Source organism: Tachypleus tridentatus, chromosome 7 (assembly GCF_004210375.1).
Source record: "Tachypleus tridentatus isolate NWPU-2018 chromosome 7, ASM421037v1, whole genome shotgun sequence".
In the NCBI taxonomy this organism is placed as follows: Eukaryota; Metazoa; Arthropoda; class Merostomata; order Xiphosura; family Limulidae; genus Tachypleus; species Tachypleus tridentatus.
In genome coordinates, this window is record NC_134831.1 from 175,066,344 (window position 1) to 175,124,665 (window position 58,322).

Consider the following 58,322-nt stretch of genomic DNA (forward strand, 5'->3'; position numbering starts at 1 on the left):
TACTATTGTATTTATATGTAATAACATGTAGTTACTATTGTTTTTATATTATAACAACACATGGTTGCTATTTCTTGTACAAAACAACACATCTGTTACTGTTTTTTTATAAAACAACACATATCTATTGCTTCTTTTTATATATTATGGCATCGATTACTATTGTTTTCATATATAATAGCACATAATTACAATTGCTTTTATATAAAACAACACGTCTATTACTATTTCTATATATAACAACACATGGTTACTATTGTTTTTATATGTAACAACACATGGTTTGTACCGTATTTATATATAAATAATGCATGGCTAATATTGTATTGATATTATAACAACACGTGGTTATTATATTTATATTTAAGAACACATGGTTACTATTGCTTTTATATATAAAAACACATTATAATAATATAACAACACATGGTAACCACTGCTTTTAGAAATAACAACACTTGGCTATTACTGTTTTCATTTATAACAATACACGATTGTTACTGTTTTTATATATAATAATTCATGATTATCATTGTATTTATATTTAACGATACATGGTTGTTATTATTATTATTTTTAATCAACCAAAAAGATTCGAGTAGTTTAGCATTCATGTACGAAATATGAAAGGTGAACAAATGGAAATATATATATATATATATATATATATATGTAATAGTAATAATAATAAAAAAATCATACATTCAACCAATAGAAAGAAATCCGTTGAACACCAAACATAATCAAAACGCACGTAAAATATATTATATTTTAAATACATCGAGAAACTAAATCCGGAAAATTAATTATTCATTTATGAAGTATGTAAATCAGTCAAGCGGAAATTACTTACGCAGTGAAATTTGTCATTTTTCGAAACCAAAGTCTATTGTACTGGCAACGTACTTGAGAATAACAATTCGAATCATCACAGGAATATCATGACCTAAGCAAGTAGCAGTGAAATGTTAATTTGTTTCGAAACGGAAGTAACAATTACAGTAGCACGTGCAGTAAAGCAGTCCATCAGTTGAAAGGCCATTCCACTCTCTATCAGAAAGTAAGTCTTAAACTATGCCGAATACGAACAAAAGACTTGGGACGCCCCTACTTAGAGTTGGATGCTACTGGTCGTTATACACTAACACAGCACGTCCTCTCAATCAACTAAATAGTTGGGATGAAAAAAATTCAAGGTCAAAAGTGGCAAGGGTTATAGGTCAGCTTATCCTCTGATGCCTAACAAAAAAACAGAAAAGAAACGTGAACATTAAACCCAGAAATGACAGCCCATTCCAAATACGTGATTACCTGGAAATAATGGACCACTCCCTGACGGCAGAATAGCGTAACATTCTTTACAAGAGGGCGGCAGGACTTAGAAAGGGAAAACAAAGATAATGACAAAAGTGAGCATCACGTCTGTCATCTCTCTACAACTATTTGTCCAGATGATGATTAAAACTGACCGGAAAGCCTACGCACTCTAGTTATTTTAATGTGCGCGAGCCTGAATATGAGACCCAACCGATGAATCTGTGTTTTACCGCCTTCAATCAAAACACCTTCAAGCTTCAACTGTCAGGGAAGTGAATGATAGTGTTTGTTTCCTTACGTAGTGTTTAATTTCTCAGGAAATAAAAAAAGTGAAACCTGAAGTTGACTAAAAGAATCAGTTTTATATGTGTAACTGAGTGTCGGAATGTAGAGGGCGGTGTTAGATGTTTGAATATATAATTTTATATTATTTATTTAATTATTTTAATATAGGTATGAAGGTGTTCCTTGTATTGGTTTATTTTCACTTACACAACCCCTTTCAAACATGTGGTCACCTTTCAGTCAGTTACCTCTTTCTTTGTGAACCTGACGATGACCGAAGAAGGTCGAAACGTGGTTCGCTCCTCTACGTAAAATATTTTCTCAACCCAAACGTGCAGGTGGGTTTTCTCGACATCACTGATTAATAGAATCAGTTGTTTCTAATAGTATCTAAATACTCGCGATAAAATCATTCCTCTTGAGGTCACATATTCCCTTAAATCTGTTTGGTAATGTTACGAATTGCTAAACAATCCAACGTGATTTTCATCGTGAATGTTAGGTCTATTGGTTTCATTTCGCAAGCTTTCAGCGTTTAATTTAGTACTGTAACATAACATCAGTTGCTTCTCTTTATCTCTCGGTTTTGTATTTAATCGTCGAATGAAAGTGGACTTACATTTACCGGTCATTAACGTGGTCCATTTGAAACTAGTCTTTGTCCTCGTTTCGGAGATTAAATATGATGTTTTCCGTTTCGTAAATCATTCAGGATATATATTTTACAAGCCTTAAAGATTCGTGTGTTGTTTGTTTGTTTTTTTTGCTTGTGTGTGTTTGTGAAGGTTTGTGTTTTTTTAACAACCCGCTTGAATATCAACGTGTAACATAAAAGTTAATTTCTCAAAATTGAGCACGTTTCCCATAACCGGTCACGCGCAAGTTTGAGAAACGCGGGTTTTAAAGCCAGGTAATCACGTGCGCAGTGATTCTCTTGTACTGACGCGAATGGTTGTGAGACGAGTCGTTATTATCATTAAATATTTTTGTCAAACATACCTTATTATGAAATTCCTTAATCTTTCGGTAAGTGCCAAGTTTAAATGTCATTTCTGAAGCCTGCAGACAAAAACAATGACAACAGAACACAGCTTGAAATCTCGTTTATTACACAGTTATTTAGGCCAATAAACTTAAATTACTTGAAACTAAATCAATGGAATTGTAAATTATTGTTAATGACCTACGTAAAAAACCAAAGTAATAGTTTATTTTCATAAATACGATACAGCGGCAAATATGAGGGCTTATAATGTTAAAAATTGGGTTTCGATACTCCTGGTGGATACAGTACACATAGCCCATTGTGTAGATTTGCGCTTAACTACAAACTAAAACAAGAGAGAATCCTCAATAGTCGCGACACTTAATTTTTTATACAGGATTAGGCTAAATCAATTTGATACCTTCCCTCCCTGTTTATCTGCTACATCAAACCAACAACTTAGGTAACAACAGAACGTTAATCTGTTGTAAACAGAATAAAACAACAATTTTCTTTTGCATCTTTCAACGAACACCAACCCTCACTTCGAGCTGTGGCATTATTTGTCATGAATGTCTCTCACTCTTAAAGTGCAACATAAGCGGACAGCATGCACTCTATCAGTGGACGCTTTCTACCTATTTTACATCTTTTAAAACTGACCATTGTCCCACAAACACAGAAAATATAACATACAGTCTCTGTAGAATGCCATAGAAAGACACTACTCTTAGAGAGCATCCTTCCATATCACCTTATAATAAGTTCTATGAATGACATCCACGTGAAACACAGAAAGCACCTTTCTTAAGATCCAGAACACGTTTCTGGGAATCCAAATTTTCTCTCATGTTGTAGCCATTGTCGACCTTTGACGTTGAACATCATCTACTGATAACCGATTGTCGTTGTTTTTTTTAGAAAGTCAAACAGCTAATTAGTTAAGGCCACACAATGTTGTTCTTTTTTTAAACCCACAGGAATAAAGTTAGTAAAATCATATATGAGGACGGCTAGTGTTGGTATTAACACTTTTACTAATAAAGCAGAGAACAACGTTTCGACCTTCTTACGTCATCTTCCTGTTAACAAAAAAAGTTTGCAACCGACTGTTGACGGGCACGTGTCTTAGGAACGAGAGTATAAACAGATACGAGATCGTAGGGGGCGTTGCAGGTGGATATTAGGTTATTAATTAGTATAGGTATAAAGGTGTTTCTTTATATTCGTTTAGTTGCTGTATAAGTAGGGCTTCTTTGATTTTGCGTTTGTTGATATTCGTTTCCCGACTTAATATTTGAGTGTTTTCTATGGTTATATTGTGTTTATTTTATTTGCAGTGTTAAAAAACGTGTGAAAGTGTGTTTTTGTGTTCTTTGAATCTGGTTACCACTTTTCTGTTTGTTTCTCCAATATAAAATCTGTGGCAGTTGTTGCGTTGTATTTTATAAATTGTGTTGGTGTTGTGTTTGTCAGTATAGTTTCTACATGGACTTTAGTTTTGTAATTCACATCTACAGAACAAACATTTAGTTTTTTCAACCACGTTAACTCAACTCTAACATTAAGTTCACCTGTGAAAAAGAAAAGAAAACTAACCAAACAGCATTTCATAATGTCAAGACCACAAGAACCAATACACAATTAAAAACAGAAATCCACAAAATAATCACCCATACTGGATTATACATTCCCTGGGACTCAGCATTTGATACAAAACAAAAACTCAACATGTTAAGAAACCAAATAAACACAGTCACAAAACTATGTTCACCTGATAAAATTAACGATGAAATCAACACTTCATCAACATCAACAAATTTTCTAAAAATAAATCGTTGAAAAAATTATACGCACCAGCTAGACCAACAACAAACAAACAATAATAAATCCCAATATACAACACCAGAAAACCTTACACTGCTGCATATCATATGTTGCTGACATCAGCAAAAAATAACCAACATTTGGAAAAACTTAAAACACAATATTCCAGTAAACACCAAATTTATTCAAAAGCCAGATACAAAACTAAAGTTCATATACTCTCGTCCATAAGACATGTGCCCAACAACGATCAGTTGCAAACTCTCTTTGTTAACTTGAAGATGACCTAAGAAGGTCGAAACGTTGTTCTCTGCTTTATTAGTAAAAGTGTTAAACCCACACTAGCCGCTCTGAGACACATTTTTACTTCAAATATGTTTCTAGTCATCACGAACTTTAAGTATTATTAACTTATATTCATGTAGTAACAGACAATAACAAACTTCACGTTTATTATTGTGGTGAGAAACAATTAAAAAGCTGTTATTATTCAGGGCAGTTTCCAGATTTGCGTTTCCATTTATCGTTAGCTTAGAATTTATTCTTCTGCTGTACCTTATCACGGCTTGAATCATGTCTTCTTCAAATACACCGCAGTGAGACATGGCAGAATCCAAAATACTAAGTCACGTGCTGTCACGCTCTCCTCGCGGCAATCACGCGTGCCCTTAGTTCTTCCGCTCGAGAACTGTTTTAGATATTTCATGGTGTTTGGTCATCTTGATAGTCACGTGCTTCTTTCTGCACGCGCACTTCCCCTGAAAATGTAAATAAGTACTGTCAAAATTTTATTTGGAAAAGGTGGCCTCATATGTCTTGATACAAATGAAATGTCTTGTTGTTAGAGCTGGCCACGTAGGTCTTGATATAGATGAATTGTCGTGTCATATGTCTTGCCAAAGAGTGGTCGTGTTGTTACAGGTAGTCTATGTCTCGATACAGATGAATTGTCGTGTTGTTAGAAGCGGCCTCATATGTTTTGATAAAGAGGGGTCGTGTTCTTAGAGGTCGTCTAATATGTCTTGATGCAGATCAATAATTGTGTTGTTATAGGTGGCCTCATAAGTCTTAATAAAGAGGAGTCGTGTTGTTAGAGGTGGTCTGATATATCTTGGTACAGATGAATTGTCGTGTTGTTAGATGTGGTGTGATATGTCTTCACACAGATAAATTCTCGTGTTGTTAGAGGTTCTCTGATGTGTCTTCACACGTATAAATCGTTTTGTTGTTAGAGGTAGAGTGTTATATCTTCACACAGATAAATTGTAGTGTTCTTAGAGGTGGCCTGATATGTCTTCATATAGATGAATTGTCGTGTTGTTAGAGGTGGTCTGATATATCTTGGTACAGATGAATTGTCGTGTTGTTAGATGTGGTGTGATATGTTTTCACACTATACATTCTCGTGTTGTTAGAGGTTCTCTGATGTGTCTTCACACGGATAAATTGTTTTGTTGTTAGAGGTAGAGTGTTATGTCTTCACACGGATAAATTGTTTTGTTGTTAGAGGTAGAGTGTTATGTCTTCACACAGATAAATTGTAGTGTTCTTAGAGGTGGCCTGATATGTCTTCATATAGATGAATTGTCGTGTTGTTAGAAGTGCTCTGATATGTGTTGATAAATAGGGGTCGTGTTGTCATATATGGTCTGATATGTCTTGATACACATGAATTATCGTGTTATTAGAGGTGGTCTGATATGTGTTCACAATGATAAATTGTTGTGTTGTTAGGGGAGGTCTGATATGTCTTCACAATGATAAATTGTTGTGTTGTTAGTGGTGGTCTAATATGTCTTAGTAAAGATGAATTGTCGTGTTGTTAGAGTTGGTCTGATATGTCTTCACACAGATAAATTTGTCGTGTTGTTTGAGGTGGCCTGATACGTCATGAGACAGATAAATTGTCGTTGTGTTAGAAGTGGTCTATTAAGTCTTGACACCCATAAATTGCCGTGTTGCTAGATGTATTGTTCTGGTCTGATATGTCTTATTAAAGAGAGGTCTTGTTCTTAGGCGTTGTCTATGTCTTGAGTCAGATGAACTGTCGTATTGTTGGAAGTTGCCTCATACGTCTTGATAAAGTGGCGCTCGTGTTGTTATAGGTGATCTCATATATCTTGATACAAGTGAATTTTCGTGTTGTTAGAGGTGTTCTCATATGTCTTGATAAAGAGGCGTCGTGTTGTTAGAGGTGGCTTGAGATATCTTCATACAGATGAATTGTCGTGTTGTTAAAGATGTTTTGATATGTCTTGATATGGAGGAATTGTCGAGTTTTTAGGGTTGGCCTCGTATTTCTTCATCAAGAGAAGCCGTGTTGTTAGAAGTTGTCAGATATGTGTTGATACAGGTGAATTATCGTGTTGTTAGAGGTATCCTCATATGTCTTAATAAAGAGGCGTCGGGTTGATAGAGGTGGTTTGATACGTCTTGAAAGAGATGAATTTTCGTGTTATTAGAGGTGGCCTCATAAGTCTTGATAAAGAGAGGTGGTGTTGTTATAAGTGATTTGATATGTCTTGATATAGATGAAGTGTTGTGTTATTAGAGGTGGCCTCATATGTCTTGATAAAGAGGAGCCGAGTTGTTGGAGGTGGTCTGATATGTGTTGATACAGATGAATTGTCGTGTTGTTAGAGGTGTGTGATATGTGTTGATACAGATGAATTGTCGTGTTGTTAGAGGTGTGTGATATGTGTTGATACAGATGAATTGTTGTGTTGTTAGAGGTGTGTGATATGTGTTGATACAGATGAATTGTCGTGTTGTTAGTGGTGTGTGATATGTGTTGATACAGATGAATTGTTGTGTTGTGCAAAACATTCAGCAATGGTTAAAACATAGTAGAGCGTAAAATTTTCTCTGCCAACTTTAAAGCAACCAATCAATGTGTGTCTTTCCTAAACACAAAATTCAGAACTTTTTATTTATTTTGGTGTTATGATCACTGGACTTTGTGCACTGCGCATATCGCATGGACTGATCTTGAATTACAAATCCTTATTCTTAGAAAAGACGGGATTTGAAAGTAACAAAGGACGTGATCTGATATTATCAGAAACATAACGTGATAAATGTAAAATTATTAAACGTTAGTTTATCTTACCAATAATAAGAATGCTAATAATAGTAATAAATACGACTTTAGCTTAAGTTTTAAATTTCATCCCCTTAACCACTCATTACAAAGATTTATTCAGTGATAGTCAACACAAAGGGTTCTACCACTTCGTTGGTATTTCTTTACATAAAATGAATATTTCTTTGTGAACTACATCAATGTCAAGGTACTGTCGCTTCGTTGGTCTTTCTTTACATAAAATGTATGTTTTTCAGAGAACTATACCAATGTCTAGGTTCTACCGCTTCGTTGGTCTTTCACTACATAAAATATATGTTTGTTAGTGAACTATATCAAAGACAAGGTTCTGTCGCTTCGTTGTCTTTCTTTACATAAAATGAATTTTTCTTTGTGAACTATATGAGACAAATTGTGAGATAAATCTAAGACGAAATGGTCAGTGTGAACCAAGTAGGGTCATACTCTGTCACGTGTCAACTGGTCAGTGTGAACCAAGCAGGGTCATACTCTGTCACGTGTCAATTGGTCAGTGTGAACCAAGCAGGGTCATACTCTGTCACGTGTCAACTGGTCAGTGTGAACCAAGCAGGGTCATACTCTGTCACGTGTCAACTGGTGATTGTGAACCAAGCAGAGTCATACTTTGTCACGTGTCAACTGGTCAGTGTGAACCAAGCAGAGTCATACTTTGTCACGTGTCAACTGGTCAGTGTAATTACAGTTACACGGTGTCAGTTATCACGGAGAGCTGATGTCATTTAAAGGGGATAAAAACATTAGAAAAACGCTGTTGATAAGTTAGGAGTGTTTTAAGTGAATATACATTTACATTATTTTGGAAATGGAATTGTCTTAGAAATGTAACACTGTATTCGAAAATAAAGTCCGTTAAAAAGAAAAAGGTTTGGTAGTTCAAGAGCCTAACGTTTTGTTCACATAACAGAATAGCTAGAGGAGGAAACGTAACTTAATCGGCATGAATATTAATGTGTTTATTTTATGATACCCTATTGTGTTTTCATGCTTTTGGCTTAGTTTCCAATCTGTTTGCTTTTATAATATTTGTCTTTCTTTCTAGGGAATCGAATTCTGGATTTTAGTGTTGTAAACCTTCAAGACTACCAGGACTTGTTTGTTTTGTTTGTTTTTTAATTTCGCGCAAAGCTACACGAGGTCTATCTGCGCTAGTCGTTCCCAATTTAGCAGCGTAAGACTACAGGGAAAGCAGCTAGTCATCACCATCACTCTTGGGATACTCTTTTAATAACGAATAGTGGGATTGATCGTCACATTATAACGCCCCCTCGACTAAAAGAGCAAGCATGTTTGTTGTGACGGGAATTCGAACCCGTGACCTTCAGATCACGAGTCTAGCGCTTTAACCACCTAGCCATGCCGAGCCGGTTACCAGGACTTGGAGACAAAATCGAGAAAACTGTAATGGATAATCCTGGAAACAAAATTTATCAAAGAAAAATCACGTCATTAGCTAAAAAAACGATAACGAAAAGAGAGTTAAATATTATTTAATAATACAGTTAATTAATTAAATATTAGTTAACTAATAATTAAAAATTAGTTTAAATTAATTAAGAATACATTTAATTAATTAAGAATACAGTTAATTAATTAAGAATTTGTTAACTATCAATTAGAAATTAGTTTAAAATTAATTAAGAAATACAGATCATTAATTAAGAATACAGTTAATTAATTAAAAATTAGTTCGGTTTCCCTCGGTGGGCTTAACAGATAGCCTGAGGTGGCTTTATTATAAGAAAAACACACCATGCACTTTAATAAGAATACAGTTAACAAGTAATTAAGAATCGGTTTACAATTAATTAATTTAATTTTTAAAATTTTAATTAGATTTCATTAACATCAAAATACATTTATTTTACTTATTTTAAACATTCTCTCAGTTCAAGCAAAAACAAACGTCTAGTGTGACAAGAAACTGCTCTTTACCTCTCTAGTGTGACTAGGAACTGCTCTTTACCTCTCATTCCAAAATAAACGTATTATTAAGTAAATAAACTTACTATCTCGTTCTCTTTGATTGCTACGCATGCACAAACTTATTATTACAGCGTTTAGTATCCAGCACACGCACATGGACAAGAATAAATAAAAACACATTGCATAGGGTGAATAATTAAAGTGCTATGTTTTTAATGAGTTTTTCTCGACCTATAAGCAGAAAATGTGTCTTTTCAATTTTTTTTTTTTTTTATCATTTTAGTGAAACCGTGTTGCCGACAAAGTGTACTTCACAGTTTGGAACCATGGTGCGCTATAAGAGTGACAGTGAGTACTGTTGACTAATTGGCTTCCCTTTAGCAGTCTATCAATTCAAGATTAGGGAAGTCTAAGCGTTCAGTTCAGTTAAAATTCTGAAAGAAAAAATTAAAACTAAGAGAACAGGAAATCAAAGAGTTTTGTTGTTCTGCTGAAGTTGATTTCTAGTTGCACAAATTTTAAAGCAAACAAATGTTTAGAAGAAATGTTGCACATAAACAAAAAGTGAAGAGTTTCCAGATATTGTTACACTGTATGATGTTATGAAAGTAGTTTCAAAAGCTAATAAAAAATATGATACGCTTAACGCAGACACTGTGCAACGCCATCTGGTGGTAATTCGTTTAGCGCTATAGTATTCTGCAGATTCGGTAGAACCTCAGGAAAGTTGAAAGCGAATCATTGTAATTGTGAATAAGACGATGAGCCTGAGATGATTACTGCTATCATCTCCATGACGACGAAGACATGTGACATGTGCGACCTCTTACGCCATTTTAAACGAATTGTCAGATAAAACGATGAAAGAAAATTATAGTACTAAAGCCCGGATGCAAGCAAAATCGCGAAACTTTTTGTTACAAACAGACCATGACTAATTGCTCATTGTCTCGTCCAGTTCACGAGTTCTTCTAACAGCGCCCTTAAACGTTGGTGTTATCTTAACAGTTTTATTGTGATCAAGGTCTTTATTACGTGAATTTTGACAAAAAAAACAACAAACAAACTCGAGTCAGCTCGTTGTTGTTTGAATCAAAATAACATTTAAATTGTTTTTAATTGTCCTTACATTTAAGAAAATTTCTTTATTATTTTTATCTCATATTTTTGTTCTCTCTGAGTTCGTTACTCTAGAAATTATAAAAGAAAAGTAGATAAATGATTGTTAGAAAACTATAAAGAACATATACAGTCATGTGAAAAAGTTAGGACACCCTATAAAAGCCTGTGTAATTTTGTAACATTTTTGGATATATAGATATTTAATCTCAATTTTAACAATACTGAAACATTATAGAAATATAAATAAACAATTAAAACTGAAGAAAAGACTTTTCAAGATCCTTTGCAAATGTAATTCTACAAAAATGCATATTCTAACTGAGGAAAAAATTAGGACACCTTACCCCCTAATAGCTAGTGTTAACCCCATTGGCTGAAATAACTGCAATGAGACACTCCTTGTAGCCATCTACCAGTCTCTGACATCGGTCTGAAGAAAGTTTGCCCCACTCCTCAATGCAGAATTCTTTCAGCTGTGAGATGTTTGAGGGGTTTCTTGCATGTACAGCCTGTTTCAAGTCACCCCACAGCATCTCAATGAGATTAAGATCTGGGCTTTGACTCGGCCATTCCAGGACTCTCCATTTCATTGTTTTCAACCAGTCCTTGTTGGATTTACTGGTATGTTTTGGGTCATTATCGTGTTGCAGGGTCCAGTTCCGCTTCAGCTTTAATTTTCGTACAGATAGTCTCACATGATCTTCAAGCACACTCTGATACATAGTAGAATTCATGGTGGATTCTATGATTGTGAGCTGTCCAAGTCCTGCAGCAGCAAAGCAGCCCCAAACCATGACACTTCCACCTCCATGCTTCACAGTTGGTATGAGGTTTTTTTCCTGGAATGCTGTATTTGGTTTACGCCAAACATGTCCTCTGTTTTGGTGTCCAAATAATTCAATTTTGGACTCACCTGTCCAAAGAACATTATTCCAAAAGTCCTGGTTTTTGTCTACAATCTCTCTGGCAAACTTTAGTCTGGCCTTGATGTTTCTCTTAGAGAGCAAAGGTTTCCTCCTTGCACACCTCCCATGCAAGTTAAACTTGTGCAGTCTCTTTCTGATTGTAGAGGCATGTACTTATTCACATCACCAGTAGCCAGAGCCTGCTGTAGATCCCGTGATGACATATTAGGGTGTTTGGAGACTTCTTTTAGTATCTTGCGGTCTGCTCTCGGGGTGACTTATTTGCTTGGACGACCAGACCTGGGCATGTTGGCAGTTGTTTTGAAAGCCCTCCATTTGTTGACTATTTTCCAGACAGTGGAATGGCTGATTTTAAAATACTTTGGGATTTTTTTAAATCCCTTACGAGACTCATAAGCTGGTACAATTTTCTTTCTGAAGGCCTCAGACAGCTCTTTTTACTCTCACCATGGTGCTCACTTTCACGTCAACAGTCAGGAGCACACCAAACTAAATGTCTGAGGTTTAAATAGGGCAAGCCTCATTCAAAATGCTGAGTAACGATCTTCTAATCATGTGCACCTGGTGTGATACACCAGTGTGTGAGTTGAGCCATTTTAAGTGGAAATAAATGTGGGGGTGTCCTAACTTTTCCTCAGTTAGAATATACATTTTTGTAGAATTACATTTACAAAAGGCCTGGTATGGCCAAACGCGTAAGGCGTGCGACTCGTAATCCGAGGGTCGCGGGTTTATGCCCGTGTCGCGCTAAACATGCTCGCCCTCCCAGCCGTGGGGACGTATAATGTTACGGTCAATCCCACTATTCGTTGGTAAAAAAAGTAGCCCAAGAGTTGGCAGTGGGCGGTGATGACTAGCTACCTTCCCTCTAGTCTTACACTGCTAAATTAGGGACGGCTAGCACAGATAGCCCTCGAGTAGCTTTGTGCGAAATTCCAAAAACAAAAAAAACAATAAACATTTACAAAAGATCTTGAAAAGTCTTTTCTTCAGTTTTAATTGTTTAGTTATATTCCTATAATCTCTCAGTACTGTTGAAATTTAGATTAAATATCTACATATCCGAAAATTTTACACAAATACATAGGCTTTCATAGGGTGTGCTAACTTCTCACATGACTGTATAAAACCTGAGATGTTGTCGTTGATATGAGTTCCATTGTTACAACCAATTCAGCCTATATATATATATACACACACATATATATATATATATGCTGTTTTATTATTTCTTTACAGGCTTTACTTTTTTGTAGTATCCCGCAAGTACAGCGGTAAATCCACAGATCTAACTAATTATGTATTTATTAACTACTGAAAACAGGAGTTTCAACATTTCGTTCTGTATTTAGTAACTACTACCAACAATGGTTTTAACATTTCATTATGTGGTTAGTAACTACTACCAACAATGGTTTTAACATTTCATTATGTATTTAGTAACTACTAATAACAATGGTTTTATGATTTTATTATGTATTTAATAACTACTGACAACAATGGTTTTAACATATCACTATGTATTTAGTAACTACTGACCGCCCCCCAGTGGCACAGTGGTATGTCTGCGGACTTACAAACTAAAAACCGGGTTTCGATACGCGTGGTGGGCAGAGCACAGATAGCCCATTGAGTAGCTTTGTGCTTGTTTCTAAACAAACAAACTACTGACCACATTGGTTTTAACATTTAATTTAATATTGTATTTAGTAACTACTACCAACAATGGTTTTAACATTTCATTATGTATTAGTGACTACTGTAAACAATGGTTTTAACATTTCATTATGTATTAGTAACTACTGACAACAATAGTTTTAACATTTCATCATGTATTTAGCAACTACTGATCACATTGGTTTTAACATTTCATTATGTATTTAGTAACTACTGACAACAATGGTTTTAACATTTCATCATGTATTTAGCAACTACTGATCACATTGGTTTTAACATTTCATTATATATTTAGTAACTACCGACGACATTGGTTTTAACATTTCATTATGTGTTTAGTAACTACTACCAACAAAGGTTTTAACATTTCATTATGTATTTAATAACTACTACCAACAATGGTTTTAACATTTCATTATGTATTTAGTAACTACTAATAACAATGGTTTTATCATTTTATTATGTATTTAGAAAGTATTCACAGCCATGGTTTTAACATTACATTATGTATTAGTAACTACTGACAACAATGGTTCTAACATTTCATTATGTATTTAGTAACTACTGACAACAATAGTTTTAACATTTCATCATGTATTTAGCAACTACTGATCACATTGGTTTTAACATTTCATTATGTATTTAGTAACTACTGACAACAATGGTTTTAACATTTCATCATGTATTTAGCAACTACTGATCACATTGGTTTTAACATTTCATTATATATTTAGTAACTACCGACCACATTGGTTTAAACATTTCATTATGTGTTTAGTAACTACTACCAACAAAGGTTTTAGCATTTCATTATGTATTTAGTAACTACTGACAACAATGGTTCTAACATTTCATTATGTATTTAGTAACAACTGACAACAATGGTTTTAACATTTCATTATGTATTAGTAACTACTGACAATAATGGTTTTAACAGTTCATTATGTATTAGTAACTACTGACAACAATGGTTTTAACATTTCATTATCTATTAGTAACTACTGACAACAATGGTTTTAACATTTAATTTAATATTATATTTATTAACTACTGACAACAATGGTTTTAACATTTCATCATGTATTTAGTAACTACTGACAACAATGGTTTTAACATTTCATTATGTATTAGTAACTACTGACTAGAATGGTTTCAACATTTCATTATGTATTAGTAACTACTGATAACAATGGTTTTAACATTTAATTTAATATTATATTTAGTAATTACTACCAATAATGGTTTTAACATTTCTTTATGTATTCAGTAACTACTGACTAGAATGGTTTTAACAGTTCATTATGTATTAGTAACTACTGACAACAACGGTTTTAACACTTCATTATATATTAGTAACTACTGACATCAATGGTTCTCACATTTCATTATGTATTTAGTAACTACTGACAACAATGATTTTAACATTTCATTATGTATTGTTAACTACTGAACACATTGGTTTTAACATTTCATTATGTGTTTAGTAACTACTACCAACAATGGTTTTAGCATTTCATTATGTATTTAGTAACTACTAATAACAATGGTTTTATCATTTTATTATGTATTTAAAAACTACTGACAGCCATGGTTTTAACATTTCATTATGTATTAGTAACTACTGACAACAATAGTTCTAACATTTCATTATGTATTTAGTAACTACTGACAACAATGGTTTTAACATTTCGTTATGTATTTAGTAACTACTGACAACAATGGTTTTAACATTTCATTATGTATTTAGTAACTACTGACAACAATGGTTTTAACATTTCATTATGTATTAGTAAATACTGACAACAATGGTTTTAACATTTCATTATGTATTTAGTAACTACTGACAACAATGGTTCTAACATTTCATTATGTATTTAGTAACTCCTGACAACAATGGTTCTAACATTTCATTATGTATTAGTAACTACTGACAACAATAGTTCTAAGATTTCATTATGTATTTAGTAACTACTGACAATAATGGTTTTAACATTTCATTATGTATTAGTAACTACTGACAACAATGCTTTTAACATTTAATTTAATATTGTATTTAGTAACTACTGACAAAAATTGTTTTAACATTTCATTATGTATTAGTGACTAGTGACAAAAATTGTTTTAACATTTCATTATGTATTTAGTAACTACTGATAAAAATGGTTTTATCATTTTATTATGTATTTAGAAACTACTGACAGCCATGATTTTAACATTTTATTATGTATTAGTAACTACTGACAACAATGGTTCTGACATTTCATTGTGTATTTAGTAACTACTGACAACAATGGTTTTAACATTTCATTATGTATTAGTAACTACTGACAACAATGGTTTTAACATTTCATTATGTATTTAATAACTACTGACAACAATGGTTTTAACATTTCATTATGTATTAGTAACTACTGATAACAATGGTTTTAACATTTAATTTAATATTATATTTAGTAATTATTACCAATAATGGTTTTAACATTTCTTTATGTATTCAATAATTACTGACAACAATTGTTTTAACATTTCATTATGTATTTAATAACTTCTGACAACAATGGTTTTAACATTTCATTATGTATTAGTAACTGTTGACAACAATGGTTTTAACATTTCATTATGTATTAGTAACTGTTGACAACAATGGTTTTAACATTTCATTATCTATTAGTGACTTCTGACCACATTGGTTTTAACATTTAATTTAATATTATATTTAGTAATTATTACCAATAATGGTTTTAACATTTCTTTATGTATTTAATAATTACTGACAACAATTGTTTTAACATTTCATTATGTATTTAATAACTTCTGACAACAATGGTTTTAACATTTCATTATGTATTTAGTAACTACTGACGACAATGGTTTTAACAGTTCATTATGTATTAGTAACTACTGACAACAATGGTTTTAACATTTCATTATGTATTTAATAACTACTGACAACAATGGTTTTAACATTTCATTATGTATTTAGTAACTACTGACCACATTGGTTTTAACATTTCATTATGTATTTAGTAACTACTGACAACAATTGTTTTAACATTTCATTATGTATTAGTAGCTACTGACAACAGTGGTTTTAACATTTCATTATGTATTAGTAGCTACTGACAACAGTAGTTTTAACATTTCTTTATGTATTAGTAACTACTGACAACAATGGTTCTAACATTTCATTATGTATTTAGTAACTACTGACAACAATGGTTTTAACATTTCATTATGTATTAGTAACTACTGACAACAATGGTTTTAACATTATATTATATATTTAGTAACTACTGACAACAATGGTTTTAACATTTCATTATGTATTAGTAACTACTGACAACAATGGTTTTAACATTTCATTATGTATTAGTAATTACTGACAACAATGGTTTTAACATTTCATTATGTATTAGTAACTACTGACAACAATGGTATTAACATTTCATTATGGATTAGTAACTACTGACAACAATGCTTTTAACATTTAATTTAATATTGTATTTAGTAACTACTGACAAAAATTGTTTTAACATTTCTTTATGTATTAATAACTACTGAGAACAATGGTTTTAACATTTCATTATGTATTTAGTAACTACTGACAGCCATGGTTTTAACATTTTATTATGTATTAGTAACTACTGACAACAATGGTTCTGACATTTCATTATGTATTAGTAACTACTGACAACAATGGTTTTAACATTTCATTATCTATTAGTAACTACTGACAACAATGGTTTTAACATTTAATTTAATATTATATTTAGTATTTATTACCAATAATGGTTTTAACGTTTCATTATGTATTTAATAACTGCTGACAACAATTGTTTTAACATTTCATTATGTATTAGTATCTACTGACAACAATGGTTTTAACATCTAATTATGTATTTAGTAACTACTACCAAGAATGGTTTATATATATTTTTAAAAAACGACGAAGTTTATAGTAGAAACAACATGTATGTGATGGTTATAATTATTGTCACATGTTAAATGTTTTAAAGTACAAAGCTTGAGGGAGGGCTGGTTATCAGCACTGTGTCTGGCATTCGCACTATCCCCTGGTGGCGCAGTGTCATGTCTGCGAACTTATATCACTTGCAATCAGGTTTCTTTTTGCAGCTTTGCGCTAACTATGAAATCACAGCTTACAAATCTTTGAGGTTATGCTTGAGCTAGCCAGAGGAGGAACGTATTTTCTGCTTATAAACATTCAAATACTTAAAGAAACGATTCTAAACCGTTTATTACCTTTATAAACATTTCAGTTCAGTTGAACGTAGTCATTTTGAAACATAAAAATGTAAATATTGACATAGTAATTTAAATACAAACAAGTTTGTCTTTTTACTATTACTAAACTTAAGAAAATATTATAGTTCAAAATGAGATTCGTTAATCATACCATTAATAAGCTATTTGTATCTCGTTTTCAGCTTAATATCAATTTACTTTCCTCAAAGGTTAGTGACGTCATGTGAAAACCTCAGGTGAGAGGGCGTTAGTACCATCTGCACCGTAGACTGACAAAAATGAAAAACGTTTTTCACACTTTCTTACATCGAAATATTAGAGTAGCTTGTGGTGTCCAGAAAATGAGAAGTATATAAACATGTAAAAATATTTTGTAATAACTGATTTTATATTAATTTCAGAAATAAACGTATTATTACGTATACCTATATTTTGCAATTGCAAATTACTTTCTATATTAATGACGAATTCACACATACTGAAGTTTGAGTTATGTAGTGACTCGTAATACATTCATGTATAAAAACAAAATCAATCAACTAACAGACAACACCGATGTAGACCTTTAGTTCTTGTACCTAAAAAAACCCAACACTTCCTTGCTTTCCATTATAACAAACACAGTGTTTAAGACAGCTTTGATAATCGCGTAATATTTCCACGTTATGTATCAATATAACAAACACAGTGTTTAAGACAGCTTTGATAATCGTGTAACATCTACACGTTATGTATCAATATGACACAGAGAAAATGGCAGATAAACATAGAAAATAAACATGGTTAGGTAGAAACATAAATGGATGAGTTTTAATAATGTTATACGCTTAGCTTTTATCTGAATGAATCGAAGTTTGTCAAGTAATATTTTACAATCGTTTTCTATTGGCCAAAAATAAGTGAAACCTCTAGAGTCTAAACAAACAATCTACGCTTAATCATAGACGAGAAACAGCTTCGTTCGAACGTCTATACGTTATGGTGATGAATACCACGAGAGTAAAACAGCGAAGAGGCAGACGCTTAACACCTACAACCTGCACGTGAGACGAAATGATTGCTTACGTACGTTGAAGTATGTGGTTACTAGGACAACCAAATAACGTGCGTTTAACAAACGATATATGAGATGTTTTAAAGCGTTTAGGATTCTACTTAATATTAACAATAATAATAATTATTACTGTTTAGGAACTTTGAGGATTTTTAAAATATAAATATATTTGCTTATTTAATTAGTAAAACTTCAAACGAAACTAAAATCTAAAAATCCTATTATTTAAATATTTCAATCAAGTAAAAAAATAAACTTTTTAAGAGACTTAATTACCTTTTAAGACTTAAAACAAAATGTATATTTTTATAATTTTCGAAACTTCACTTAATTACTGGTAACATAACGTAAATACAATTTACTGTTATACTATTTATTAGTACAATTCAACCAGGTGTATAAATAATAACCAGTTTCCTTAATCATCGAAAGAAGGTTATTTCAAATTTGGTAATTTCAACCGTAAATATCTGGTTGTTGTTACTGTTTAAGCGCAAGATTAAACAATAGGCTAACTCTCTGTAACGTGTGAAATCAAAATCCTCATTTCAAATTAGCGTTTGGTTCAATACTATTACTCTTAATTATTGAAAAGTTTGCCACGTGTTTCGATAATGTAATATTCGGTATTACAACTAGCGACAGTCAGGTGGTTCAGAGATGCGTGTCGTTGAGTACACAACTTATAAAAATCCTGAATCAACACCCACGTGCTTATATATAAATAGAGCGTAGGTCGTAGTTACAGTTACGACAGAAAGTGTTCGTACCCCTGAGTCCCGAGTGGTTTTTTGCTCATAACGTAAAATGTATCACGAGTAGGCTAATAGAAGTATAATATATTATAAATACAATACTTACACACATCTACATATTTTTTATGTAAATTAAACGACAAATAAACTGTTTATAAACAAATAACCAAAAATAGAAGAAGCAGAAAGTGTTCGAACAGTTCAGAACGTGTGAAAAAACTGATATTCCCGTAAAAATTTTGTTTAGTTTGGCAAATAAACTACATTATATCATTCAGAACTAGACACTGGGTTCATAATTATTGGAATTTAGCCAGCAAAAAATGTACTTCCTGCAATTTAGCACCTTCTCCGTCATTATCTGCTTGGTCATCATGGCGAACAGGAAACAACTGTCCAGTGATTTAAAGAACCGAATTATTGTAAAATACAAGTCTCGTGTGTCTCTTTCCTGTAATGCTACACAACTTAATGTGCCGAAATCTACTGTTCAAAGCATAATTGCCAAGTTTATGCTTACAGGATCAACTACTTACCTCCCTCGTTCCGGACGCCCCACTAAAATTCCAGAGAGAGCCAAGAGGAAGGTTCTCATTTAACACGTCATGACATACAGAAACTGGTAAGGGAAACTAGGATTGAAGTAATCACCTCTACAGTTACAAACATGTTACGCTCTTCTGGGTTCAAAGCATGCCATCCTTGTAGAACTCCATATTTAAAGTCTATTCATTTAGAAGTACGATTGAGGTATGCAAGAAAGCATACAGATAAACCCTTTACCTATTGAAAGAGTATTCTTTGGTCAGACGAGACTACAATCGAGCTTTTTGGCCACAATGATGTTCACAATATTTTCCGTAAGAAGGGGGAACGAAATCTTCTAAAGAACACCGTCCCTACAGTTAAACACGGAGGTGACTCGATCATGCTATGGGGTTCCTTCAGCTCTTCTGGTGTAGACAGCCTTCACCGCGTCAACATAATCATGAAAAAAAAGTACGTTGATATATTAGGCACTTATATCAAGGATGATGCTCGGAACTTGCAGCTTGGGCGTCGTTGGATCTTCCAGCACGACAATGACCCTAAGCATACATCGAAATATGTGCAATCCTGGTTGCAAAAGAACCACATAAGCGTTCTGGAGTGGTCATCGCAGTCACCTGATCTCAACCCAATTGAAAACGTTTGGTATGAGTTGAAGACCAGGGTTCATCAGCGTCATCCGAAAAACGTGCAAGAGTTGGAGGCTTTCTGTAAAGAAGAATGGAAGAAAATACCAGTCGAATACTGTCAAACGATCATGGAGGGCTATGAGGAGAAATTGCATCAAGTAATTCACCTGAAAGACTACACAACTGACCATTAAAGTAGACGCACGAACACTTTCTCCCCTCCTATGTTTGGTTATTTGTTTATAAACAGTTTATTTGTCGTTCAATTTACATAAATATTTATCTGGATGTGTGTTAGTATAATATTTATAATATACTGTACTTTCATTATCCTAATCGTGATACTTTTTAAGTTATGAGGAAAAAACTACTCACGACGCAGGAGTACGAACACTTTCTGTCCGATCTGTACCAATCTAAATTTTAAACACACTTAGTATACATTATAAACATTGATCTCTTTATATGTTTAGTTCCATGTGGTGTAAACGTTATAACTTCACAAAACCGAATCACGACCCCTGATTACTGGACATACAACTCATACTGACCATACCCTGAAGAACTTCGACCTCTGTTTACTGGACATACACCTCATACTGACCATACCCTGAAGAACTTTGACCTCTGTTTACTGGACATACAACTCATACTGACCATACCCTGAAGAACTTCGAACCGTAAAGAGGTTCAACTCCTAAAAATGAGCTTACACCTTGTGACGAGTCTTCTCACTAAGAAAATCACAAATATAAACAATAAAATCACAGGTAGTTAAAAAATAAATATATACACGTGTTTTATCATGATGTCAGTAGTTTAATACTGGAATATATATGTACACGTGTTTTATCATGATGTCAGTAGTTTAATACTGGAATATATATATATACACGTGTTTTATCACGATGTCAGTAGTTTAATACTGGAATATATATATACACGTGTTTTATCATGATGTCAGTAGTTTAATATTGGAATATATATATACACGTGTTTTATCATGATGTCACTATATATATGTGTGTGTGTGTGTGTGTGTGTGTTTTATCATGACTTCAGAAGTTTAATATCAAACTGATTTTCATAATCTGTTAATTTTTTGAACGCTGTATTTTAACTGGTCTCCATCATCTCCGGTTAAAATAATAAATATAATTTGTTGAAGGAAATACTTTATCAACAGTAAGCTTTGAAAATGTTGTTACATTTTATTTTATTTTAAAAACGTTCGTTTGGTGTTATTATAAAACAATTATTATGTTGAAGAAAGATTTAATATTCTACTACCATTTTTCTTTATTCGTATTTTTGTAGCTTAGTCATTTCCATATGTAACTAGATGAATTGCTTATTATACATATAAAAGTGTAAGTGGCTTTAACGAGTACAGCAAATTTCATTAACTTTTGAAAATAACTTCAAACAGTTGTTACTAAAACATAAAAAACGTTATTTTTAATATTCTCTAATATTGATTATAAATCTGTAAAACACATGAGTTTTGGGGAAGTTAAAAATAAACACTTTTTAGAAAAATTTGCTCTCCCAATTAGTACAAATCTAAAAACATCAACTGTCATTAAATCTGTGTTTTCATCGAAACGTTCCTGAAACGCCGTTTTCAGTCAAGTTTGATACATGTAGGATAAGTCCCAATGGGTAATTTGGTAAGATTACTATTAACTCAAAGGTCACATTAAAAGTCAAATGTTTTCTTGTTCTGACTCAATGAAAATCTGTAGAAAGGAAGGAGACGTGCGTCGTATTCCACTTACTGATTTTTACCATACCACCTTCACCTTTAACGAGAGAAAAGAGAAACCGAATGTAAATAGATTTATCTTTTACGCAGCGCCCTCTCAAATCTATATAAAAATACAAACCACTAGTACACAAAATTAATTAAATGTCAATTAGATAAGACCGTAGATAGATAGATTTTGGTTAGGGTTAAATTGTCATTATTAAGGTAACTTTAAAAACTGATTTTTAATTTACTTAAGATATGAGATTCCCTTTGTTCTTTAAAAAACAATAAATTATATTTTTTAAAGAGTCGTAAGCTATTTATTGAAATTAAAACTTTAAAGTTACGAACAAGTGATTAGTATAAATATTCCTCTTCTACTCACATTCCAGCCACCTGTGTGGCTTCTATGCCGTGCACTTCGGCTGTGCCAAGAAACGGAACTCCATTCTTTTATCCGACACTAAAAGGCTGTTGTTACGATGGCCTCTTTCCCATGATGCCTCTGAAACTTTCCTGGTGTTTTAACTCATGTGTCACAGCACAAACTTCTCTTCTTGTGCATATCGTAACTAGGGATAATAAATATGAGACTATTTTAGTGTAACCATGTACATTAAATCCCACACTATTAAACATAACTTCGCAGTGTTTTGTAACCATGTACATTAAATCCCATACTATTAAACATAACTTCGCAGTGTTTTGTAACCATGTCGCCTTCTCAGTAGGTTGAAACGCAACTGTTTATTGGATAAAGCCAGCTATTTTATCTAGAAGCTAAGTATTGAAACTGTAAATCTAAACGATCATAACGTATACGTAACCTAAAATTAAAGCAATTGAAAATCATACATATATGTATATATACATACATACGTACATGCATATACTTACTTCGTTCTTTTCGAACTACAAGTATGAGAGGATCAGAGATAAAATAGAAAGTCATCTTAAAGACCAACCAACTAGAGCACAATATTAAAAAAAATTAATAATAATATACTTCTGATAACAATTGCGAACTTCTCTTCGAGTGGTAAATATAATAAATATTGTTCACTGTTAGTCTGAGAAATACAGTTGCAGTTTTACTGTTCGATTGAACGATACAGTCACGTCTACACTGTTAGACTTAACGATACAACCACAGTTTTACTGTTACATTGAATGATACAGTCACATTTATACTGTTGAATTGAACGATACAGTCACATTTACACTGTTTAATTGAACGATACATTTACGACTAATAATTAGATGATATGATACAGTCATGCATTCATTGTTCCACCTAATAACATAGTGATATATTGAATGTAGTCGCAACTTAACTATCAGATTGAGTGATACAGTCACATCCTCATTATTATAAAATTGTTATCACATTCATTTTAGGTGACATGAAAATGACAATATCCATATCTAAATGAATTGCTTATCACCGTTTTTATAATACCGAAAGAGTCATCATACAAAGACATACACTTACAACGCGCGACCCCAGCATGGCCAGGTGGGGTAAGACGTTCAACTCGTTATCGGAGAGTCACGGGTTTGAATCTCCCTTGCATCAAACATGTTCGCCATTTCAGCAGTGGAGGCATTATAATGTTACGGTCAATCCCACTATTCGTTGGTAGAAGAGTAGCTCAAAAGATGGCGGTGAGTGGTTATGACTACAAAATTAGGGACAGCTTGTGTAGCTTTGCACGAAATTCAAACGCAACGTATACATTTTTTGCCTTCATTTAATAAGTTTGAATCATCAACAAAATTATTTCACCCTGTCACATATGTTCTCTTTATTTTGTAATCGTATGATTCCGTCACAACCAATGGATTAGCAGTCAACTTGAGGGCATTTGACGATAAATTTTGAGGTTTTAGTCTTCGCGCAGCTTTATGCGTAAAACACTCCTATAGGTAAACCTAAATTGTTTTACAATGAATTGTAATTAGATTTGTTTATTTTTACAGATTATGCAGCGTTTTGTCTGTAACTACCAACTAGATTAGAATTGTAAAAAACGTAATTTAGTAACTAACATTCCAGCTAAGCAATACTCCCGTGAACGTTATTCTAAGTGCTTCCATCTAGCGAACATTGTTAAATTTACCATGTGTTTCTTTCTTTTAAATAGCAAAATAAAATATCATTGTCAATAACTTAGGCACATATAAAAAAATGAGAAAAAAAAGAGGAATGTTATAGTTTTCTTTACTTTTAGCATAGCCGATTGTGGCCTAAAGATTAACATGCTCAGTTTTAGATCAGATAATCTAATGTTAGAGCCCGCAAAATGTCACTAAATACGATCTGCACTTTTAGAGCAAACTGTTTATCAAAATAACTTTAATCCTGTTATTCGATTAAAAGTATTCAGATAAGGAAGACGTTGCTCTCTTTCTAGTCAGTAGTTTTAAATTAAGAACAATTAAACCCGAATCGTAAGAGTTTTGGGGTGGTCGTTTTAGCCGAAATATTTGCTTAGTAGGCTATTTAGAGTAGAAATAACTAGATATTATACCAAATAGAGTTTATCTTTTTTTCACTTTTATTTCTATTATAGTATACACCCCTATACTAGAATATTTATTTTAAATTTCAATGATGCTAAGTATGAATAATCGGTGGAAGTGTAAAAGCTGAAATCAAATAAATAAATGTTTCATTTTATTTAGTTATTTTATTCCAGTTATAGTAGTTAAGAGGGCGGAGAGATCGAGAAAAATATGGAAACTTCGCTTGATTTTGTAAGGACCTTTAAGTCAGCTTGTTGCATGAAAACCGACGAAATAGTGATAACAGTTAACAACAAAACAATCAAATAAATAAATGTTTCATTTTATTTAGTTATTTTATTCCAGTTATAGTAGTTAAGAGGGCGGAGAGATCGAGAAAAATATGGAAACTTCGCTTGATTTTGTAAGGACCTTTAAGTCAGCTTGTTGCATGAAAACCGACGAAATAGTGATAACAGTTAACAACAAAACAATCAAATAAATAAATGTTTCATTTTATTTAGTTATTTTATTCAGTTATAGTAGTTAAGAGGGCGGAGAGATCGAGAAAATATGGAAACTTCGCTCAATTTTGTAAGGACCTTTAAGTCAGCTTGTTGCATGAAAACCGACGAAATAGTGATAATAGTTAACAACGAGTCAGTGATTTAATTATTTTAGGTACGATATAACATATTTTAATAAAATGTGTATTATGGCTCAAACAGTTTTAAAATTTCGTAAAGAGTTTACACATGTATAGAAGTTAGTACTTAGTGTTTAACTTCTGTACAAATAAATTCTGTACGAAATTCTTAGTACATTATTATTAGTGATAGTACAAAAGTTTTACAACTTAAAGGAATATCCAGTGTTCGAGTAGACCCAACTGTGATAATAATGTAATTCTTAAATAAACCTTTGAGATTTAAACTAATGCAATAGATATTAGAATCCACAACATACATGTTTTTGAATGTCACAACGTCTTATGTTATTAGCAAAGATATTAATAACAGTGATTTACAATGTTTAAATTAAACTGTGAATGATATCCCTTTTTTTGTGTGATCTGATTATATTTACAAATTGCATGTTAGTTACAGCACTGTGTAATATTAAGGCTTTTCACAGTATTGCAGGTAATGATTATACCTGTATAAGGCCGACTAAAAATCAGTCATTTATGGCCTTTAAAAAATACTGAGATTTTTTTTTTACTGTTGTGGAAAAATGAGTATGGCTGTAAGTGTTTTACTGATAATATAATCATTAACTGGTGCATTATTGTAGCTATTGGTAAATCTGCACAGCTCACATGGCACAGCTATATAATTAAATGCCACAAATTGCTAGAAGTTTTTCTCGTTGCATTTTCAATGATTCAGTTTTATATAAAGAAATTGCTTGTTTGTTTTTAGAATTTTGTGCAAAGCTACATGAGGGCTATCTGCACTAGCCATTCCTTATTTTGCAGTGTAAGACTGGAGAGAAGGCAGGTAGCTATCACAAACCACTGCCAACTTTTGGCTACTCTTTGCCAATGAAAAGTGAGATGGATTGTATTGTAATAACACCCCATGGCTGAAAGGCAAGCATGTTCGGTGTGATGGGGAATCAAATCTGCAACCATTAGATTACAAATTGAGCACCCTAATCACCTACCATGCTGCAGCATGTAAAGAAATAAAATTAAAAGTTGTAATGTCATTATTTGTGTTTATTATGACTACATCTTGTGATTTAATTTGCTAAACTAATCCTGTGACAAATTTCACCTTTTTAAGTGATAAAAAAATTGTGATTAATTGTATTACCTTTACTACTGCTCTTTCTAACAAAATTACCTAGAGTGACAGAATTCTGGGAGCAATTACTCCTTCAGATAAAAATTACCTGTAGCAATGTATTTTTAGATATGTGACATTCAAATGTTTTTGGATGTATAATCAATACTTAAAACATATTTTGGCCATATTTCTCTGAAAAAAAAGAAACAAATTTATTATACATGCGTAATTGAATATAACATAACATATGGATGCGTAGGGACTTATGGGCCACCCTGTACATGTATTACACAGATGTATTTGAATGGAATACAGTATCAAATCAGTGTGAAACAAAAGTAAAGATATGTACATATATGATTCACTATGTAGAGTTTTTATAGAAACATAGTGTCTATTTTTCTAAAATAAACTTTTAATTCTATTAAATAAAAAAAACTTCAGTTTTGAATAATGTGTTCCTAAGGAAATATTGGAGGTATGTACCCAGATTTGATGTTATAATAATTGGTTTAAGGCTTGAACATTGTTCTCTCCAGAGAAAATGAAACTTGTGCTTTTGAGCATTGAGATGCCATCTATTTAGTCGTGTTGAAGTTATACAGTGAGACTCATTCCATTTACTCATGTTTTGACTTGTACAGTGAGACTCAGTCCCTTTACTCGTGTTGAAGTTATACAGTGAGACTCAGCCCATTTGCTCATTTGTTGAAGTTATACAGTGAGGCTCAGTCCATTTACTTATGTGTTGAAGTTATACAGTGAGGCTCAGTCCATTTACTTATGTGTTGAAGTTATAGTTTTTTGTCTAAACAGTTTTTTTCAGACCACCTTTTCACAGATCACCTTAGACGAAGACAGTTCTAACTTTTAAAAGTATTTACAAATTGTGGATTGTCTTATCTTTCTAATGCACTTTTTTCTCTGTTGTGCTAATGGATTTACTTACTGCTTGATGGAAAGTGATGTTGGAAATTACTAATGTATGCAGATGTGAATGAATGCCTGTAATAAACTGTTAACCAACTTCATTACTTGAATTCGTTTATGGTTCTTGCACAAAGAAAATAAATGTTTCTGTCTCTAGCAGTCAGTTACTTTAATGCAAGCATATTGACTAGCTAACCATCTATCTACTGTCATATCCTGAAACTTAATTAAAACTAAAAAATCAGTTAACTCAATATTCCCTTTGTAGTAAACACAAGGATATTTATGTGGCTGTGTTTTATCACAATTTTATAATACATAGTAAAACTGTAGTGTGACATAAAATATAAAACCTACTTTTCAAATATTACTTATATTTCAGGCTCATCAACAATATCGTATAGCTGAAGGTTTTCTAAAATCAGGAAAGTTTGAAGAGGCCATTTTGTGTCACCAGAGAGCAGCAGGTACTGTCTCTTTGTGTTTTTTTTTTTCTAAGGTTGACATTTTGAAATGACTGAATGCTGGTCTTGAATTAAGAGTTTGTGATTTACAAACCTGTCAAAATAGGATTTCATGTTTTCTAAAAGATAAAAATGTGTTACACACGAGAGTGTATTTAAGTAAAGTCTCTGTCTCTTGCTTATAAGTTTGTGTAAAAGATAAAAATGTATTACAGTGAGAGTGTATTTAAGTAGTCTCTGTCTCTTGCTTTACTTATAAGTTTGTGTAAAAGATAAAAGAAATATGTTTTGTTCTTTTCACCAAGAATGAAGGACAATTTAAGTTGTAAAGGAATTTACATCTCTCAGAAGAGTGTGATTTAATATTTTTACAAACAGGCCCAGAGCCATGCAGGCCTAATCCTTCACAAATCACCATGCCACACTATGTACTTGAAATTAAAATACATTTTTTTTTTTGTTTGATGAAAAAGTTATTTTGATAGCAAATTGACTGCTTATTAGTGTTCGTATTTATTATTGTTTTCAGTTATTCCAATTAATAAGTAAATAATCAAGAGCCCTTTCATTCAATACCAGAGCTCATCAGTTTGGCTTGATGATGAAAGAAGTTTTTCTCAAAAGTTATTTTTTACATATGATGTCAAACCTTAAAAGCTATGGGGAAATATTAGAAACCATAGGCCTAAAACCTAACTTACAACATTTTGAATCACATGAACATGGTTGTGCCATTAGGCTTAGTGTGGGTATAAACATTGTGGTGCAAGAAAACATAGAATATAGAAGAAAACTCATATCTATTGCTTATAAGACTGCTACATGATGTAATATGTAAGGAGTGGAAATACATGGACAAATATCTCATCTATAACATTCTGAAATATAAATATATTATTCTCTGATAGGAAAACATAGCACTAATGGTTTTAGAATTCCTAGAAGGGGAAGGCATAACCTAGGCTAAGGATCAACAGAACAACTGTAAATAACAAAGGATTGTGAAAACCAGATCCAGAGACTTGTTAAATGTGAGAGTGGTGTGCACTAAGAGGGAGTACTGATCATGATAGGTACTCTTGTCTGAAGTTTTCCTTTATTATTTTTATAGTCCAGTATGGGTGATTTTTTTGGTGGATTTCTGTTTTGAATTGTGTATTGGTTCTTGTGATCTTGATGTTAAGAAATATTTGTTTTCTTTCTGTTCACATATGGAGTTAATATGATTGAAATAATTGTGTTCTGTAGATGGGAATCCTGCAATCATCTACATATCTGTACCACTATAGTGGTAGATATAATGCTGTATTAATTGTTTGTGTTTCAACTTGTGTCATAAAAATATTGTCCATGCTTAGGCCATTTATTTGTATATAGTTAGGGTTGTTGAACATGAAGTTTGTCTTCATCGTGGTGAATCCTATGAAGGTTGCTAATTGGTTGCTGGGAATTACGATAGATGGGTTAGGGTCTTGGATATAGAGTTCTAAGGCTATCTTGCAGATCGAAACATTGTTCACTTCTCTACCCATACCAGCTGTTTTTTACATATATAATTTTTCTACACATGGGTTTTCCGTCATCACAGATTATAACTTCAAAAAATTTTACTGGAGTCATAGTTCCAACCTTCAAACAGCTCAATTGGTACATAAGCAAGTCTTCAGATTTATAACACTAAAAGCAGGGTTTTGATTCCTCTCTGTGGTTCCAGCAGATAGCCCAATGTGGCTTTGCTGTTAATAAACACACACACACTAAGGACAGATACTTTTGGCCTGGGATGGCCAGGTGGTTAAGACACTCGTCTCGTAAGCTAAGGGTTGCGAGTTTGAATCCCTGTCGCACAAAACATGCTTGAACTTTCAGCCTAGGGTTGTTATAATGTGATGGTCAATCCCACTATTCATTGGTAAAAGAGTAGCCCAAGAGTTGGCAGTGGGTGGTGATGACTAGCTTACTTTCCTCTAGTCTTACACTGCAAAATTAGGGATGGCTAGTGTAGCTTGACATGAAATTCAAAACAAACTCCAACCTTCAGTATTTATGTTGATATTATAGTTTCAAATAACTCTTACTGAAGTCATAGATACAACCTTCAGTAATTATACTGATATCATAGTTCCAACTTTCAGTAACTGAACAGTTTAATCCAGGTGTTCTTTCCATATTGTTTGTTACAAGTTGGTCCCAACCTGTTCTTATAAGATTGTCATTCAGGTTTCTTACAGGAGGCCTTAAAGCAGACAAATTCAGAGAAAGCCAAAGAATCTCTCACTCTGCAGTGTGAATTTCATCTTCGCCAAGAAGCAGTTATCCGATACAAGCAAAACAGCCGGAAGTATTTCAAAGAAAGCTCGGGGAAGATATACAAGATGAAGATGTAACTGTGGGAGCACAACCTCCCAGGAGTCCAGAGCACATTCAGTGTGTGATATTACAAACTTTGGAAGAAAATGATTATTTGTTGCAGCTTCTAATTCAACCAAGCCCTACTCCAGCTAGTATATCATGTGAAAGCAACACACCCAGAAATGACAAGACACTGATTGAAGAACTGCAGCTAAATAATATACAGTTGAAGACATTACTTCAACAGTTGATGGTGGAACTAGAACGAGTAACACAAGAGAATGAGCACCTTCAAAATATTGTTAACGAGTTACAGAGAAAAAACATTTGGCAGGGAACTAGAAGATTACATTTGATTAAGGACTTAAGTTCTCTCTACCCATTTTCTTCTGTTAGTGATACAAATAGTGGCTCAAGAGATCTCCCAGATCTGGCCCCTTTAGAAGTGCCAAATTTCGATTTTGATTTGTTAAAAAATGAAGCAGCAAGAATAGATTTGTGAGTAACAACTAAAGTTCTATGTGTTTGTATGAATTACAAGTTTCATCAGAGTAGATAGTATTATTTCAGAGGAGACCCTGGAGATAGAACAGGCTGTAATACACATTGACAAGGAATGGAATGTACTAATTTCCATCCACATCTGTTAAAAAGTCTGAAGAAATTTTAGTAACAATGAAGCTTATGCAACATGAAATCTACATCATTCACATGCTTGACTTAATGTTGGTAGTAATAATCTTGTTTGTAAAGTTTACAATGTATGTTATGTGTACATTTTAATGATTTTATGAATATTTGAAACTGAAAATGACTTGGCTCTATGAATTAAAATTAAAAAATAAAGTTGCCCCTCAATCACAGTACCTGAGCATTTATTTATTCTGCTTTTTCTGTTATAAATAAAAATTTTATTCAAAGTTTGTGTGTTCATTCAAAGTTTAATATACAACTTCCAAAAACACCCAAACTGAGTTAGGAAAGGAGGAAATTTATGTTTATTAAGACTCGTTTAGTTTTACTAGAAGACACATGAGAAGGCCGAAAACTTCTGTCACCCCCTGTTGAGGTTTACAGTATTCAAGGTGATGTTTCTTATCCCATTATTTATATAGTGTTTAAAAGTTTCTTTACATTTACTAACCTGAAGTGTTTGTACACACAAGAAAACAAAAACTAACAAAGTTTCAGACACTTTATTGCATCATATACTAGATAATTATCACAGGAAATGATATGAAATCAATTTTAATTGGTAAATCCATTCTTACAATGAACCTATTTCTGTTGTGGAAAAAAATAATTGTGGAAGGCATAGTGATTCTTTAAACCAAAGTAATTTTAAAACTGGTGTAAAATTTAAAAAATCTTACAAGTTACATAAAAGTAGAAGAATGCATCATTTATTATATTAAGATATTTACAATATATTTATTATTCATATCTAGACTTAGTGTTAAAAAGGAAATCTTGAACACTTTCTTTCACATAAAGTTTTTGTCGCTTGCTGCACCTGTCTTCAGACTCAGTTAAATGAGAGATTGAAAGGAAACTGACTTTTAATGTGAATAACACGATACCATAAAGACATGCTACAGAATAAAAATTCAGTTCTCCATTTTAAAATAAACAACAATACAGTTGAAGGGTGGAATAACTACTAGAATCATTATGGAAACAAATGTACACCACGCACGGAATGATTGTTTTCATAAGGAAATTTGACAACCATAATTTTATTAGTAGAATTTGTGTACTTATTAATCTACAACTTTAAATGAATTTCTGTTATTTGAAAGTACTCTTTAATGTACAACCAAATATGTATATTAGCTATTCCTCACCTAAAGTCAGTGGCTTTTCAAACCTTCATTCTTTACCTAAAACATGAAACATGCAGGGTATTTGATGCAAGATTTTACTCCAGAACACCTGAATACAGTCCTAGAGATCTCGGTTTCTCTTTGATACTTTTAAATAATATAAACCTCATATACACTTCATTTGAATCTATTTTATGTTGTTAGATCTCTTAACTGTAACTTCACATTTTGTTGAAACACTATTTAACTTCATAAGTAGCTCTGCACTTGTTTTTATTCATTTTCTAAAATAAAGGACACAGCTCTGATGTGACAAGAAATGTATCATTGAAATGCAACAATGAAATAGTTGACTAATCATACAACAGTAGAGTAATCACTGAACATTATAGTTAAAAAACTTTTATCAAAACAAGATCCATCTTTGCCAATTAAATGTATCAGTTGATAAGTGAATGAAGAAATGATAATGAAAGTCCATATCTAAAAGATAGACAGAATTTATTCAAATCCTGGTAATGAAAAATGGAACAGATATAATTGAAAAAGATGTGAAATCTCCCACGAGCATCGTTGAACCTGAAATAAATTATTTAACTTGCTGGTCTTTGTAGCGTTGAGTGCATTTACAGAAATATATTTATTTAAAAGCAGTCATGAATCTAAGAGACAATAGAGTAGAAAACTTAATATTCAGGGTAGAGAAAATATTTGTACATATATATTACATATAACTGTAAATTCAGAAGTTATCATGTGCATGTGTAACACAAAATTATAATAAACTTTGAACTACAGATAGAACACAAACCAAAAGTGAACATTTTTAATTTGTGTTTACTTCTTGTGAAATACTGTGTTAAGCTATTTATATACATATTACTTCCCTTTCAGTCCAATTGAAATCTTACAATATTGCATACATATCTAATCAGTGACATGTTGTATAACAGTGAAAAACTTTCCTGACACAAAATGTATTCTAAAATGGCTGGTGTGGGGTATTAAAGGTTTTATTAAAATAAAGTAGATAACAACAGTTGCAAACTTTTTGTTAACCTGAAGATCACCTAAGAAGGTAGAAGTGTTGTTCTCTAATTTATTTTAATAAAAGTTGTAATACCCATACCAGCCATCTGTAGAATACATCTTTACTTCAGGTGGCTTTCACATTATCACAAAGTACTTTCCTGACACAAGTTTCACATTAAATTTGGTACAATAAATTTCTAATGATTTTGACACTTTTTACTACCAAATTACACACTACTGTTTATAAAATTTTCATGTAGAATTAGGCTAAACTAATGAATGTGTTCAGAGAAAAACTTACCCTAACCCTATTATGTAACAAAGGTTTTTTTATTTTTGCATGTTTCTTAATCTGTGTCAAGTTTTCTGTTTCAAACTATATAAACGACACCCTAGTAAACTTAGTTTCACCAAACTAGTAATGAAATACAAAGAGAAGACAAACTCGATGCTTCTCAAACCTCTGTGTAATAAACACATTTATTGTAATTTTCAAGTAACATTGATCACAACTTTTCATCACCACTGAATTAATCATGTTACATTTTTAACTCTAAAAATTTTCAGTTTAAAACAATGGAAGATTAAAAGGACCTTTCAAGCATTATACTACCAGAAACTAGAAACATATTTCATCAACATCTATTCAAAATTAAATTCTTGAGGTTTTTCCAAACATTACTAAAATCAAGAGTGATAGCTTACAGATGTCAGTAATCAGACATTCTGTGATGTTCTACTCAATGTATCATGAAGTTATCCACTTTTAAATATTTAATTATTACTTTTGTAACCACTCCCAAAATGGTTCTTGTTTTCAGTGCTTGAAATGTGTTTCATACTTCAGTCATAATTGACTGATACTAACCTGATATGTGAAAGTTTAGTTTTACATTCAAAACAACTTTCTCAGTATTTCTCCAGGTACAACAAGCTACAAAACCCTAATTTTGAGGTACGTAATTTTTCAGTCTTCTATTTTATCTACATACAAGAATTGTGTATGTACAAACAACTGATTTAGTTTGAAAACATCTACTAAATATTTGTAATAACTAAAAAATAGGTGAAAAACTTATTACACAATGTTTATACATTTTTTCAGTATATCTCAACATTTATGTCAAAAAACAAATTACTGTATGTATGAGAAAACATGATAGTTGTTTAATTCTATGTGTTTAATAATTTCTAACTGTGGTAACACACAGAACTATGACCACTTAGGTTACAGGAAATGTCTCTGGTAAATATACACTATAACTCAATTTTTTAATAGAATATAGCAAATATATTTTCATTTCAAACTTCAAAAAATGTCAGATTTCTTTATGTTCACACAATAAATGAACAGCTTTGAAATATTAAAGAGCAAGCTAAGGCATTCAGTTTTTAAATGATCTTATTAGAACATTTCTACGAAACTTTTGGTCTAGGTTTATAACAAGGCCAACGACAAACAGGGCAGCAGTGGTTGCAAGAATCTCGACACAACCATGCCATTATGCACTGACAGTGGTAATTGTGGCCACAAGGCAACCCACATAAACTAACACCATAATGATAGCGTTCCAAACAGATGGCACACTCTCTGCATTCTATCATTCCTGAAGGAGTCCCTTGCTGTTTCTCCTCATTTGGAGACTGGAAGCCATGATTTTCTTCATCAGAAACATCACTATTTTGCCAGTTAGAGCAAGAACGTCGTCTTTCAGCTGTTGTGGAGCAGTCACAATCATTGAACGTGGTTTTTTATGTTACTGTCCAAGGAAACTTGACTAGACTCAGAATTTGGTTTCAGGTCTTGTTTGGCAAAGTGGTAATTTAATGGATTAGCTTGTTCTTCAGACATAATTTTGGAATGTGGGTGTTCCATATCTTTATTGTTTTCATAATCAAATTGGTCATCTGATTCTATTTTGTTGTCACTTGAACACCATCCATGGTAAGTCCAAACAGGCAGGTCTTTAATATAATCAGTTGGGAAAACAGGCTGTAGCCATAGGTTTGGAACAGCTAGCCTTTCAATAAGCAACTCCATTCCCTCCTCAAGATCCAGATCCTGAGGAACCATCGGTCGGCTCAGAGTGGCCATTGGTCGAAATAGGTAACTCAAAATATATCCCTCCCAGGGATCAGTCCACCAATCAGCAAAGAAGGAAGATTCATTGAATGAGGAATTATATCCCAATTTCTTCCATATCACACCAGTTATAGTTCCCAAGACAATGAAAGTAAGGAACAACAAATAAGACGAAAGATGCAACTTCCAGTCGTATCTAATGAGAGAAGCTACAGGCGTACCACTTAAATATCGAATTACTTTTAAACAATATTCTGATGTTGTTTCCATGAATGGAAACTGGAACAATCCTATAACCAACAGCCATACTAAAAACAAAACACAATTATATTTGATGATTTGAAATAACAAATGAATAACATGTTTCCAAATTTTGCCCGATAAAAGAAATAATCCAAATCCTGTGAAGATATTTACAATAAACAAACTTAACAAAAATATATCATTCATTTCTGGTCTCAGCCACTTTAAAAAGAAGCCCATGCTGTCAAAATTAAGGGTTTCACCACACTGATGACCGTAAACAACTGTTTTTTCTGGTGTAACAACTAAGTAAACAGGAAATGTTGACACTTTCAACTTGTTCTTCCATTGAATTTTATTATTTTCACTGATATTAACCAATCCAAAGCGGACTCTTCCAGTAAATTTAATGGCCAAAGAAGAAAAAAACAGAGGGGGTTGTGACATAGTTGACATCAAAATCACTCGTATTTCAGACAACGGAGTTTCAGGGGAGTATGTCAACCACCGATTTTCAAGTTCATCAGGAGAATCAACCTTCTTTATCCTAGTTGCTAGAAGATGCCGTATCCACTGTAAAACAGCTTGTGCTTTAGCTGGGAACAGGTAACTATGAAGGACTACTTCCTGCTTGGCCCTGTGTCCTCTGGGAAGTGCAAGAACCAACTGTGGCGTTGTCCACTTCTTCCTAGCACACAGTCTATCAAACAATCATTATCAATTATCACTTACTAAATTACATACTCATAACAAGCAAGAATTTAAATATCTTTATTAAATTTTTCATTAATCCTAGAATCAATTCAGAGATGTGCTAATATTTTGAAACATTTTTTGAACCATTTATAATTGATAATTTATAATAAATGGAACTTGATTTTCTCCTTTCAAATACACAAGTTGTCTTAGTAACTGACCTTTCGTCCAAAGAACATTCAAATATTCCAGCTCGAACTCCAAATCGTGATACCTTGAAATGACCTGTTTCCAAGTGGAAGTGTCCAGTAAAGGTTATGCGTGAGTCCTGAAGGAATTACTTGTACTAACCACACGCTGTCTTTAGTGTCTTCTACCTCCTCGTAAAGTGGCTACCACAGGTGAAGTGAGTGGACTTGGTAGTCTTGCTAAAAATGGAGCTCTGTGGTGTGAGTTTTCCGTTTCTATAGCCGAGTCCAGCTCTTCCTGCACCACCTCTCCTGTTGAATAAATCATCAGTTCCAAAATTCACCTGCTACAATTACTTACAGCAAAACAAAACAGTTTACTGAAGATATAAGCAACACCTACTGGACATCCATAAAACTTTCTATTTTTTGCTCTTTTTTTACCTCTTTATAATTAAAGCCAAAGATGCTTGACGTGTGAACAGAAAATAGTTACCATGGCAAATATCCTTAATAAACACTTCACTTTAGTTTGTTCTTCTGGAAACACAGATAGTGTAAACTAACGAAAATACATACTTAGTTTGTTTTCAAATGGAGACTCATGAAAGGAGCTGGTACAAAAAACACAACAAGTTTTGGTTTTCACTAATTAGATATTTATAAACAGAACACAGATGACAGAAACATCTTCAACAACTTTCAACATGCACTAAATTCTAATCAAATGTGATATAACTATAAAAAAGGTTTTATTGTTATTTGGAACATTCTATAAATGGTTCCTATAACTTTTTAAATTCAAGAACAAATGTAAAATGCACACATCACCAAAATTAATATGATTTGAGAATCACTCTTAATAGATGTTACTGCTAAATCAATCTTGTTTAACTCTGACATGTCTGTCAATTAATCAAGAACATTTTGTACATAAAGTCCTCTAATCAGATTGTAAACATACTGTGATATACGACACCAGATTTATTAACCTTCAGTAAACATACATGTTCTTTTGTGTGTTTATAGCCACCTAGTGGTCAAGCCTAAATTTATATCGTATAATGCTTTTAAATACAAAATTGTTTTTATCCCTGACAAAATTTTTTATTCCATTTTCAGCTTTAAATTCCAATCTTAAACCAACTTACAGAAAGGTTTTATGAAATATGTAAAAGGTGTTTTTGTGCATTAATACATATTTACCAAAATATTATCCATCCTGTGCATTTTGGAATATTGAATGTTATCCAAATAGTTGTGTATATATATCATTTATCATTCTGTTTGAACAACCATTTTTTATTCATAATATTTTAATATTGTTTTATTCCTTAGGAAAATACTCATACAATAGAGTTGAAACAAATTTAGTGTGTGCAAAGTCACAAATAACTATTATTATGGATTAAATGCCAAGATGGCTGTAAACATTAGTTTCAAAGAAAATCTAAGAACAACCTTTTTCTTAACAAAATGCATCAGATTTGTCCCACAATATATTTAGTTTATACTGTAATGTCATAAAACTCAAGTACTATTAGCATCATGTTTATCAGTATACAAGTTACAGTTGAGTGTGTTTCTGCCCATCAAAACATTTCCAAGACAAAAAACCAACATCACTAAAGTATACACATGCCACAGAGTACACCTTCAACAAGTAGTAACCACTATCCTGGGAAGAAACTAGGAGAGTTTATCATGTGTAATTAGGTCAAGAAAAACTGGTTTATGACATATTAATGTTTTTTCAGGTCAGTCATTCTTTAGTATCACCAGCCAGAACTATTATGAGACAAACAGGTTTCACAAGTTCTCTTGCCAGTCCTTTCATTAGTGAATACATGTACATCACAAGGCCCTTAGAAGACTGCTGTGTTACCATAGCAACTTAGTTACTGTAAAAACACTGCTGTTATAAGGGTTGGAATGGTGGTTTGCCATACACCAAATTTAAAACATAATACAATTTTCAAATCCCCACCTATCATATGTTATTCACAGATGTGTATAGATAACTGGATATATGGTAAAAGGAAGCAAAACTACAGTCAAAACAAACGTACAGTGGAAACAAAACTAAAGTCAAAACACAAGCTTAATCAAATTTATGTGTAAAACAACAAACAGGATAGGGAGTATGTAAGTTGCACATAAACATTATGGGTCATAGTGAGGTCAAAACTAACTACTGGTGCACTACTGAGTTATGAAGTAGACATTATAAAACTAACTACTGGTACACTACTGAGAGATGAAGTAGACATTATAAAACTAACTACTGGTACACTACTGAGGGATTAAGTAGAAATTACAAAACTAACTTCTGGTACACTACTGAGTGATGAAGTAGACATTATAAAACTAACTACTGGTACACTTCTCAGTGATGAAGTATACATTATAAAACTTACTACTGGTACACTACTGTATGGCCATCATAAAACTAAGAATCAGTACATAGTTATCCTGTAAACCAGCGTTAGAAATGTTCATATATTTCAAAATTTACAAATAGTGCAACTGTGTGCAGTAAGAGGGTGAACTGAGACTAGATGTTACGACTCAGCCAATCCCTAACAAATAACTATCTGTAATTGATTACAGATAGAATTAAATTATTTATAATTTTTAACTTAGAAATTAGTAGGAATAAAGATAGCTGGTTGTATTTTGTTAATTAAAAGTCCAACCATGCATCATTGTTAACATCTTTTGAAAAAAGGCATTCTTCTGATGCCTGAAATAAGTGGTTAATATATTTAACAAGTTGTTTCGACTAACAAATCAAAATGATAATTTTATCAAAGAAAAATCATCTGTAATTGTTATTAGTTTTTATTTTATTTTATTGAACAACTAATAGCTGGTAAATGAATAGTATAAAAGAATAGTGTACTCCTTGGCCACACTGCATTAACTTTCCAGCTGAATAAAAGTTGAGAACACAGTAAGAGTTTTCAATCATTTGACAATGATACCCATATTTGTTTTCAGTTATCTTGTAATTTGTTTTTATGTCATTTAAATATATGGGTTGGAGAAATAAAATTTCATATTAGTTAGAGAATCCACGTCTGTGCACATGAATTTCAAAATAAAAAAACAGACAATACTTTGCAAACTAACAAAATATTTCTAATAAAGACAAATTTTTCTGTAAAATCTAAAAGTCCAGAGACAAGAACAAATGTTTAATTTCATCCATTATTGGTAGAAATAGATTTATAACTTAAAATCAGTAAACAAAGTTTCTACTCATTTAGAACAATTATCATAGCATTTCCCTTTAGTTGTTAAATATATCTGATTTACTGCTGTTTTTACCTGATGACTCAACTAATGCTGTCAACTCTTGCTTTTCAACAACACCAGCATAGCTTATCCCTCGACTTTCCAAGATCTGCTTTAGTTTCAGAACACTCAAAGAAATGGGTTCCAGAATCTGTCTTGAGTAAAAAACCGGGGAATTTCCTTGGTACCATGAAACAGCTTCTAACAGTCGAGACAGGAAAAACAACAACAAGAAATAAAGTGCTAGAAGAACCAGCCGAAAGTAGAACCACATTCTGACAGTAGAAAATGATACCTGAGAAGTAAAATAATAATAAATTAAGATAGAAGTTATGTTTGTAAACAAAACTATAAACAAATAGAAGTTCAGTAATCTTAATATTACAGTCTAAGAACATGTAACTTGTTTCCAAGTCTTAAGTGTTTGCTTGTTAACAATTCAAAAAGAGAATTATACATCAGGAAGTTATTATTTTCCTATGCTGTACTTCTAATAGGCATTTCCCGATGTTCACAAGATTAGATATTCTTGTCCAGTGCTATCCTTTACATCTTCTGCTCCTCCATACTAGAATGAAATGATTTTAACATGTCTCTCATGTAAGCCATCATGCATCGCTTCTACAACAGAAGCGTGATACACTCGTATGACACACGTGGCTCCCTCTACATGCCTCTACCAAACCATAATTTTGAGGTTTTGCAGAAGACATAAGCACCAGAGGAAAGCAAAAATGGAAGTGCATATAGAAGATAATATTTCAGTATCAAAATATTATAACTTATGACTCAGTACTTTCTCTTCACACAAGTCTGACATGGTACTTTTCTGTTCACACAAGATTAGCTAGAATACCACATTGATCAGATGATGGGACCAAGTGAGGTAATATTGCATCTACTGATACACTTGGAAATAAGAGAATCAGATCATAAGATTTGATAAGGAGAACTGTACCACTTCTGAAACAGGTGTACTCTTTACCCATCTGTAAAATATTGAGATAAGGGCAAAAAAAAAAGGAACACATCCAACTGGCAAAGAACTGTGTCAGAACAATAATTCTAACCATGTAAATATAGCTGTAACTTAATTCTACAAAGAAAAAAGTGAGTAAAATAATAGATGTGCCCCTAAATGTAGAGTGGCTATGGCATAACCTACCTTACTCAGTAAAGCAGCAAGTCAACTACATTCAAAACCCAAGCTGCTGGGGGAAAGGGGGTAGAATGAGAATCATATGGTATTCAGTTCAAGTCCAAGAGACTTGGGGGAATTAGACCCATTATCCAGTATTGAAAGGATGTCTATATAATATAAATATCCCCCCCCTCAACAGTGAAATTGACCATAACCATCCTAAAGGAAATAATTACATCTTCAGAATAGTTATAAGTGATAGCAAAAAGGACAGAACCAGAACATTCCCTGTTACCTCCACTTTGACCCAAAACACAAGAATACAATCAAGCGAAGAATACAGAGAACCATAAGCATATGTAAAAACTTGCGTTGATTGGTTCTCTCTAAATCCAAAACCCAGTCACATGGTACCAACATTCATGCAGGGGTAGGATGAAAGCTCCCAGTCAAAGAGTTCAACTGCAGTTTGATGTCTTACTCCTCTGTGTATATTGCATATTGGAACATGACATCATCTACACCTTCAGAACTCCACCACCCTACTGTCATTTTTGTGCAGAACTCATTCAAGAAGGTTTCTCTATGGTCAACCACTCCAACAGTTTGGATCTGAAAAGTGGTAAGAACTGCCACACTCCACTTGAAGAAGGGGGGGGGTGAGAACACATTGGAGAGTCTGAAGGAATTGTCATCACCTGAGCCAGTATAATGGGTGAAACTCTAGTTTAAAAGGCAAACCAAACTAACTTATTCAGTACATGGCATGTCAATGATGGGCAGCTATTCCTTTTTGCTTTACCCATGAAGACCATGGGTGATACAGTCTAGAAAGTGCAAGTTTATGAAGCAATTAGATCATTAGGTTATTGACCTACAGATAATTTTATGGAATACCCCATCCCAACAGTAAGCACTGCAAAACAATGAAAGATAAAGCACGACTCAACATGGCTGTGAGGTGTAGATATCAAGTTGAAGAACACCTGGTCTGGCACCAGTCACTACTGAACAGGATCAATATCATAAAGAAATGAATCAAGGGTTCCTGAAAGGAAAAGTAGGAATATAAACTTATCCAGTCCAAATCACACAGTAGCCTGAAGATGACCAAAGGTGAGATAAGAAAATCCAATGAAAAAAGAAACCTCAATATGGAGTAATTAATGGGACATAAACATATTAGGTGTAGTCCACAAAACTTGAAGAAACCAACAATCCTTGATGAAAGGACATCAGTGAGGAAAGAAAATCAGCAAGCCAAGCTCCAACTTGAGCAGAACCCACTAGATAATCACCAATATTGTTAACAATATGATATTACTGAAGAAAACAAGAAGCACCCTGAGAAGAAGGAACAGGTGAGGACTGGGAAATGATAGCAGGTGTCACACTGAATTCTGACAAAGACAAATTGGCAACAAGGTTGGAATGATTGAACTGTTGTTGTACTGATATATTTTATGATTCCAAAGATGTATTGCTGTATAAATGGGACCACATGTAAATCTCAATGATAAGATAGCAAACAGATGCAAGTTAAGGTCACATGCAGACCTAGAACAGGGGGTGGGCAACTTATTTTTCATAGTGGCCACAACTGTGGCTAATGAAAGTAACATTGGTCACACTATTCAAAAAAGAAATTCAAAGATGTTAGTTTAATCAAAATAATTGCACTTCAACTAACCTTCAATGTAAAAATTGATGGGGGTTTTCATCAACAAGTTTTGTGAAATTTGGTTAATATATATGCTCAATGAGCATCTTAGCTCTGCCTCTAAATTTATGTGAGTATGCAGAGACCTGTATCTAGACTTGAGAAAATCTAGCATAGAAAATGTTGACTTACACACCCATGTGAAACCAAACATGGAAAATAATTTTGAAATTGCTCTCTTTAAATTTGGAAGACTCTCATTTATCAGAATAGTGAACCACATCTCTCTGAAAGGACATTTTTTGTTTACCTTTTATGCATTCTACACTTTGCATTTCATTTTCAAATCCACACTTATCTAAAGATAAAAAAAGACAATTTTCTTACTGAAATTTCCTAAGTCAAATTGAAATGGATCATACAAAAATTCAAATATCAATTTCAAACTTTTAAATTCAGAAAAACGTGATTCAAATTTTTGATCCAGTTTACATAGAGATCATCTTTAGCATCAGAGAAATCATAGTTATTATTTTCTAGAAAACTATTCAACTTTGCAAAATGTGTGAAATCATTCTTTTGTAATTGTTCTGCAAGGAGGTTTAGCTTTAATTAAAATTCATGAATAGACTGTGATTGGTCGCTTATCATTTTTATCTCTTCCCTGAAACTTTGCATTCAAATTACTCAAGAGCCATCATATAGCACAGAAAGTGTAAATCACACTGCCATGACAAAGTGCCAATTTCAGGGAAATTTTCAATATTACCCTTTTCAACAAAATACTCTTTTATTTGAGGAAATAAGGAAGTAAATCGTTCCAAGACTTTTCCTCTACTTAGCCGTCTCACATTTGCAAAATTAGTAAAATCATCAGAAGTACAGTCACTGCTTTTCTTCAAAGACTCAACAAACTTTCAACAGATGAGAGAGCTTCCACTTCTAATATAATTTACAATTTTTACAACAATGTCCATCAAATTTTTCAATTCATCATTTTAGACGTCCGAGCACATCAATTTTCCTGATGCAAAATGCAATGGAAAGATGGCAGTGTGGACTTCACATTATTTTCAATTAAATGCTACTTCAAAAGAGAAACAAATCCTAATTTCTCCCCAGTCAGGAAGGGAAAAACAAACAGGAATGGGAAAATTAGTCATGTAGTGAAGAAGTCATGTGGTTCAGAGAAAATGAAAGAGATAAAATGTTGCATACCCAAAAAACAAAATTAAAACATTAGGATTAACTGACTCTGGGTGGAGCATGAGAAGGCAAGAGAAAATCAGAACATGGAAACAGATGATTTAAGTTCAAGTCTACCTGAACAGACTCATCTTGTTTGGAAGGAAGTGGGAAAGTCCAGACACAGAGGTTAACCCATGTAACATTCAATCACCTGCTGGGTTGCCAGCACCTGAGACCTAAGATGAAGCAGTAGTCACTTTTAATAAAACACTTCGTATTGTTGTTTTTACCTGGATTTTTTCTAAAAAATTCACTTCAAAATTAAAGAATGATCCTACTTTTGTAATGGTAACAATTCTAAAGAGTTTGATGACAGCAGCTCTGCAAAATCATCTGACTGAAAATAAGAAATACCAACATGAATTAATTTAACAGAAACTTTCCCTTAATACCCTGTTAATGTTTGGTCAGAGATGCAACAGAAAAGGTTTATTTTGGAGTTTTAAAAACATTTTAAGGTTCCACACAAAAGATTAGTTAAGAAACAAATATAACTAGGACACATAGAATGATTATTTCCATGGTTTGTATGGAAACCCATATCAGTAGGACACAGAGAATGATTACTTACATGCTTTGTATGGAAACCCATATCAGTAGGACACAGAGAATTATTACTTACATGGTTTGTATGGAAACCCATATCAGTAGGACACAGAGAATGATTACTTGCATGGTTTGTATGGAAATCCATATCAGTAGGACACAGAGAATGATTACTTACATGGTTTGTATGGAAACCCATATCAGTAGGACACAGAGAATGATTATTTACATGGTTTGTATGGAAACCCATATCAGTAGGACATGGAAAATGATTACTTACATGGTTTGTATGGAAACCCACATGAGTAGGAACACAGAGAATGATTACTTACATGGTTTGTACAGAAACCCACATGAGTAGGACACAGAGAATGATTACTCACATGGTTTGTATGGAAACCCATATCAGTAGGACACAGAGAATGATTACTCACATGGTTTGTATGGAAACCCATATCAGTAGGACACAGAGAATGATTACTCACATGGTTTGTATGGAAACCCATATCAGTAGGACATGGAGATTGATTACTTACATGGTTTGTATGGAAACCCACATGAGTAGGACACAGAGAATGATTACTTACAATGTTTGTATGGAAACCCACATCAATAGGACAGAGAGAATTACTCAGATGGTTTGTATGGAAACCCATATCAGTAGGACACAGAGAATGATTACTTACATGGTTTGTATGGAAACCCATATCAGTAGGACACAGAGAATGATTACTTACATGGTTTGTATGGAAACCCACATCAATAGGACACACAGAAAGATTACTTACATGGTTTGTACACAAACCCACATGAGTAGGACACACAGAATGATTACTTACATGGTTTGTACAGAAACCCACATGAGTAGGACACAGAGAATGATTACTTATATGGTTTGTATGGAAATCCACATCAATAGGACACACAGAAAGATTACTTACATGGTTTGTACACAAACCCACATGAGTAGGACACACAGAATGATTACTTACATGGTTTGTACAGAAACCCACATGAGTAGGACACAGAGAATGATTACTTATATGGTTTGTATGGAAATCCACATCAATAGGACACAGAGAATGATTACTTACATGGTTTGTACACAAACCCACATGAGTAGGACACAGAGAATGATTACTTACATGGTTTGTACACAAACCCACATGAGTAGGACACAGAGAATGACTACTAACATGGTTTGTATGGAAACACATATTAGTGGGACATAGAGAATGATTACTTACATGGTTTGTATGGAAACCCATATCAGTAGGACATGGAGAATGATTACTCACATGGTTTGTATGGAAACCCACATCAATAGGACACACAGAATGATTACTTACATGGTTTGTACAGAAACTCACATGAGTAGGACACGGAGAATGATTAATTACATGGTTTGTATGGTTGCTGGATTGGAGAAAGCAAAATGTTGTTAATGGAGTCCAGTCAAGCTGAACCTACTTTTTTAGTGGACTGCTTCACTGGTCAATGCTTGGACCTATGTATTTTGCTGATTTACAGTAATGATACTGAAAGGGGCATAATTAGTAAATCAGCAAAGTTTGTTAAATATATTAAACTCTTGGTTATTCCTAAATGTAATGAGAGTGCTAAGGTATCAGCAACCCATTAGGATCAATTGGTAAACTTGACAGTCCTTAAATGCAAAGTAATGTACTTGGGTCACCATAATTTAAATGAAATGTTTCATATAGACCGGAAACAATAGACCAAAGTGACAGATGAAAAGAATGTCAGCACAGTGAAAGATAAATCATTCAAGTCAGTTTTATGTTGCTAGCACTAAGGCTAATAGAAGTGTAGGGTACATTTATAGACATGCTAAAGATGTAATTACCATTCTGTACAAACAAATATTTAATATGATTCAATTAGAATAGTGTAGTTTTTGTCTCTTTACTGATGAATGCATACCAACTTCTCGAAAGGGCTTGGAAGAAAGTACTAGAATGATCCTTAATTCGAAAGGTTATCTTATTTAGTCAGGTTACGACCTCTTATTTTCTCTTGTGAAAAAAAGGATACCAGATTTAAGATGACTATTGTCTGAAGAATCAATAGGCTAATGGTATCTGATTTTTAAGTACTGTATTCTGAAGATAATAGGATAAAATACAATGTTTAACATTTGGAAATAAGCTAGATTCTACTTAAGACAACTTTATTTTTCTTAGAGGGTGGTGAGCATATACAAGGTGTTGCTTCAAACTATCAAAATAAATGTAAAAAAAAAACTTGGTCCAGTCTCACCAATATTAAACTTTTGAGTTTATCTTTAGCATGTCTGGTCTGTTCATTTGTAAATTTAAAACCATTCCAAAAAGCCCCATTTCTATAATGATGAAAATAAAGCCTATATAGATTTTTAGTCCGAGACCAATTAAAGGTAATAAACTAAAGGTTGGTTTGATAGGTCCAGGAAAGATATGAATGTTGTTTCAAGTGTACTACACTACAGACTTTAGTATATTTTATAATATTTACTACTAGTTGGCTGCCAAAATAAATATCCATATACATAATTAAAAATTTATGTACAGACTATACGACATCACGTTTTAACAAAATACTGGTCTGTCTTCTTCATTTATGATTTACAGTTTAGCAAAATAATTTATAAATACTAATAATAATACTTTTGTCACATGACAGAAAATGAAATTTAGAAGAAAAGTCCTTAAGTCATAAACCCACTGCATCTTCATAGTTTGTTTGCTCCGGATAGAGGATAATCCACCTGTGAAAAGTGCTCACGTTATAAGGTTTCATATTTTTATTTTTTATTTTTAATCTACGTATTTTCCTAATATCACGAAATAAGCACAATATGCTTCGCTGTATGTCAATATCATATCTGAAGAATACAGGTTAAAAACATGTATGTTATCCACGTAAAAATTTCATTCTACTTACAGAATATTGTTTGTCAACTTACTACTGTATTAATATTAGCATAATATACTTCATCCTACAATAGATTTAACTATTGTGTTACACTCACTAAAGTAAATTCAATTATAAGTAGGCTATGATTGATTACGTGACAACACAGGCTTATAAACAGTATTTTCACACACGAATTACATCATAAGAATTATATCTTCCATTTTCAAGTTTCATAGTTGTACTACAAGTATAATATCTATTACTGAACTTACTGCCTATACAGATCTAACTTTGAAAATTATATAACAATTTTTACTCAATTTGGAAAACAAATATAAAAAATAAAATCTGAACTGTAATTTTTTATATTATAGATATCTCACCTTCTAGTTCTAAAATGTTTTACGTTTAGTCTTGAACTTGACAAAACATTCATTTGATTTTTAAATGTTCATCCTCCAGTTTAATAAAACCCTAAATTTCGGAACTGAAACTATGCTACCATATGATGTAGGCTTACGCTAAGCCTTTGAACTTTGATACGTAAAAGTATAAGCACTCACTGTTCTCCCTTTTTTTCATTATCATCTAGAAGATGGCAGATGGCTACAAAACTATATTTTTAAATATAAATGTTCCGATTATTATGATATATATTATAAAAAAAGATATAAAAACAAGGGTATTTTTTTTCGTTTCAGTAAATTTCTTCATTTATAAATTCATTGAATTTTTGGATTGTGTTCAGCAAGTATTACATAAAAAGCGTTTATAATCAGTTATGAATTTCTTAAGACCAGGAAAACCATAACAACAATTGATAACATGTATAACATTCGGACGTTTCACCCCCTCAGTGGCACAGCAATAATTTTAATGGCTAATAACTCTAAACACTGGGTTTTGATACCTGTGGTGGGTACAGATACCCCACAGTGCAGCTGTAAGTCTACAAACATATCGCTATGCCGAAGGGTGTCATTGGTCTCTAGTGGATCATTTTTAATCAATAAGGTTTATTTGCAAAAAATAAAAATAAAAATAAATCTAACTTAAGTTTCAAGGTAGAGTTCGTAATTGGTTTTAAGATTCGAGTGTTTATAATATTGCTTTTTCCTTTCTGAGAAAAGAAAGACTCAGAATTCACAGAACTTCGGAAACGACATGCTTTCTTTCCGGATGGAGTTTTCTTTGTTAAAATCTTACTTTGTTATATATTTAGGGAAACCATTTTTGTTCAGAATGTTTCGTATAAATGTTATTTCCAAGTAAAGAGTAAAGTAATATGAGTATATTTAGTTTAAAATAAAACGATGTATCGCTATTTCACCTGATTAAACCTACCGGCCTGAGTTGTAAACATTATTTGTCACTCTTTTAGTGAGATGATTCTCCCTAGAATTACACATAGGATACGCAGGGTAACATAAGATTAAAAAAAAAATCATGGAGTAAAACTAAACTACTGAACTTTGTCTGAGTTTGAAGAATAAAATAGATTAGTGTTGACATTTTACAAGTCTGGAAGTAGATGTGACAAAACCATTAAACAAAATCGAAACGTGTGTATATGATAGGTGGAAATGTAGTCAGAAAACCGCAGTAACTTATTAAAAACTTGTTATCTGTAGTTATATACCATGTAAGTGGCAACCCTTTTCAAACAAACCATTGTGTGTAATTATACTTTTTTTTAAACACTACCCACAGGTATGCGGCACTCATTTATACTAAGTCAAAGGCACTGCTGCACCCTCAACATTCCCAGATCACGGGCTCTTGGAGACTGCATACAGTGTGTAATAAAATAAAATATTATTTTATTCCCCAAAACAGAAAAATCAGTTAAAGAGAAGACATTTATATACGAGAAACGGCATGTTTTATGGAGATCAACAGCACCAAAAAGTTTTCGTTGAGAAACTATAAAATTGTGTGAAGAACTGTCTCTCGCATATTTAATAAAGTAACAATAAAGGTTACAAACGTAATTCGCCAAACATTCGAAGGTTTGTGAAACCTGGATAAACGTAAGTATATTAAAGTTTGTAAATGTTGAATTTTCTGGTTCTGATTTGAATTTTTATGTAAAAAAGTGTGAGATGAAACTAACTTTTTTAAAATAATTATTTCGTTGTTTTTCATTCGTTAATATCCATGGTTTATACTCTCTCAACGACTTAATTTAAAAACTAAAAGGGCAACCATACCAGTGTTTCTATCCTAACACTGGATATCTATTGAATATTGGTTGATACCTAATATAGAGTATGTTACTATTGGACGCGAACTATTTTTAATAACACTTCTCAAGTTATAGAAATTAAAACTTTCAGAACTGCTGTTATGCTTCCTTTTTGATTGTTACATGGTACTTATAAATATGTCTGCTTTTTCCCTTATTCATGTTTACAGACCACATTTAATCTTTTTAACCTTTGTAAGATATCTCATTTTTAAGTATTTCCTAATGTTATTATTATCATACTAACAATTTATTTGTTCAACTTTTCATAATTAGTCCACTAAAATCACAGTTGTTTAATTCTCTAAACACTTTGAACCAGTTATTAAAGCATTAATATACCTTTTATCATGCTAATTAAGTTATATCATAATAAGGAAGAATATTTGACGTCATTTGTTTTGTTCCTTTAAAAAGTTGATGACATCATGAATATTTGCAGGTTTTACTTCCATTTTATATTGTTCCTCAAAGTAAAACGTAGAATATATTAAAGTGCTGACTTAGAAACAGATTGGTTATCATCAACCCCACATCAATGTGGTTACAAACTGGGTTAAGTTAATAGTTTTGAGAAGAAGTCTCCAGGTAATTAACCTTCTGAAATAAAAACAAATACATCAGGATTAGTGTAACTATTGCATTTTTTCTACATAACAGAGATAGGTACTTATATTTATCTATTCAATCATCCCTTCCATGTTTTATGAATGAGACACTTTTATAAAGTTTGTGGGTGTAAAACATTTTTATTTTATAATATAGTGTGTTACGGTGAATTTTAAATTATGAATTTTCAATAGCTCAAACTTAGTCAGAACAAAGATCTCTTTAGGCCCTCGAGCCAAATAGTCTTAGAGATAATATCACTCCATTTCAATTTAGTTGTAAGTAAGTTATAGACTATGACAAATAAAACTGTTTTAAATAACCTTTGCTTTATCACTTATTATAGTAACTTACTACACTTTCTGGATAAATAAAATAAAGATGCAAGGTCACGCAAATTTAAACTTATTTCTCTCACGACATTATTAAAATAAATATTATTTTATTATCACAATGAAAATGATTATATTGTCTAATTGAATGTTGCTTAATTTATTTATTAGTTTCATATCAGACAAAGCCAAATTCATTTTAGTATAGTGTTTGACATAATTTAAATATAAAACAACAGATGGCACTAAAACTCAAACTTTAAGCGTTATTATATAAGTCCGCAGACTCACTGATGATACACGTAGAAGAGGAACCACTACTCAGAATTATATTATTTCCCGAAATTATATCATCATCTGCCACTCGATTCCTTGAAGGAACACAGGGCCGCAATCACTTGCGGTTTCAGTAACATGTATTTAAGTGAGTAGGTTGTCAGCCCACTGCACCGAGCCGTCCCTAATTTAGTAGTGTAAGACTAGGGGGAAGGCAGCTAGTCATCACCACCCACCGCCAACTCTTGAGCTGCTCTTTTATCAATGAATAGTGGGATTAACCGTCACATTATAACGCCCCCACGGCTGGGAGGGCGAGCATGTTTGGCGCGACGCGGGCGCGAACCCGCGACCCTCAGATTACGAAGTGCACACCTTAACGCGCTTGACCATGCCGGGCTGAAACTATACAGAAGAAGGTTAAGATATTTAAATATCAAAGACGAATTTGTTAAAGTATGTGTGTTCTTCAGTGTAAATATAATTATTTCTCGTCACAGGACGCCTTTATATAACATTCCTAAATCATTATCTTTCGCTCATTTCTTACAATGATGTAAGTTAATGACAAATCAAAACGCGAACGTCATCAGTAATCTTATTACCGAAACACTTGACGAACGAAATGAGCAGACATGAAATATTCTTATATCATTTATTGAAAAAAATGTGCTTAAAATACAGTTTTAGAATAAATGTTATCAAGTTAACTTTATTACAAGGTCCCTCGCTGGTATATCAGTAAGTCTATGGATTTACAGTCCTAAATTCAGCGGTTCGATCTCCCTCGGTGAATACAGCAGATAGCTTGATGTGGCTTTGTTAAAAGAAACTAACACCTTTATCACAAGAATTAAAAAAATGTAATGCAAAAAAATGTTTCTAAAATGGATTTGTTTGTTTTACAGCAAAGGAAAATTAATATTCTATTTTTTCCTTAATTCGTTTTCCATAACTTAAGCAAGCATTACAATTTATTTAATTTTATGTTTGCTAATTTTACATAATTATATGCAATTGAATATTTTTGTAAGGGAATATATTTATCGTTCTTAGGGATGTCACATGACCGTAAATATAACTTTTATTGGATCTCGTACTTTACGAGAATCTTACTTAAAGATAACAAGAGGAAAACCAATTGGGTCTCGTACTTTACGAGAATCTTACGTAAAGATAACAAGAGGAAAACCAGTGTGTTTGCGCAGTGTTTTTTAGGTTATATGTATTCGGGAAATGGTGAGTGATTTGGAATATTTTACTCGTAAGAAAGGTTGCGAAGATGAGCACAAATTTTTAATAGTTTGAGTATCTTAGTGTGATGTATATGTCGTTTCTATGGGTTGTCGCACATTTAACTTATTTTCATCATCATGACTATAATTATTTCAAGTTGCGTGTAGGACTACTCGTAACACCAATACGAAAACAAAGTATCCACGTGTAAAAAGTCGTTTTTTCTTTAAAAAAAAATAGCTTATTAGTTTTGATAAGCTAAATAAATATAAATAACCATATAATTGTGTATAACAAATGAATACCCTTTTCTGATTATAGCCGTTTTGATGTTTGTTGTAGACTAGTGGTATTTACCGTTCTTTCATTCTTAATAGGAAAAAGAAAACGTATCACATGACCACGTGAATTTGGAATCTCAAGATAGTATAATATTAGAGTTTGAAAATTGTGTTTTTTTTTATAAAATAAAAAAGCGATAAATTAAGTTCTGCCAAATCAGTGAAATACTCTCTCAAACTCAAACTTTATTTGTTTAGTGGTCGTGCGTGATAACTGTTAAAAGTTGAGTGGTATATAATATAGTTTATTTGCTGTTAACTAAATTGCATGTGACTTGTTTGCTACTGATAATTATGCATTGTTTTATAATAGGTAATCGTGATGGATGTAAATACATTTCTTTTGCTTTAATGGCACATAGTAAAAAACCAGAGATGTCTTACTTTGAGGTGTATTTTAATTAAAGTTATTTTTAATTATGTTTTTGTGTTTATTTTAGAAATTTGATGAAATGTGTATATTCTGAAACTTTAATGAAATATTTGTTTATTGCAGTATGCATTATTGTTTAAGTGAATTTTAGGATAAGTTTGTTAAGGCTAGGCTTTATGAGCATCCAGTTATCTATGGTAAGACTGTTGTATCAACTTCTAGATAAAGTGTTTACTTCTAGGTATTGTCAGAAGAGGTAAGTGACTCTGAAGGACCTGTAGTCCATATTCTTAGATCTATAACACCTTTTGTACCTTATGAGGTGTAGGGTTGGTTTGATCTCGTGAGGGTCACCTAGAGATGAATAGTTAAACACGAGGTCTGTTTTTCAACAGGCGGTATTTTTGTAACCCTTTGTTTTAATTATGTATATTTGTACCTATTTAAGAACTAAAAGTGACACAGTTGTTGTAACATGTTTCAAACCACATTAATATGTATCAAATCCTACAGTAATAAACATTCAGTTAACTCAGGAAACACTTTTCATATAAGAAGGGGGGTCACTTATTGTATGCTAGAAATGACTTTTTTTAACAAACCTTGTGCTTTAGTTGCCTGCAAATGTATTTACCCATATTTGCAGGTGCTGTATTGACCTGGCATCATGTGATGGTTAAATTCCTGCAGGATGCAGGATTGAAACTTGATTTCCTTTTAGTTGCTCCATCTATTGTTGGTAAAGATTAGCCCAGGAGTTTCTAGTGGATGGTGTTGACTACTTGCTTTTTTTTCTACTCAATCACTTCAAGAACGGAGTAGCTTTGTGCAAAATTCAACAGACATGCACATATATGAGTCATAGAACACTTGTAATAAACACCATATCAGAGCACTGTTGTCCTTGTTTGCTGTCTTGTAGGTTATGCTACAGTTGTGAAAAATATCAGACAAATGGTAGTTGATCATACATGAGAAGTTGACAATTTAATTATGACAAACAAACGTACGAAGATGAGTGATTGTAAAAAGTTTATTGATTCATTGGAAGAACTATGTAAAGAGAGAACTACAAAACTGGAGGAAGATATCTAAGGAGGAAACTGATGTCAACAAACATTCAGATGGAAAATACTTCAAACATGTAGTTAACATGGAGTGAGTACAAGTTCTGCAAAGGCTTACAGTTACCACATTAGTGGATGTGTGATAAAACTGGTTGAAAATAGCCATTGTCTTGTGACTACTTAGTAAATACGTGATTCGTTAAGATATTTCACTGTATAAGTTGACCAAGCTGAAGCAAGACTAAATATTTAAGGTTCTAAGCTGTTGTATGGTACAAAATATTTTAGTAACGTCTGATGAACTGAATAGCATATATTTTACAAGTGTATGGTTTTGCACAATCTCTAGGGGTAAAGGCTCAATTACAGATTGGAAATCATGTGCCAAATATTAAAATGTAAACAAATGTTTTTATAAATAAGTAGGAAGATGCAAAGACATAAGTTTATCCATTTTAAATACTCTACTGATATTGTTATTATCCTATGGAAACAAAAACAAGCTAGTTTATTCTATGGCTCCCTACACAGGCTTTAAATAACTGAAACCATTTTAACCCATCATAATTTATTTGCTGCTTTTTATCTTACCTCTCACCATCATCACACAGAGATGCAGTAAGTTCTGTTTATTTTTCAGGTACATGATGGATGACGCCCCCCTTCAATCTTGGGTGATTTTCACAAAGTACAACATGTGGCCATAATCTTATTTCTAGTGAATTGTCAGTGTGTAGCCACATAACAAAAACTGTAAGATAAAGTTTACTGGTGTTTTTTTGCCTTCAGGGACTTTAGGATGTTGAATATAAACTAGAGGAAGGAACTGACCTACAACTACATAAAGACAACACAGTGAACAATGCATATAACAATACAACATCAATATCTCTAAGAAAAACAAAGTAACTACAGATGTGTTGCCACCATCTAAAGAAATACTGAGGACACTTTTTCTGAGCTCTTGAAACTGTGATGACTAAACCAGCCATTCTTTCCATTCTAGCTGAACTTCTGGCATAACACATTCTGCCATCAATGTTACAGAAGTGTCCACTGATGCTTAATGAATCTTAATGAATTGTTTTGAGATGTAAGAAGAAGAGCTTCTGTAGCACTATAAACATGTAGATGAAGCCATCAAAGTAACTAAAGAACTCTGACAGACAATCTATCCCACAGTTTTATAAATAAGGTTTGTAGCCTCTATTTCAGTGCCTTCAATATTTCTGCAACCAAATGTAAATGTGATCATGAAAATATTACTTTCATGAGATATACACAAGAAATGACAGTTAAAGTAAAAATTGTTAATATCAGCTCTCCTTGTTGATTGTTTCATTGTAGCTGTTTTGAGAAGGTAATAAGTTAAAGGTTCATGTTGTAGATGGACTTGATAACCAGGTCTTGGATGATGAAGCTATCACATCAAATTTATGAGAAGTTAAAAGTTTATGTTGTGAGACCCAAACATTTTTCTCCTGTCCAAGTGTTAGTTTGGGTGTCTAATGAGAGTTTCTTAAAACATTAAATACAAACATTTTACTCTAACAAAATGTTTGATACTTATGTAACTTTAACACGTCTTCAACAGGTTATTTTCTCCTTTTCCTGGTGTCCCTCTGTAACATAATGCATCCTTTATTTTATTGAAGTAGGGATTAAGAGTCAGGGGGATACTCTCTCTACAGTAGTAATAATGATATCAATATCCTTGTAAGTAAATTGGCATCAGACTTGATAGCTGTGTGAAACTTTCTTCTTTCCACTTATTCAGATTTCATTGTATCGGGTCATCCCTTAAATAATGTCCAATTTTAGGTTCAGGAAAAGAGAGGATTTCAAATGCTTTTAATGTTATTCAATCAATAATGTATGTTCCATTATTATTAATTACTTCCTGCCAACGATTCACAAGCTCCTGAATGTCACTTTTATAAAATTCTTGTGGTTTGGAAGAAAAGAATGTAGAGAGGGTAGTTTTCACATCTTTATGTGTTCTAAGCTCTTTTCCATTAAGATAGTTTTGTGAACTTCAGAAAAAATGATAAACAGATGGGGGCAAGGTCTAAAGAATAAGGGGGATTTGAAAGTTTTCCAGCCTTGGTCTTGAATCTTTGCAGATGTGATCCTTGCTGTATGGGACCATGCATCATCTTGGTTTAATATAAGACCTTTATGATTGATTAAAGCAGGCTTCTTTTCAGTGCAACGTTCAAGCAATCTAATTGTTAACAATAGAAGTCTGATGTAAACGTTACTTTGAGTGGCAGCAACAAACTGAATCACATCAACAATATCCCATCAAATACTCTACAAGACTTTCTTAGGGTGGAGGACCATTTTGGGCTGTGCTTTAGGTAGTTTGCCTGCACTGAGCCATTGTATGCAGCACTTAACATTCTTATAAAATATCCATTTTTCATCTCCAGTCTCTAATCTGTCCAAAAAGGTGTTACGTTCACGAGTGCAGAGAAGTGCAAATGCCCACTCTTGCTCTAAGGTTGGCTTCTGTTAAATCATGGGGACACATTTTCCAAATTTTGGTAACTTTCAAGCTGTTGCAGATGACTGAACTGTTGAATGGATTGAATTAAGCTTCTGTGCTAGTTAAACTGTTACAGCACAATCTTCATCTAGTGCAGCCAGCAGCAAGTCAACATTAAACTCAACAGTACGATCTGAACGTGGTGCATCACTTAAGCTGTAGTCACCTGATCTGAACTTCTGAAACCACCTTCAACATTTTCTTTCACCATGAGAGGCTTTGCACCATAAACACCTTGAATGTTTCGTGTAGTTTCTACTGCACTATTGCCTTTTTTAAACTCATAAAACATTATATTCCTAATGTGCTTGTGAGACACATCCATCTTCATAAGGGTTTATTTGATTAACGATCTGAAAAAGTGGACTTGGATTAGTTTCTTTTTTTTGTCTGAACATTTTTTATACACGTCCTACTCCATTTTTAGTCATTAAAGCCTTCTACAAAGACAGAAATGATGATGCACTTTCTGTATTAAATTTTCGGACATTACTTATGGGATGACCTGATACATGTGTATTTGTTGGTTGTGATGTAGGTGTAGATTATTGCAGAGACAAACGAAACTTTATTAACTAATCATTCGAATACACGTTTTTTTGGTTTGCTTGCAACAAAGAAGCAAAATGCCAGCCCTCTAGTGAGGAAAAAATCAGTCTTCTGTTAGTAAAGAAAAACTAAACATAAAAGAACTGGCATTTTGACCCGATGTTGAAACTTGAAATAAAGCGTTAATCGTAGTGGACTAACAACACTTAAATATATGGTACGTGAAGATCATCTAGTAGAGTAATCCCAAGTTTTGACGTGTTAGTGTTATAATAGGTTTGATGACGTTAATAAAGTGTTTTATTTTCCTAATCTGACATGTTGTGTCGGTTATAAACGTGCGCCACAGGTGTTTACCATTGCTGAATTTCATTGTGGGTAATTGTCGTTTAAGTATATAAGCTTATATCAATCGTATTAACGTTTGACCTGTAAGATGGTCGATGACCAATATGATGCTTGGATGTGTGAATTTCAGTAATAGTATACACGAATGTACCACAACCCAAACTACTACCCAGATCAAATGTATGGTCTTCGAGGGCCCACAGACTCTTTTCAATCGTAAGCCAAAATGGTAAATATGTATATGAAACATATTAACAGTTGTAATAATTATCTTAACAGATGATATACAAACAGTAAAGTGTACATGTTTATCTACCATCATGAAATAAACCTGTTATTGCTACAGACAATATTAACTCTAACAAACCACAGGGAACATTTTGATGAGTTTCCCATCATTGGTGTAGGTGCTGTATGAGTAACTCTAGCCTTTTCACATTTCTGTTTATGTACATTTATATAAATGTGTTTGGAGCTAACATTTCACCTTTTCTTGGTTGCACAGACTGGCTGTTGGTTCAAGTTCGATCGGTACTAAAACGCGATTACCAGTTTTAGGGCCGTGGGTGCTGCTAAAACGTCAGTAAGTTACACAAGAATACCCAACATTTCACGATGGGTGCTACTTACTAGATGTAATCTTTCATTGGTTTACAATTAGGGCAGCTATACACAGATAAACTTGTGTATCTCTGCGCCAAAATTCTGAATGTAGTGTAATTGTGTGATCTCGGGCTTTAAATGTTTTTGAAATAAAGGATTCTGGGAGCTAGTTTCTCTGATATAATACTTTTAGGAATTGCGCATGTACCGTTTCAACACTGTTTCCAATGGCGGGTACAGTTGCACTATGCTCGCCTAAGCCGGGTGACGTAACGTTCATGATCTAATGATTACCAGTACCTGTATTAATTCTGTATTTTGCTTCTCTTCAAAGTGAAGACTGGGTGGGTTGAAATAGGTCTCGCTTCACAGAAGTTTTACTTTTAAGCCATAAAATGTTCTCCGATGCTTTTGTATTTGAATGAAAAAACAAAACGCACGCGGTGATGTCATCATTTTACGTGGGAACCGAACCTGCTCAGATTCTCGTTTGGTTTGAACCTCGTTGCTGGACTGAAATTACTAAATATATTCGAAAATTGTATTATATATATATGAGTGGAATAAGAAACTACTAAGTACTATGTTGGGTAGTCAAAACAAATAGGTTGTGTTTATTAAATGTAGTTGGTTTCAGTACCGTAATGGAACATCTGTTTACACACATACGTAAATACCTTCATTAGTGTTTT

At 32.9% G+C, this 58,322-nt stretch overlaps 2 protein-coding genes across 3 annotated transcripts; one reads left to right on the plus strand and one right to left on the minus strand.

The window, feature by feature from the left end:
* The first annotated feature begins 24,889 nt into the window (after window positions 1-24,889).
* Window positions 24,890-31,147, plus strand: LOC143257307 (nuclear receptor-binding factor 2-like). Of its 2 annotated transcripts, none has more exons than XM_076515751.1 (3): window positions 24,890-25,288; window positions 27,797-27,881; window positions 30,099-31,147. In XM_076515751.1, the coding sequence occupies exons 1-3, from the start codon at window positions 25,268-25,270 to the stop codon at window positions 30,263-30,265; spliced, it is 273 nt and encodes a 90-aa protein (XP_076371866.1). In that variant the 5' UTR covers window positions 24,890-25,267; the 3' UTR covers window positions 30,266-31,147. The 2 variants fall into 2 exon arrangements, with proteins under 2 accessions (XP_076371866.1, XP_076371867.1); XM_076515752.1 differs by having other exon boundaries at window positions 24,890-25,118.
* A 3,526-nt stretch (window positions 31,148-34,673) lies between these two features.
* On the minus strand, window positions 34,674-47,691 carry LOC143257879 (E3 ubiquitin-protein ligase RNF103-like). Its single transcript, XM_076516905.1, has 6 exons — window positions 47,487-47,691; window positions 46,854-46,954; window positions 39,626-39,887; window positions 36,485-36,607; window positions 36,329-36,443; window positions 34,674-36,111 (listed from the first exon to the last, which is right to left on the minus strand). The coding sequence occupies exons 2-6, from the start codon at window positions 46,920-46,922 to the stop codon at window positions 34,821-34,823; spliced, it is 1,860 nt and encodes a 619-aa protein (XP_076373020.1). The 5' UTR covers window positions 46,923-46,954; window positions 47,487-47,691; the 3' UTR covers window positions 34,674-34,820.
* Between the last annotated feature and the right edge of the window lie 10,631 nt (window positions 47,692-58,322).

Coding starts and splice junctions, on each gene's coding strand:
- LOC143257307 (XM_076515751.1), top strand. CDS start 25,268: ATGGAAACTTCGCTCAATTTT. Junction 25,289..27,796: donor TGGAAACTTCGCTCAATTTT/GTAAGGACCTTT, acceptor CTTATATTTCAG/GCTCATCAACAATATCGTAT. Junction 27,882..30,098: donor GTGTCACCAGAGAGCAGCAG/GTACTGTCTCTT, acceptor ATTGTCATTCAG/GTTTCTTACAGGAGGCCTTA.
- LOC143257879 (XM_076516905.1), bottom strand. CDS start 46,922: ATGAAGATGCAGTGGGTTTATGACTTAAGGACTTTTCTTCTAAATTTC. Junction 39,888..46,853: donor TTTTCTGTCATGTGACAAAA/GTATTATTATTA, acceptor TTTACTTCTCAG/GTATCATTTTCTACTGTCAG. Junction 36,444..36,484: donor GGTAGCCACTTTACGAGGAG/GTAGAAGACACT, acceptor AGTACAAGTAAT/TCCTTCAGGACTCACGCATA.